The following is a 72,089-nucleotide window of genomic DNA, read 5'->3' as shown; positions in this document are numbered from 1 at the left end:
GTTAGGAGGATGGAATTGCTGCTGGAAACCCTAGACTCATAACCTACAGCTTCACATCCCTATCAGAAAGAGGATTTTCCTCTGTCATAGCCATGGGGGAAATTGTCCTGGGGAAGACTGACGGACACAGCTGGTCTTCTCGAGCCACACATACCGTTTGCCCAGGAGGCAGAGGAAGAAAAAGTTGGGGGCAGAATTAGTCTTATCAAAACCACATGAAATGTATTTCCTAAAGGGGAAAAATATATTCTCCTAGAAGGGAGACAAAATCCTCGACAGATGGGGGAAAAGAGAGGAAAAAAAGCACTACAATTATGGATACACTATTTTATTTATAATCAATAGAACTGTCCTACTGAAGTGTCAAGCTACACTGATTAAATATACAAGGAGCAATAAATCTGGAGGGTTCTGGCAGCTAATCTCTGTACCTCCTTTAATAGTTTAGAAGTCAGTAGTCTGAGTTAGCTCATCAAAATAACAGGCTAATACCAGTTATGGGGCTTCAGGAACTCCCCATTTCTAACAAAGCTGTTTCCTTGACCAAGGAATTCTTCTGTTTCTTGGTAACATAGATTCCCCCTGCTCTCCATATGAATACATAGGTATTTAGAGATTTGGGAGGAAGGTTCCTTCTGTCTAGTACAATGTGATGTGTGCAGACCTAGCTCCAGTCTTCACTGTTTGTTCTCTGCATTTCTCCTTGTAAGCTTACTACCAATAAATCCTGCTTTATGTCTGCGCCACATGATGCTTTGACTGATATGGTTCAAACATTTTCTTTCATGGAGTTTTAAAAGCTATGAGTTGAGTCGCATGATTTAACATTTTCACATAGCAATCAACATGGTTCCCTAATTTGCTTACTCAGGATCATGATATATTTGGGAAAATCAAACATGTTGAAAGGGAACCTTCCATTACTTTACCTCTTTTATTAGTATTATGCCTTTTTACAAGTTTCTGTTTGTTTCAATTGCAAGCCGTCTACTGATGTTTTCATATTCCCAAAACATCCAGTTGTCTGCCATCTAGTGACTAGTCCACACATTTGTTAACTGCTCACTTATTAAATATTTTCTACTTAAGAGTCTTTTTAAAAAAAGTTCTGCCTTTCATGATTTAGATGATAAATAAAGGGATTGCTACCTTTTATGGGACAAGGGAACTAAATAATTGTCAAGTCATGTTTACTCAAAGTATAATGCTACTTAAATAATGTGAAACATAAATAGACACCATTTCAAAAATAAAACATTTCTTTTGTGTGGAACTTCTTTTATTTATAGTTCTAACATATGGCAGCATTCTACGTTGTAATACTAATTGGCTTAGAAACTTTGTAGAGGACACTTAGGTACATTTCTCTATTCCATGATTGGTTGCAGATAGTTATAAAGCTGCTAGAAAACCACAGGAGCTTAGAGAAAACTCAGTAAAATCTGTAGAATGAATTTTCAAAATAAAATTACAGAATTCACTGACATATATATGTCATTTGAACAATACATATTAGAATGAAAGACATTAATTTCCTGTTTGTCACTGGGATCAATCTAGGTGTTAAAGAGGATGCACAAGAAAGAAGTTACAAAGAATTTAAAAAACGTAACATGAAAAAGTGCTGTGCATGCGCGCAATATAGTGTAATAGAGTCTATTAGAGTAGAAAAGAAATAAATGCAGTTTGGACGCTGGTTACTAGCTCTGGGATTATGTGCAGATTATTTATCTTCTTTGAAATACAATTTCCTTATCAGCAAAATGGAAATAATAATAAAACCTTCACAGACATTTTAGGTGCATTAGGCACACATAAATATGGCATCTTTGTTGGGATTAGATATACATAGGTGTCCATGTGTGTACATCCCCATAGACATACATCTTGGAGCACAGACGGAGCCTTTGTATTAGAGAAGACGGTCCTCTGCCCCATGAAGCACATGATGTGTAGAAGACCTTGGAATTGATTTCAATCCCCACTTGCCCTCTTTGCTTGTTGTATATGTAATGTGAAAAACTGGAATATGGTGTTCAGGGCCTAGCTCTCCTGTTTATTGTATGTTCCATTAATACTAATGGAAAAGAGAGAGGCAAATTAATAGTCATTTGTTTTTCAGCTCTATTGATCACAGAACAAAAGGAATAAACCTTTAGAGAAAAGCTTAGTTTTGTTAATGAGAAAGGATATCCAAAAGTCATAGCTTTTTAGTCTCAATGTTGAGAAAGACTGGAAACAACTCTTTTATGATTAAACCCATTCATCTTGATACAAATTTTAAATTTATTTGGAAAACTAACTCTATGAGATATGAATCAATTTCAGGTAAATGGTTTTAATATAAGTCAAGAAAGTGTGGCAATGCTGTGATGAATAGAATGAAGTTTCTTTATTTTAGGTTGTCTTAGAGACTTTAATATGATAACATCTATTGTGAATCTCCAAAACAAGGATAAGTCTTGCAAAATTTCTCCAAATTAATTTACAATGGAAACCATTTCTGAATCAGTGAGGGTGCAACCAGAGAAGCAGAACTAGTAGAAGATTAGATAGATAGACAGATGGAGATAGACAGACACATTAGATGATAGACAGATAAACAGACAGATGGATGATACGTGATAGAACGATAGATAGAACAATAGAATGATAGAATGATAGAGAGATAGAGATAGAGACAGATAGATAGGTAGATAGATAGACACATAGATGATAGATGATAGAGAGACAGAGATAGAGATAGATAGGTAGATAGACAGATGATAGATAGATAGATAGATAGATAGATAGATAGATAGATAGATAGATAGATAGATATAATAGGCAGATTTATTACAGGGAATTGGCTTTCCCAATTGTGGGAGCTGTATTAACAGTCTTTTTAAGGCTGTGTCTCCACATCTGATGCTGGAATATGAAGTCCACTGGGAAGGCAGTCAAGGAGGGAGGATCACACTCAGGCTGGAAAACCCATGAACAAAAGCTGGCTCAGGAGTCAGAGAAAGATGAAGGGTAATTCAAGGACACTAGAGTGATCGCAGGCCTAGATGCTGCTTCACTCCAATGAAGTGAGTTGGCAGATCAGCAACAACACGTACCATCTATAAAATGCCCTTTCAAACTACTGAAAAACCAACTTTCTCAAATGCAACTCAAAGTCCAGATGCAATAAAAGATAGGACAAATTCTACCGCTTAAATTTAAAGAAAAATTCCATAGCAAAAAGAAGAAAGAAACATGGGCAAAGTCAAAAGAAAAATGACAATCTGGGAGAAAACATTTGCAAAACATGTTACAGAGAAATGATTAATATCATAATAAAGAAATCTAAATGATGAAGTTTGCCAACAACCAGAAAATGATAGAAAAAATGGGAAAAAAGATATGAATGATTTTATATTTCAAAACGACTTTAAAGGACATAGAAATGGTTCATAAACTTGTGAAAAAATGCTAAATTTTGCACATAGTGAGGAAAATGTGAATGCATACTACAGTGCTGATTTCTCGCACCATCACGTTGTCAGAAATTTGAGAGCTCGACCACACCCTCTGTTCTCCATAAGACAGTGGAGAACAAGCACTCTCAAATCCTGCTGCTGGGAACACAGAACAGTATGATCTTTATGGAGGCTTTTGGCAAAATTTAACAAATGTACTTACACCTTTACCTTTAGACTCAGCAGTACAACTTTCAGAAATTTAGCCAGAGGGTATCGTTAAAATGCCAGGAGGAGGAAGGAAAAGGAGAAAGACAAGAGCAAAAGAAAAAGAAAAAAAAGCACAAGTGTGTTATAGCATTTGTTTCTTATTAAACAATATTGGAAACAATGTATGTGCCCATACAGGGAAGATTAAACAATTTATGGTACATACATACAGTGGAGTTCTTCACTGGAAGATTTATTTTAACTGATATGGAGTGCTTTTCAGGATACATTGTCAGGAGGAAAAGCAATCACAAAGGAATATGTATAGCATGCTCCCTTTTGTTATAAAGAAAATAGGAACTGGCATATATACATGTATTTTCTTATTTTTGGAAGATAAAAAGGGAACAGTAAAGCAGAAATTACTGAGACTAATTACCTACAGGAGATGAAAAAGAGATGGAAGTATTGGGGGAGTGGGGTTGACTAAAACTTATCTGAGTATACCTTTTGTATAGTTTTAATTCTAGGAACCATGTTGAGATTTTTGGTCTATAAGCCTGCCCTTAGGCCAGAACCACACTGTTTAATTACTGTAGCTTTATAATAAGTTTCAAAGTTGAGAAGTGTGAGTCTTCCAACTTTGTTTTTGCTTTTTTTTTCAAGATAGTTTTAGGCATTCAGTGCCCCCTTGCAATTCCTTATGAATTTGAGGATCAGTTTTTCCATTTCTGTGAAGCAGGCTGTTGGAAATTTGATAGCAATTGTATTTAATCTGCAGATGGCTTTAGGTAATAATATTATCTTAAAATGATAGATCTTCCTAGCTTTGAACATGGGATATCTTTCCATTTATTTAGGTCTTTATTTTGTTTCAGCAATGTTTTATAGTTTCCAGTGCACAAGTCTTTCACCTCCTTAGTGATATTTATTCCTAAGTATTTAATTCTTTTAGATGCTATTGTAAATGGAATTGCTTTCTTAGTTTCCTTTCCAGATTGTTTAGTGCTGGTATATAGAAACACAACTGATTTTTGTACCTCACAACTTGGCTGAATTCATTTATTAGCTCTAGTAGCTTTCATGTGGATCCTTTGGGACTTTCTAGGTATAGGATCATGTCATCTGCAAATAAAGATAGTTTTCAATTTGGATAATTTTTATTAGGTTGGTGCAAAAGTAACAGTGGGTTTTGCAATTTTTTTTAACCTTTTAAACTGCAATTACTTTTGCACCAACCTAATATTTCTTTTTCTTGTCTTATAGCTCTGACTAGAACTTCAAGTACAATGTTGAATAGCAGCAGTGAGAGTTGACATCTCTGCCTTATTCCTGATCTTAGAGGGAAAGCTTTCACTTATTCACCATTGAGTATGATGGATGTTAGCTGTGAGTTTTTCATAAATAACCATCATGTTAAGAATCTTCCCTCTATCCCTAGTTTTCTGAGATTTTTTATCATGAAAACCTGCTGAATTTTTATCAAATGAGTTTTCTACACCAATTGAGATGATCATGTGTTTTTCTCCCCTGGTTTTATGAATGTGATGTATTACATTGATTTTCTTATGTTGAACCACTCTTGTATTCCTGGGATAAATCCCAGGTGGTCATGATGAATAATCCTTTTAACATGCTGTTGGATGTGATTTGCTAATATTTTGTTGAAGATTTTGCCCAATTGTTTTTTATGAGACAATAAAAGTTCTTAATTTTAATGTAGTCAATTTAATCAATATTTTACTACATTGTTGTTTATCAAAAGATACCATTATGAGAGTGGCAAAAGAGTTGGAGTTGTATAAGATATTTATAGTACATATAGCTGATAAAGAACTGGTTTCCTGAATAAAGAACTTTTAAAAATCAGCAAGAAAAATCCCAACAATCCAATAGAAAATAGGTCTGAAAAATCGAACCGGCTCTTGAAATCTCCCCTCCCCACAAAAAGGGTGTCCAAGTGGTCTATAAACATATAAAATATACTCAATTCATAAGTAATCAACAAAATGCAAATTAAAATAATGACATACCACTAAAATTTAAGAAACACATATGTGTGCACCTGCACACACACACAATACCAGGTATTATCAAGGATGTATGCAATGTGAATTCTATTAAGGTACTGGTAAGAATATAAATTGTTTAAAATACTTTGAAATACAATTTGGTATTATCTATAAGAGTTGAAGATATTTTCATCCTATAACTCAGCAATTCTATTCTTACATCTACTTAAAATAAATGTATGCACATATATAGCAAGCAACATATACAAAAACATGCTAGTGTCATTATTTGTAGTATCTCACACTCATTGAAAAGTAAAATGGAAAAATAAATTATGGTAAGCCAAGAAATGAAATGCTATGAACATAAACATGAATGAATTAGAGCTACATCTATGTTTCCTATAAACATAATACTGAGAAGATAAACCTAGGGACTTCTTCTAGATTAGTCCATTCAATAAGCATAAAAATCAGGTACACATAAATCATACTGTTTAAGGATACATTCTTAGGAGGTAAAACTATGTATAAAGAAAAGAAGGAAATAACTACCATAAAATTCACATTATCTTTGGAGGAGAGAAGTAGTGGTTATGACAGGATCTGAATGAAGTTTTTAGGTTGATGGCTTTATTTTATTCCTGATCTTGAAGGTCACTGAACAGAAGTTCACTATATGAGAAAGGATTGAGCTGTAAATGCCTGCTTTGTACATTTTCCTCAGCATATATTACGGTTCACAAATAAAATGTGATTTAAAAGCAAAATAGCTTGTTAAAACATAATCTTTTAATATCTGGAATTGCTCTAATTATAGGGAAACACTTTTGCTTAGAAAAGGGAAGTTATAAATGTCTTTGCCAATGACAAGAGATAGACCTCAGTGACTGGTGGCTGAAAATTGTGCCCACTGTTGGAAAATTTTTGCTCATAATGTAGTCTACATTTTACACCACTTAGTTTTGGTCTACCGGAAATGGATGTCTTGTTGACAATAGGAAGGGAGAGTTTCATAAAACTGTGGGTAGATTTCTCCCAATGTCCTTCAGGGCCAGAAAAACTCAGGAATCCTACAACATATATTTTAGTGTAAAAGATTGAATAACAGCCTGAGTATGATTTCTCTTATGATGAATTAGTCACAATCGTTTTTAATAGCAAGAATATATCCCTCATATAACCTCTGAGAAAATAGCAATGTAAATTTAAACATAAATGAATGTGAAAGAATTAGATTTCCTTTCAAACCCATCTTGTTTGAGGTCTGCCAGTTAGATAAAGATACAAGAGCTAAAGCTACAACAGTGAAGTTGCTTCCTAAAGGAAGGAAGAAAACACTTTTACAATCATTTGAATACTCATCAAGTACTTCCTGCTAGGTATTTCTATGTGCATTCACTGAAGTTATCTCATTCAATATTTATGATCAACCAATGGAATTGGAATTGTTTTCTAAACTTTACAGATGAGGATATTGAAACTCAACCTGTAAGCATCTTCTCTAGTCACACACTAAAGAATTGGAATGTTTGGATTTCAAACATAGTTTTTCTGGCCCTAAGAACATTTGTTTTTGTATGTACCTGCTACTTTGAGATACCATGTTATCAGGTTTATCAGTCACAGTGCAATTAGGAAAATAGAAGTCATGTCAGGTAGTTCAATGAAGGGAGCTTAATATGGGAGGCTAGTCAAATTGTTAGAAGAGCTGACAAAACAATGGAGAGGGAGGTAACCCAGAGGTTATCAAATACAAGGAGGGGCCGCCATTACTAGGGCTGGAGGGACAATAGAAGGAGATGATGTTACCAGAGCTCAGGGTCTGAATTCCCTTTATGGAGCTGGAGGAGGGTCTGTTTGAGGGGCAGCTTAGTTGGCTACCAATCTGGAGCCATCTCCAGATCCAGGGGAATCTGGAAACATCGAGAAGAGTCCACCTGGCAGGAGCTGGAGTCCTAGAATGAGCTGGGACTACAGAGGAAAGCGCTGCCTTGTGGCAGCTGCAACCACAGAGTTGCCGCAGACACTGATAAAGATACCTCCAGAAACTAAGAGAGGAAGGAAGACATACCTTGGCTTCTCACCTCTAGTCTCCTGCCAGTGCCTCCCATTGGTGGAGCCCAAAAAGAACCCATTTGTCAGGGAGCTTGGGAAACGTAGTTTGCAGAAATTATCTATCTGTGGTCTATGATGTAGAACAGAGCTCAGGGAAGTGGGGGAGGAGGTGGATCCAAGTGAAGAGAAAAATTATCAAACCACAAAGCTAGCCTTGTAGCCTACCTCAAATTAACCCAGCCCCAAGAAGAGATGGTAAGTAAAAATTACCTAAAGTATCTAAGCAGGCTCATGTGAGAATAATTTGTTTAATATTTAATATTTATTCTTTACTTCCTAAGAAAATAAATCATCATGTAACTTGAATAAATCCACACTTGCTGTTTCAGTGAGCAAGAATTCTAAATAAATAACACTGCACCGAAAGGATGAGAAAGCAAGCTGAAATGTAGGAAGCAAAGAAAGATGCCTGCTATCATCATATAGAATTGATTAAAAGACATAAGTAGATGGACGTGGAGAAGAGTCTAAAAATAAGGCTATGTCTTAGCACTGCCTGTTAATGGCCACAAGGGACATTGATTTGAATGATAATTCCAATAGTTTTGCTAACATCTGAGTAGTGCTTTCAGAAATCAATTCTTTTGTTATATAAAGTAGCAGCTTATAATTAGGGGGGAAATTCACATTTGAAACAAAAGAATTGATTTCTAATTCTAGGTGGTGGATAAAATAGTAGATAGCACCAAGAATTCAAGACAAAAGAAGAAAATGAAAAAAGCTGTGAAAGAAATGGGAAAAATACAGGGGTGGTATTTCATTAGAATACATAAGTGATACAAAGTTCCTTCCTTTTTTTTTTTTTTTTTTTGTAATTATCTAAACTGGTAAAATTTAGAAAGAGAGATACCAGGATTACCTGGCAAACATTTAGTGTATAATTTTCTTTCAAGTTCCTAGCCAGTACTTTATGGGATGATGGAATGTTCTATCCAATACTGTAGCCACTGAACACATGTGGCTATCAAACACTCTAAATATGGCTATTGTGACTAAGAAACTAAATTTCCACTTTGATTTAATTTTAATTAATTTTCATTTACATTTAAATAGCACCTGTAAGCAATGACTACATCTTTGGATAGCACAGACCAATGACAGTGTTCGAACTTGATAGAAAGATGTTTTCCTTCCACAATGAATAACTTCAAGGATGGTTTTGGAGCACTGAGGTAAAAATATGATTCCTTTCTACCAATCAGAGCCGCTAAATTATCCCTAGCAATGTCACAGGCAAATTTCCCTCATGTTCATTTACCCTCTATACTGATAGTAAATGGTTTAGAATTAGAGTGCAGGCACTTAAGGCTAAGATGGGCATTTGTTCCCTACTGTATATCCTTTAGTGTATGCTATGAGGTTATGATAAAAAGTGGGGACTAAATAAGTATTTTGTGATAGCATTTTGAAGCACTCAGTAAACTCCATTAAGATGTATCGTGGGAAACTGAAAACAAAACACAACTAAAACATAGAAGTTGCTTTTTCCATTCATTCCATTCATTCAGGTTCAGCTACTTCTCACCACCTCTCCTGCTACCCCTTTCGAATCTTTGTCTCTGGACTGCATTACTGCACTAATCGCCTAACTGGTGTTCTGCGTCTATCCTTTCCCGCTTACAGTCTCGCCAGTATGATATTTTAAAACAGAAGTTAGATCATGTCACTCCTCTCCTCAAAACCCTACAGTGACTCCATTTTGTTTTATTCAGAGTAAAAGTCAAAGTTTACAACGATGAGGCCCTCCATTGTCTCCACTCCCATTTCTCTGATCTGATCTTGATTCCCTGCTCTCCAGCCTCCCCACCCCCACCCCAGTTCATTCTGCCCAGGCCACATGGACTTCTCTGCTGTCACTCACAAACATGAGGCACCCTCTTGCTTGAGGGCCTTTGCACTAGCTGTATCCTCTGCCTAGCACATTCTTCCACCAAAATACCGGCTATCTCCTCTATGGCTGTCTTCTTCCTCTCCAGTGAGTTTTTGCTCAATTGTCACATCCTCATGATGCTACACTGACCACTCTATTTAATGCAGCCCCCTGTCCTCAACACCTCCCAGCCCTCCAGATTTCCTTCATCTTGTTCTTTTTTGGTTTCCCTTTCTCTTTAGTACTCACCAGCTTTAACATACCTCAATTACTTTTGCACCAACCTAATAGAACATTTATTCCTTATGTTTATTTTTCACTGTCACCTTCCTCCAGTAGAATATACACTCCAGGAAGGCAGCAAATGTGGCCTGTTTTGTTCACTGCAATATCCCAAACACCGTAGAAAGTGCCTAACACACAACAAACACTTTATAAAAGTGTATTAAATATATTAGCAAATATTTACTAATCAAGATCATATGACTATGATTTATATGTATGCATATATATGTACAGAATGATTTCAATGAATTAAACTTTTGTGGCTACATATATCTGATTGTTAATGTAACATGAAAATTGCCAAGTCAGAATTTTCTAAATGAAATGTCATAAAGTTTCTTTAGTAAATGTTAATTTGTTTCAAAGTGTTTTAATAGTGATATAAAGCCTAGATGTGTTCAATTGGGCTGAGATAACGATATTAGAGAAAATTCTAATTTCCTTGATGCCCAAGCCCTTCTATCTTTAATTTTAATACTTACAGCACTTCATTAAAATACATGTCGTATTTAATTTTCCAGGAAATTTCAGAGCATAAAAGAAGTATGTCTACGCAAAGCGATTTCCAGTTAAACAAGTTGAAACTTTTAAAATGTGAGCCCATGCTTTTTTAAATAGAGTCCGTGTCTTTTCTCGATGTGAGACATGCTTGCACGGGTCAATGAAACTCAAAATAAATAGGCAGAATACCTTTAACCTTTGTTCCGTGCACTATTTCCTAAACCGTTTATCACATTCTGTACCCTCTCTAAGTTGCCGATATTGATTTCAAAGCCCCAGCGCAGACATAGTATTCTCATAATACTTGACCACTGCTGACAGCTGTGGGAAGAAAGCTTGCTTTTTTTAGAGCCTCTGCTTCAGTGTACGCATCCCATTTCCATCCCTTCTTTCTTAAAAGAATTATATTACTGCCAAATTTAACTTTGAGCCCATAATAAGCCTTGGAATATTTTTCTGGCAACTGCTTCAAAGCTGGTTATTTCTGATTGTGTAGTCATGGAAATCATGTTTTATCCTTAAAATTATCCTATACATATCAATGTTAAAATTAGCATTTTTTTCTCGCTTTCTACTTGTGAAGGTCAAGTTTCCCTCTTGTTGGAGAGGCTGTTTCACAACCTTTGTGAAAGCTGGTATTTCCAGCAAAATTTATCGTCTACTATATTCCATCTTAGTCCTACATGAGTCTAAACCATTTGAGGACAAGGTTACGAGTATGTCCCATTCATTTTTTATTCCCTACAGAATTTAGTATATAACAGGTACTCCATTCCAGCTACCGCGTTTCCCCAAAAAGAAGACCGGGTCTTATATTAATTTTTGCTCCAAAAGACGCATTAGGGCGTATTTTCAGGGGCTGTCTTATTTTTTCATGTACAACAATCTACATTTATTCAAATGCAGTCATGTCATCTTCTTATGGAACATTGTCATAACATACTAAATGCGTCTGTCTGGCTGACGATCTTAACTGGGGCTTATTTTCGGGGTAGGTCTTGTTTTTGGGGAAACACGGTAGCATCAACATGGCCTCATTATCTGTTATCTGGACTAGACCTATAACTTCCTAACTAGTCTCCCCACCTCTGGTTTCTTCATATCTGACTTGGGCGACACACATAGTAAATTTCTTCTAAGTAGCCTGGCTATCACCTGTTCTATCTACCAACACACATGCCACTCCCTCTTCCTGAAATGCCTTTCACCCATATCTGCCTGGCTCAGTCCTGTACATCTTTCTGATTCAATTCATATATTACGTCCTCTGCAAAGGCACTTCTGACGCCGCAAACTGGCACTATAACTTGTGGTTAAGGGCTCAGACGCTGAAATCCAATGGCTGGGGTTGGTTTATTCTGCCTCTTACTAGTTGAATAATCTCAGGAAAGTTATTTAACTTTCCTTTAACTTGCCTCAGTTTCCTTAACTGCAGAGTAAGGAAAATAACAGCATCTATTTCATAGGGTTGTTGTAAGGATTAAATAAGTTAATACATATAAAGAGCTTTGAACAGTACCTGTCTCATAATAAGCAGTAAATAAATGGTAGCTTTTATTAGTAGTAGAGATATTGATATTGCTAGTTTGATATCACTCTGGTCCCTTAAGTAGAGTTCACTACATGATTTAATTATTTCTGTTAACATTGATTTTTTTTCGAGATATAACTGACAGAACATGATATTAGTTTCAAGTGTGCAACGTAATGATTTGATATATGTATATATTGTGAACTGATTATGACAGGAAATCTAGTTAGCATCCATCACCACACATAGTTACACATTTATTTATTTTTTTTGTGATGAGAAGTTTTAAAATCTACTCTTAGCAACTTTCCAATATACAATACAGTATTGTATAGTCACCATGCTGTACATTATATCCCAGGGCTTATTTGTTTTATAACTAGAAGTTTGTACCTTTTGACTCCCTTCACCCATTTTGCCCACTCCCAACCCCTGTTTATGGTAACCGCCCATCTGTTTTCTTTCTCTGTGAGTTTCGAGTTTTGTTTGTTTTTCCTATTTTTAACATTGATTTTTAAATTATTTTTAGCTCCTGACTAAACCATGAGCTGACCGAGGACAAATACGTTTAGTCAGTCAGCTGTTGGATCTAGCATAGGTGCTTAATATTCAATAGAGCACAATAAATGTTTTTTTGGAATCACTAAAAAAATACACTGAATTATCTTTTTCATGAAACCATCAATATCTCTAATGATTCGTTCCTAATACCTGCCCAAGGAATTCATGATAATTTTAAAGCATCATGCTTAAAGAGCTGTGTTAGTAGTTAGCTTTCATCAGCGTCAGGAGCTGTGCTAGTCACTGTACTCAATCTCATGTTTTCTTTTAAACCAACCCTATCAAATAGACACTGTTAAGACTTTAGGAAGCCAAGACACAGAAGAGTCAAGTAACTTTTTCATTGGAGTAGAGGAATGCAAGAATATAACAAACACCTTGTTTCCTGCCAATTCGACATTCATTCAACTGGCCATTCTACTTCTACTTTTAACACTCACAATAAAAATAAAATGCTTCAATCATTAAGGTTTCATACTGAAAGTGACACTTTTTGAAGTATTATTTTAATATTTCTGGACAATAGTCAATACCTGATGTGTGCAAGCAACTTCTATTCATGTCAATAGAAATTGACAGTGTTTGAGATATTTCATTTTCCTAATGAACTATGTTGCACGAAAACCCTAATGCTGACACAAATTACTTTAGACAGCTGGGGCCTTATGCCTCATCTGCGTTCATGGACCATTCTCCATGTTTAGAAACAACATGCTCCTCTGACCCTTCAAGATTTGATTTTATTATTAACCCCATTTTTACTGTAACCTGAAATTTCCTGCTGTGCATTTTAAATCAATCACTAACATTTAGCTATTAGTAAATGATTTCAAATTGGTCCAAAGATATAAGAATAGAAAAAGTGCATGTTTATGCATTCATTCATGAACTCCTTAGAAAATCAGACATGTTTCCTGCTGAAACTGAATAAGGTAGCATGTAGCCCCAGAAGGTGCTAACAGTTACATGGGTTCTAAAATGAAGGAAGAGGAACTGACAGATAAAGAGAAAGCAGCTACAGCAGGTGGGCTAAATGCACCTAAAACCACTTCTGGAGAATTAAACAGAAGATAAATTAATTGGAAGGATATTAATAGCCCAAAGATTCAAGAGGAGACCTGGAGAACCATGCTTAAGAAATAAGAAGGAACCAAAGAGGTGAGTAATGTTACAGAAAAAATCTGATCTTCAAATGTTTCTGATGCTATTGTTTACCATCCCTTTCACAAGACACAGCCGCCATGTGTCTTGTGAAAGACAACCAGATGATGAAATTCTTTTTCCTTCAGGTCACCAGCCCAAGACATAGTAGAATCCCAGATGACCGCATCTGAGTGTTGATTCCCGTGCCCTAGCCACCAGGAGATAAGTAGATTTTACATCAAAGCATCTGTTATTGGGAGATGCTCGATCACTCACTGAGAATCAGAGTGAAGGTTCCTTAAAACTAGAAAGGCTCTTCATTTTCTGAGCAGCCCAAAATGACAAATGACAAATATACATCCTACAAGGTCTCATTCACATTCTTTGAAACCAAAGACAATCATATACCACCACAAAATATGCCATTCTGGCATAAGGATTATTTTGAGCTGAAGGCAACTGAGAATCAACAAATGCAGCACAACTTCTCTGCCTCCCTTTATCTCCTCTAAAAGCAGGGCATGAATTTCCCTTGGAGGAAGGTGCTCCCTCTCCCTGTCCAATACCAGGGTAGAGAAGAGTGACTCTTATCATCAAAGACTGGAGTTGAAACCAAGATGAGTTTGCATAAACAGACCTTACTAAAATAGCCTTTATTTTCCATTATTATTCTTATGCAAGCATACCTCATTTTATTGTGCTTTGCTTTATTGTGCTTCACAGATGTTGCATTTTTAACAAATTGAAGGCAAGACGCTCCACCAGCAAAATGATAACAACTCTCTTTATTGCTATACTTGCTTTATTGTGGTGGTCTGGAAGCAAACCTGCAATATCTCTGAAGTATGCCTGTATATTTCCTAGTCACTTCCCCATAATTTGCCTTCCCTTGAAGCCTAATAACACTCTTTCCTTTGTTACAAGGGTATATAAGCCCCCTAGTCTAACTTATTGAGTTTCACATATTTTCTCTGAACTCTTGTGCATGTAAATATTAATAAAAATGGTCTGCCTTGTCTCCTATTAATCTTCCATTAGTTTAATTTGTAGGGCCCCAGGGACAGAACCTAAGAGAGTAGAGGACAAGTTTTTCCTCCCTAACAAGACACAGGTAGAGTCTCAGCTAAAGCTGCTTTCTTCTGTACAGTGTGATTACATGGCTTATTAAATTAACCTTTTGGCTTAAACCAATTTGTTTCAAATTAATCTATTGCTTTTGTCCTAAAGAGTTCATATTAGTACTTAGGGCTTCTACATTTTCTCCATTGTGGGGTCTCCATTCCAGGGATCTAAAGAGCTCTCTAGCTTAACTTTGAGGAGTGAAACCATACTTTAATTTTTCTAGTAAGGTTATCATTGTATTGTATATGTATTGTTACCCAGTCAAATTGGCTGCTTGACTGGACTTCTGAATGTCATTATCTGGGTTTTCCATCAGCATGTTCTTTCCACCCAGGACCAACATACAACTTCAGATGGCACCATTCACATTGAGTATCCACTTCAAGCCACAGAGTACATAGCCTACGGGACTGGCTGAACACGGCAATCCTGGCCCCTTAATATTTTACCATTATCTGGATTATTTTTACCTTGGCTTTTTTTCAGAAATTATGACATGTAACTTATAAAAATCTATACAATTAAATTAAATTTGAAATAAATTTTAAAAAACATGAATACAAGTAGACTCAAAATTTTAAAAAAATAATTAGCTCATGAAATAGAGTCATCCTTTTGTTCTCAGGTTTCCAGCAGCCAGTCTGCAAAGGGGAAGTGGTCATTTTACCCAGATAACATTGTCCATACATTAAGAACAAAACAATTGCTTATGGGAAGCAAAACTATGCATGGAACTCAAACTAGACGTGATCCCCCGAGTGTTTGTTCAGATCCTGGGAAAAGCAGACACTAAGACAGGGTTAAACAAGGTAGAAATGTATTTGGGGAAACGTCTATGAGGAAAAGTGGGGAGGGAGCTGAAAGAGGCTTGGAGACCACAATGCAATTTGGACCCCTGTGCAGGAGCGATGGAAGGGAAAAAAGTTGGGTAGGAAAAGTTTTAGACTGCAGTGCAATTTTAAGAAAGTTTCAGCAAGGTGGATGGGGAGTCCTTGAGCCAATGGGGACTTGCTCATAATGGGGAGTTGCTCATTAGAGAAGTCCTGTACCTTACAGGGGTACCCCCTGCTTCACACCACCATTGGCTAGAAGCAACCTGTGGAAGTGCAGTGATGGATTCAGAACTCCACAGTTGGGCCCACTGACCAACTATGCTCCCTGCAGTCGGATTTCTGTGAGCAACATTTTCATGGCTGCCACACCCTTACTCTCATTTTGATGGGTCTGAAAAGATGACGACTACTAAATGGAAATGATTTACTTGAACCAAGCCTGAAACTTTATGTACCTTGGAAACTGACACTTCCTAATAATTTTAACCTTCATGACCAGCTGGATTTGCCCTTACTCCAATTATACTGGCAATGAGTTTTATAAATCTTGAAATATGAGAATTCATGCCCCATGGAACTGGCAGTCCAGTGAAGGTTATAGACATGTCAGCAATGAAATATAACAAGGTGAAAGGAAATGTGTGTTTAATAAAGGTATAAACAATGTATTATGGAGGGGAAAGGAGAAATGGGAGATTTCACAAAGAGTTGGCATTTCATAAGGAACTATATAGATAAGTAATGTTCCGGGGCAGATTAGCTGAGAGTAACCCAATTTATTTGCATTTATTGTTTAAAGTAATGAGGGCTAATGAGTTAATGTAGATCTGTAGTTCCCAAGCTTTACTGCACATCAGAATCATCTGTAGGGCTGGTTCAAACACAAATTACTGGATCCACCCCCATCCACAGTTTCTGATTCAGTGGGTCTGGGGATGGAGCCTGAGAATTTGTATTTCTAACAAGTTCCCATTTGCTGCTGACATTACTGGTCTGGGTAGCACACTCGGAGAACCAAGAAAGTAATACTTTTACAAGAATAGTGGGGTTTTTTTTAAGACTATGAGTTACCAAAATAATTGCTCTCGTAGTTCTCTCTAATTAACCTTGAACGTGTCATCATAGGATCATTATTAAGAGCATAGGAGCTTAGGTACTGAGCAAGCCTTGGTTCAAGACTGGAATTCTTGGGCTTGGCTTTCAGTTTATTTCTTTTTGGTTTTCGGATTCATCACCTCCTACACCATCAGCCACTGGCAATCACTTATCAATTTCCGTCCCTATAGTTTTGCCTTTTCCAGAATGTTATATAAATGGATAAGCATAGTGTGTAAAATTTGGAGTCTGGATTCTTTTACGTACCAACATGCATTTGACATTTATCCATGTGATAACAGAAAATATCATGCAACTATCAGTATTTCGTTCATTTGTATTGCTGAGTAGTATCGCAATGTATGTATACACCACACTATATTTAGGATTCATCAGTTGAAGGACATTTTTGTCATTTCCAAATTTTGGCATTATGAATAAAGCTGCTGTAAATATTCAAGAATATAATTATTTTGCTTAAGTAAACATCTAAAAGTATAGAGTTTCTGGGTTGTGTGGCAAGTGTATGTTTAATTTTATAAGAAACTGCCAACTGTTTTCCAAAGTGGCCGTATCATTTTGCATTCCCACAGGAATGCATGAGAATTCCAGTTACTCCACATCTTTGTCAGCATTTAATATTGTCAGTTTATTTTTATTTTTTATTTTAACCATTCTAATAATGGTATGTAGTGGCATTTCATTGTCATTTTAATTTAAATTTCCCTAAGGATTAATGATATTGATATCTATTCGTGTGACAATTTGCAATCCACATACCTTCTCTGGTGAAATTTTGTTTTAGTGTTTCTAGTATGGATAACTTATGACAGTCTACTCTCAAGTAATATATCACTTTACTTATGGTAGAAGAACCTTAAAATAGTACATTTCCTTTTTCCTGTCCTTTGTGTTATTGTTGTTATACAGTTTAGTTTTACATGTTATAAATACCATTACACATTATTTTTATTTAAACATTCAATTATCTTTTGATTAAATCATGAGAAAACATCATTTTGTATGTATTCACATATTTCCTATTTCTGGTGTTATTCACTCTTTTGTATAGATGCAGATTTCTATGTGGTACTATTCCCTCTTACCTGAAAGACTGCCTTTAAAATTGCATGTCTGATGGTGATGAAGTATTTCATTTTATGTAAGTTTGAATAAGCATTTCACTTTTATTATTGAAATATATTTTTACTGGTTATACCCTTCAAGGTTGATTATTATTTCCTTTCAGTGCTTTAACGATATTGTTCCACTGTCTTCTGATTTGTACTGTTTGCAACAATCTGCTGTAATTCTTACATTTGTTTCTCTCTGCAAAATGCATTTCCGTCTCTTTAACATTGCTTGCAAGTAATTTGATTACAACGTGTCTTGGTGAAGTTTTCTTCATTTTTGTTCCCTTGAAGTTTGATCCTTTTAAACTTGCTTTTAAGCTTTGTTAAGCAGGACCAGAGGAGCCTTTGATCTAGGTCTTACCTTGCCCCTTAAGTGAGCTGATACCCTTCTGAACAGTTCACCTGATAATTCTCATATTATGTTTTCTACTCAGGCTGGTGAGAACACCATTCCTGGTCCATTTGAGCCCTGGAAAATATTTCTGCCTTCTTTCCTTGGTTTCAGGTAGCTTTCTCACATGCATGTTCTGACAAATACTCAGATGAGACTCAGTGAGGGGAGACCTTCTGCAGCTCTTCAGAGCTTTCTCTCAATGCAACTCTCCTCCTTTACTCTGCCCTGTGAACTCCAGACACCTTGATCTTCCGAAATTCCCAAGTCCATCTGCGTAACTCAGGGATATTGCTGGGCTCACCCTGGCTTTCACCACTCTGCACTTGGTCTGAAAACTCTCTCCAGGTATTATGCTGGGTTATCATAGAACTCACTTAATTTTTCCTCCTCTTTCAGAGACCAGTGTCCTCCACTTCCTGTTGTCCAACATCCGAAAACTATTTTTTCTACTCCTTTAGTTGTTTAAGGCAAAAAAGATAAATCTGGACCTTTTTCTCCATCTCGACTGGAAGCTTGGTTGTTTTTCATTTTGTTTTACTTCATTATTTTCTGTAACACTTGCAGTAATATGTACTTCACTACGGTGTTATAAGGATTGCATAAAATAATGTATGCAAACTATTTGGTATAGTACGTGTAAAAGTAAACTCAATCTCTTCATCTGTATTTTGCCGATCTTAATTAAATCATATTACTTAATAAGGAATTCATATTATTTCCAAGCTATTATTTTAAAAAGCATCAGTAAGTTTCTCCACATTTGGAAATATGAAAATCTGGGGAACTGAAATATGATTTTAAAGTACATTAGACCACAAACTTCATAAATTAATTTATAAATAATGAGATCCACTATTGAATGCTTGTCTCTAAGCAACATATTATTATTATATGAACATATTATATAATCATTGATATTTTTAATATTCATGGAATCTGATTTTTATAAAATTAAGTAAATATTTCCTTAGTCATGTACTTTTTTGTTCCATTGTGTAAGATGGTATAAACTTCTACTATTCTAGATTTTATGTATATATGTGTATTTGTGTGTATATGGACACTTATAATCATTATTAATGTTTTAATTGTCTTTTAGTTCAATAGCCTTACATGAAGAAGGAAAAATATGTTTTAAGATTTTTAGAAAAAGTTAAAATAAGGATAGGACAGATACATTCTACAGAATATCTCTCTGGCTAGTATTTTCCTCATAGTATGCCTTTTGGTGTCCAATGCATGAACTTAATGCAATGTGTGTTTCTCACAACACTTTATTTCAGCCAGTATTCATATGGTAAAATTTATATATTTATTCCCCAAACATAGTATAACCTTTTTATTTTCAACAAAAAGATATGCAGGATATATTTTGCATTATTTTCCAAATGTAATTGGTATACCATCAGAATCACATATGTAGTAATTTGGAAAAGGACATATAGTTTCAATAAAGGTAATGTACACATTGGATGTTGTAGGTGATAAGAGAAGCATCACAGTATTACCACAAACATGTCGTTATTTATTCATTCTACCATATATTTTTATTTTTATTTTTTTTCTCTTTTTTTTTAATTTATTGGGGTGACAATTGTTAGTAAAATTACATAGATTTCAGGTGTACAATTCTGCATTACATCATCTATAAATCCCATTGTGTGTTCACCACCCAGAGTCAGTTCTCCTTCCATCACCATATATTTGATCCCCCTTACCCTCATCTCCCACCCCCCACCCCCCTTACCCTCTGGTAACCAGTAAACTATTGTCTGTGTCTATGAGTTTTGTTTGTTTGTTTGTGTTTTGTGCTTTTTTTTTCCTTAGACATTTATCATTTCTATCCCTCACACTGTGGACACCCTGCCCCCCCATCCACTATCGCTCTGACATCGCACCGAGCCATCCCATTTCCACTATCTCCACTCCCAATGCTGTACTCTGCCTATTGTAAATGTATACATACCTACATATATATATATATATATATATATATATATATATATATATAATATTATAGTTGGCATTCATTATTGTTCAGCTTCAGGTGTACAGTGCAGTGATCAGGCATCTACATCTTCCCTGAGATGGTCTCCCAAATGGGACATGTGTCTATCAGATACCCTACAAAATCTTTACAACATTATTGATTACGTTCCCCAGATTAATTTTCAAAACCCCGTGGCCATCTTGTGGTTACTGATTGTTTTCTAATACCCTCACCTTCCCCCTTACCCCCACCCCCCCGCCCATCTAGCAACACTCAATTTTTCCTCTGTCTCCAAAACTGTTTCTGATTAGTTCATTAACTTATTCTTTTCTTTAGATTCCACATATAAGTGAGATCATATGGTACTTATCTTTCTCTGTCTGACTTATTTCACTTAACATAATGTTCTCTAGGTCCATCCATGTTGTCGCAAATGGTAAGATTTCTTTCTTCTTTATGGCTGCGTAATACTCCATTGTATAAATGTACCACAGTTTCTTAATCCAGTCATCTACCGATGGGCATTTTGGTTGTTTCCATGTCTTAGCTATTGTGTATAGTGCTGCAATAAACATAGGAGTGCATAAAGATTTTTGAATTGGAGTTTTGGATTTCTCCGGATAGATACCTAGGAGTGGAATTACTGGATCACAGGGTAGTTCCATTTTCAGATTTCTGATATACCTCCATACTGTTTTCCATAGTGGCTGCACCAATCTGCAATCCCACCAACAGTGCACAAGCGTTCCCTTTTCTCCACATCCGCGCCAGCACTTGTTGTTTGTTGATTTATTGATGATAGCCATTTTGACTGGGGTGTATTCTACCGTATTTTTTATCTATTTTTTTTTTTACATTTAAAAGTGATAACAATCATTTTCCCTTTTAAGATGATACATTGCTATGTATATATAGACACTTTCACTGCGCTTCTGTTACACTTTAATAACTTGTTTTAGGTTTTGGGGTGATGAGAAATATATTTCCCATTTCAAACAACGGAAAATCAGCTCTTTATTAGCATTCTCGCTTAGAACTTCTCATTTCACGAACAAATTACTGATGTTACGGGAGATATGTGTATTACTTAGTAGAAGAAAGGGCTATAAAGATTCAGAGCCTTGTTAAGGCAAGAGATCTGAACATTATTAACAATTGTGCTACTGCTGACTCTCATGAATTTTGTGGGAAGCTGTACTTTTTCTTTTTTCCCATAAAATTATTTTAAAAGTATTTTAAAGTTTGTTTTGTTTGTTTTCAAAATAGCTATTCTTATTTTTGTACTATTTTTTGTTTTAAGAAAAGCTAGTCTGAGATGATGCTGGAGAGACCGGAAACCAAGAGAAACTGATTGAAGAATCCAAGTAACTTTTGGTAAATTCCAGCAGTTTTATAAAAATATGTATAATACTAGTGCTTACATATACATATGATATAATTACAATATTAAAGCTATTAAAATGATTAATAAATGGAAAAGAGTAAGAAATGATGTCCTATGTTATTTTCTGGAAGCAATAGGATGACTGTTATTTTCTGGAAGCAATAGTAATTAAAATATTTCTTGTGACTATGTTACTTTACATGAGTTTATCCGCTGCCTTCCCTATTAAATTGCGAGCACACATTGAGTTACTGGTGTTTAGCTTTTGTGTCTCAGGCAACACCTAATATATGAAGTATTCAATATTTTTTATTTGGCTGAATGATTGATTTGACTGTAAATGAATGGATTAGGACATCTCTAGTTCCTCAGTGATCAACTGACTGATTTAGTGTTCCAAAAATTCTACTTTCTCTAAAAGGATTATATACTTCTGAGTTTTTATTTTACTCCATAAAAACATCTCAACTCCCACTCTTAGGTCTTTGCACTTAATGTTGTCTCTCACAGAGCAATCATACACTTCTGTCCATCTGCTTAGTTTACTCACTACTTTTCTACCTGATCAATGTGTCCTCCACTGAGAAGCCTTCATTGGCCACGGTATCTAAAATATCACCCATCACATGCTGACCCAAGACTCTGCTTTTCTTTGAGAGCTACATGAGAATATGATTTGTTCGTGTGTGTGTGTGTGTATGTGTGTGCAACGTATATCACATATTTATAAAATATACATACATGCATTTAATTTGTTTGTTTCCCCAACTAGAATTGACGGTAGCAACAGTTTTTGATGACCACTTTATCCCCAGGGTACAGAAGAGTGAAAGACACAGAGGAGATACTCAATTAATATTTGTTAAGTGAATGAATAGATGTAGTAAGAGGTGGATAATACACTTAATTACCAGAAGCTTCATCATCAAGAGTTTTAGTAATATAGGACACATCTGTTTGCAGTGATATGGCAGACTAACTCTGGAAAACTGCATGTTACAAATCACCTAGTATACTGGGTAAGTATGACCAACGGGTATTTAATTACATAGCTGAGTTCTCAGGAAGCTAAGGGAAATCCCTACGAGCCACACAAAAATAAAGAAGAAGCTAGGAATCAAGTGATACAATGGAGCTGAAACTAAGCTATTCCAGGGATTCTTTGCCTTTTTGAGTCTCCAAGACATTTGCAACTCCACAGCTGGGGAAGGAGGAAAAGATAAGTCCTTGGCTCCTAGCAAGAAGTGGAACAGAAAACAGGCAAAGGTGGAACAAGACCCTTGACCAAGCCAAGATCTACACCTTCAGTGAGTTAGACAAAGGATGAGTTAGACAAAAACCAACGTCCTGTCAAAGGTCAATGATGAGTAAAAAATATCTATCTAGGTTTGGGTTCTGGGAAGAAAATTTTAAAAAGTTTCCACTGAGATTTCACAATTTCATTACTGCTGTCACTTACGATATTAGTTCTGTATTTGCAACCCACATACTCCATAAAACTCCATGCCATAAAATTAACTTAAAGACATTCTGAGTTGGTAGTAATTTGGGCCACCTCACAAAGGTAAATGCATTGTCTTTCTGGAAGAAGGAAATCTTAAAAAAGGACTCACAGGCTGTTTTCATAGAAAGATTCCCTAAATGGAAGCTCAGGATTCAAAATTACACAGCAGAAAAAGATACAAGGTACCATAAGGAAAAGTGAGGGGGGAAGAAAAAGACAGATTTTGATGATGACCAAGAAATTGAGATATTAAAATTAGCAGGTAAAGATAATAAAATAAGTATGTGTAAAATGTTTAATGAAATAAAAATGACTTTGAACTTTCTAAAGATGATTATCACATTTGGGAATCACAACAGAAAAATATACAAAATAATATCCTATATTGATTAGGGATATAAAATATAAGAATAAGAAAATGAAAAACATAACCACTACATTCAGGATAGTGATACCTCTGTGAAGGAAGTGGAGGCAGGGAAAAGAGAGAGTAATGTATTCTCAAATAATATCTTGACAGAGATATAATTTGTATTTTAGGAGAACTGATGTCAAAGGCCAGTAGTACTATTTCCCAGTTGATCAGGCATAATTTTAAAAGGTATTTGTGATACATATTTTGGAATTGCATTCACTTATTAGGAAATTTAGATCATGGACAAAATATGCAAACTTTTCTAACAGAGGAATTTGGAATTGCACAATGATTTTAGTTATCTTAGTTTTACACTCTTTCTCAGTTGACTGGATACAGTATGTTATGGGTCTCGGCTATTCAGTTACCATATCTTTTTGCACAATTCCAATCTTCACGCCCACCTTCATTTTTTTTTTTTTTATAGGACTTTATTGGGGAACAGTGTGTACTTCCGGGACTTTATTCCAAGTCAAGTTGTTGTCCTTTCAATCTTAGTTGTGGAGGGTGCCGATCAACTTCAAGTTGTTGTCCTTTCAGTCTTAGTTGTGGAGGGCGCAGCTCAGCTCCAGGTCCAGTTGCCGTTTCTAGTTACAGGGGGCGCAGCCCACTATCCCTTGCAGGAGTAGAACCGGCAACCCTGTGGTTGAGAGGATGCACTCCAACCAACTGAGCCATCCAAGAGCTCAGTGGCAGCTCAGCTCAAGGTGCCGTGTTCATTCTTAGTTGCAGGGGGCGCTGCCCACCATCCCTTGCAGGACTTGAGGAATCGAACTGGCAACCTTGTGGTTGAGAGCCCACCGGCCCATGTGGGAATCGAACCGGCAGCCTTTGGAGTTAGGAGCATGGAGCTCTAACCGCCTGAGCCACCGGGCCGGCCCCATGCCCACCTTCATTTTAAGACCATAAATGATATCCAGGTAGACAAAACACAATCAAGTGGCATAATAACGATCCTAAATAAGATTTGTGTAACTTGGAATTGGTGAGAACCTGTAAATGCAAAGGGAGCTCTAATAGAGCAACTTCAATATTTCATGCATATTTGACTTGAAGATAGAATGAAAATAAGATTTATTGGGTGGCAGATGGGTCTGTATATCAGCTCATATTGGAACCAAGGCTCTCAAACATAGGTGTATATTAATATCATTTGGGAAACTTTAAAACATACAGATGCCTGGCCCCCATCCCAGAGAATGTTGACTGGATTGGTTTAGGGTAGAGCCTGGGCAATGATAATTGTTAAAAATTTCCCATGTGATTCTAATTTTCAACCAGGAGTTGAGAGCAGCTTTCCTTGAGCAAAATGGCCTGGACATGGCACATGTGTCTCCATGATACCCTGAGAATGAAGCTGCAGTTTCAGGATCAATACAGCACTCTGAGTGGTCATTGTCAGCTATTGCTGTGATTAGCCTGGAAATAGTTTGAAATCCATTTGTTATCCCTGCCCAAAAACTACAGGAATGCTTTTAGATTGAGGTAAAAAAAAAAAAAAAAAATTAAGAATATTGGAATATTCTCACCCCATTATATTCAGGACGCATCCATTCACATGAGTTTAAGTAACCTTATTTCAGATGTCTGGACATTCTAGGACTCAGTATGGTTTTTATTTTTTATTAAATTTATTGGGATAACATTGGTTAATAACATTATATAAGTTTCAAGTATACAATTCTGTAATATATCATCTGCATAGAGCATTGTGTGTTCACCACCCAAAGTCTACTTCTTTTGTAACCATATATTGACCCCCTTTACCCAATTCCACCTTCCCCCACCCCGTGCCCCTCTGGTAACCACCCATACTCTTATATGTGGATGGATCTTGAGTGTATCACGCTAAGTGAAATAAGTCAGGCAGAAAAGGACAAGAACCATATGATATCACTCATATGTGGGATATAAAACAGGAAGCAGCAAACAAATAAAACAAACTTACCATATGTTTTTTAAAACACTCTCTTAAAAAGTTAATTTTCTGCTATGGATGATAAAATCTTAGGGTGAAAATAAGGATAGAGAACTGAGATTAAAAAAAGAACATGAAAACAATGGCAGTGTACTCTATGTATGTGTGTGTGTGTTTACCTTTTCTAAATTAAATAATAAAGACAGCACCATAATAAGTTAAATCTCAGTGTCGTTTACCAAAAACAAATGAATAATTATCTATACTGTAAATTTAGTTTGTCATTCTGTACCTAAATAAAATGATCTATTTCCTTATAGAGTGGGGAATAATGGAGGTGAAAAAAGATACAGGTAAATTAAGGAAGAAGTGTTTTGCCTTTTGAAAAAAAAATCCTTAGTTCTGAATAAGACTTTTCTCACTATTTTAAATACTATATTCTATACAATTTTATCCCCATGCATATTCATTTATTCAATTAATGTTAAAAATTAATGTTAAAAATTAACAACTTTTACTTAAATGAAACAAAAGGGCCTAATGAATACAAAGTTATTGGACTATATAGCAGAAATATACATAATATATTTTATTTTAGGTTTACCAGCTTCTGAATATACAAACTCTGTGACTGACAAAACACAATCCTATGTTTATACTTCTGCCAAAAAAGGGAAGTGAATATTGTAGCATATATCAAGATCTATGCTGTCCAATATGGTAGCCCTCAGCTACATATGGCTGTTTACATTGACCTTAATTTAAAAATCAGTTTATCATTAGCACTAGCCACATTTCCAGTGCTCAATAGCTTCATGTGGCTCATGGCTACTGTCTTGGACAGCTCAGATATAAATCATTTCCATCATCACAGAAAGTTATATTGGACAGCACTAAATAATTCAAACCCTTCTGATGCTAGCATTTAGCACATTATTCATTGTGTTATTTTGAGGCAAAATAAGTCAATTTATTTTTTCTCTTTATGGTAATTGCCTAAGTTATCTTCTTCATCGGTATGTACAGAATCACCATAAGTATTTTCTTGATTAAAATAATGTGAATACTAGGATTAAAAGTAGACATGTTAATGTCCGATACTGATTTTACATACTTTCAGAAATCCTAGAAGTATCGTGTTCCAAGAACTTTAACATAATAGTATTAGATAGTTTTTAAAAACTAAAAATGGCTGCTAGCTCCTATTTTTTGTTTTTTCCCATTTCCAAGCCCCTTCCTAATCCTTATCAAATGCTTTGCTCTTCAAGCTCTAATATTTTTAACAGTTAGATGACATTTCTATAAAATGCCCTGTTCTAATACTAGTTTCAGAGAGTGAATTGCCAAATTAAATTCCTGTCCATAATAAAAGTAACTACTTTGTATTGAGTGATTCCAATGTAACAGACATAATCATTGAATATATTATCTCATTTAATCTTCATAACATTGTTATTTTCCTTTAAAATGAGAAAACACAGACTCAGAAAGGCTAAATAACTCACATGAGATCGCATAGCCTGCCTTTTCTAACTCAGAATCCCTTGAGTCTAACCATTATGACATATAAACACTTTTAAGATGGCTTTGAAATCTAGCTACAAAATGTAAGCATCAACTCTTTGATTCACTAATTGAAGTAACTAATGACTACAGTTCATTTCATTCATTCCTTCAGTCGTATTTATGGAGTGTCTATTACATGCTAGGCATTGAATGAGCTCTGGGTGTACAGTTGTGGGCAAAACAGATGAAGTTCCTGCCCTCGTAGATCTGTAGAAACTGAAGTTTCAGGGCAAAGAAACTTGATTAGACATGCTCAATCATCTACAAAAGACTCAGAAAGAGAAATAGGTATCAGCTTCTGAGATCCACCAATTAGTTGCTGGGCAATTTTGTCAATTCCAACAACTTGAGAGCATCCATTATTCCACCACTCAGTCATGCATCAGTAGGGTGAGTATAGAACATGTTATAGACTAATGAGGACCTGGCATACTATTATTATTTCAGAGCAATGTGATTCAAAAAATAGAACCATTGAAACCTTGGGTAAAAGAAACAAAATCAAGGACAAATTCTCATCCGATTTAAAGATTAAAAGAAAACTTAAGGACCAGAGATTTTCAAACTGTTTGCAACTTTTTTTAGAACTTTAGATTGTTTTATTCCTCTAAATTGATCAAAGTTACTCCGAAGGGATAATGATCAAAATGACTTTTATGCATATTTCTAATGTCAGAAAAACAGACACACGATTAAGCTGACATGTTTAATTTAGGATGTAAAAGTTTTCTAGGTGATAATAGTCTGAAGAATTTAAAAAAGAAAAGCTTTGATTTTAGATTATTTGGGAGAGAGACTAATCATTTAGCATAATAATTTGTTGCAAGTATGCATTTCTCTAATTTTAAGAACAAAACACACATTTATATAATAGTTGCCAGAATAACTGAATTCTTTTTCTACTTTAATAATGCAATTCCTGTTGACTCACTTTGTTTTAAAATATTTTGTAAGTCATTAAAGCAAATCCAGGAAGAAGACAAGAAAATAATACCAGCAAAATGCATCACCTTGATTCATATATTTATAAACACTCTTCCTTGGGGAAATGCATTGCTGTAATAAAATACTTGTATGAACATTATATCTGCAATAGGAATAATTCAAGAATGCAGTTATACTCTTAGATGGAAAGACTGTGACATATACTGTAATCAAAATTTTCTCATCAAATCAAGATCTAAATATTTATGAATGAGGATTTATGTAGCATCTGCCAGTAAATGTGCACTCTAATATATTTTCATCCCTCAAAATTTGAAGAAAAATATGGAAAAAATCTTTGGTAATATTTCTGCAAAGTGAGATCAATTCATTGACACATTAGTCTACAAAGCAAAGTAATCATGCATTATTCAAAGAATTTAGCCATATTCTATGAGACTTGTCTCCTCCAGGTTTATATATAAATAACATGATTGATTTTTTTTTTGAGTAATCTGGAAATAAAATTTAAAAGAATCACTCTTTATTTTAGTAGGTGGAAAGCAGTAATTTCCAGTAATTTGTTCCTAGGAAAAGGTACTGATCACATATTTTGACCTAACTACAGTGTCACATAATGTGATGAGCACAGAAATGCTGAGGCATTATCCCTATTTCCAAAAAAATTTACTTGAATAAAATAGATATAGCTAAAACAGAACTCTGCAAAAGCTACAGGAAGAAATTGTCTAAATTCTATTTATTTACCAAAGAACTCTAACTGAATTAACAAACGCAAATAACCCTAGCATCTTATAAAAACAATCCCAATGAATTATTTCTGAGTGAAGAAATTCATTTGTTTGTTTAAACATTCAATTAATATTCTGGCTAAGCTAATTGATAGCTGTGTTTTTAAGTAAATGCTCATAATACGACTATGTACTGTGTTTACGTTTGTCAGATTCTTTAAGAATAACAATTTCCTAACTTTCACCCTGGACAAAACCAGCTTTCATACACTCATATCCACCAATGATTTTTTTTTTTTAATTTAACTAGAAACATTCTTCTCTGAAGCAGCCAGAAACAAGTGACAAGACAGTTAGTTAATCAAAAAAGTCCAATACAGAGGAAATAACAACAATAATAACTATATGTGTAGTATACATGTATGTATGTGCACATATGACTGTATACTTTAAATGCTCATTTAACTTAAATATTAAGATATTTTAATTTACAACTCATTTTAACTTAAAATTAATATACTTTCATTTGCCACTTTTTAAAAAATTAGTTTCAGGTGTACACAACAATGTACTAGTTAGACATTTACGCCCTCACAAAGTGATAACCACCCCCCCCAATCTACTACAACCTCTGACATCATGTATAGCTGTTACAGTTCCACTGACTCTATTCCCTATGCTGTACTCCACATCCTGTGACTATATGTATTAAATTATAGTTGACATTCAATATTATTCAGCTTCAGGTGTACAGCACAGTAGTCAAGCATCTACACCGTCGATGAAGTGGTCTCCCTAATAAGACATGTGCCCATTGGACACCCTACAAAACCTTTACAACATTATTGATTGTATTCCCCAAACTGTCTTTCGTCTCCCCGTGTCCTTTGCCACTTTTTTTGGTGGAGTGCCAAGACTGTTTCTTTGACTTTGATTTTGCAAATGAAAGTTCCACAATCATATGCATCATCTGTACATTCTAGTTTTAGTTTTTCTTATTAAAAAGGTGGAAACTCAAAGACACTTAGGAAGCACTTTAGGTAAAAAAAAAATTCTAGAACATGATTTTCCCCATTTTTTACAAGTGTCTCTTCCACATATTTTAGCAGCTCATATTTATCAAGTGCTAGCTAAAGAGTTCAACTTGGTTTTTATAGACAAAATTCTATTTCAGCACTTAAATTTTTTATCTCTGTTGTTTAGATTGAATTAAATTCTATAGTTAAGACAAGTAGAAATGGCACAACAAATTTGAGGGAATAAAGTGTAAGTGACTCTTTGATAACCAAATAACTCAATTGATGTGGCCAGACGTTCTAGAGTGTAGTGGAGAGAGGCCTCTTAGCCATGAGTTTTCAGGGTGTCGAGAGGGCCTGTCAGTATGTTTTACAGAGGTGCTGAGGACAATTGCTCTCTCCAGTGCTTATGAAGTTGTCTGTTAAAAAGTATAACAAGCATTCAGGTAAGCATTTTAAAAATATTTGTGTATTTAATCCTCATGACAACATGAGAACTCTGTGAGACAGGCATTATTATCTCATTTTTTACAAATGAAGAAACTAAATCTCAGTGAGGTTCAATGCTTTACCCAAGTGCTTTCCCAATAGTACTGTCTCCAATATAGCTTTGATCATATTATATAATCATTAATAGTTATTTATTGCTGTCTGGCTGGATAGGAATTCTTTAAGAGCAGGACCCAGTCCTTTTCATTACAATATCCCCTGTGTGTAACACCGTGCCTGCCACACAATAGATGCACGGGTTCTTTGCGGAAACATGAACTTATTCAGACAAGAACTTGTTAGGTTGATCCTTGGTCTAATTGGGTGCTAGTTTTGAGCAAAATAATTATTTTTTGCCTCTTGCTTTTGAAAACTCCTCTTCACAGATTTTAAGTGTACAATACATTATTGTTAATTATAGGTACTAAGTGAAATACACCAGACACAGAAAGACAAGTATTGTATGATTCCACTTATATAAGGTGCTGTGTTGAAAATAGTCAAATTCATAAAACCAAAGACTGGAATGGTGTTTACCAGGGACTGGGGCGAAAGGGAAATGGGGAGTTATTAATCAATAGGCATAAAGTTACAGTTTTGTCTCATTTTTAAAATTTGGTGCATTGGTGAATGTGAGATACAGATGATGTATTACAGAATTGTACACTGGAAAGCAAATGATATTTCTTAACATTTTCTATAGCTATCTAAAAATCTGCTACGTTAATGATTATTTACAAGCTTTATTCAGTTGTTATTTGAATAACATTTATTAAACACTCTAAATAAATGACTTCTTGCATGTAAAATGATCTTTCAGAAAATAAATTTGGTTTATGTAATTGTCATGCGGGGCGGCCTGCGGGGTCTCTGCTCCCACTCCCCACATAAGAACGCAGGATGTGGCTAGGCCAAAAAGGAACACCCACGGAGCCATAGATAGGGGAGCCATACCACTATATTCTCACTGGAGGCTGGGTTGGAGACACAGGAAGCAGGAGCCACATGATCCGCAACCCGCCGTCCACTTCTCTCTGCCAACCAACCTCACTTGCTAGCTGCAATCCACTCTTGCTAGCTCAGCCACCATCTTCTTGCTAGCCCCCATTTACTGCCAGCGTAGCCATGGCAGTTATATTAGGGGCCAATGGCTCACTGGTTACAGCTGACGGCCAACTAGCCACAGCTGATGGCCATCCAATCACAGTTGATGGCCATTTACTACCTGAGCCAGCACCTTTCCACGTGAGGCCGAGAGCCTGGAAACTGTACTCCTGGCTCTGTCCCCACAGTAATAAAAATGAAAAAGTACATAACATCACCCAAAATGATGCTCTTATCTCATATAACTTTCTGATTTACTTTCATTTGTTTTCATGGAAACTCAAGTTCTGAGGTGAAAATGGTTGATTAACAGTTGTAAAAGTTATTTAGTCAATGTAAATTGCACAGTAACACATTTTAAAAAGAGCTCTCTAGGAGATAGAATCTACTAATGTGGAGTAATAAAAATGTAGATCACATTAATTAATATTTAATTCTGTTGTCTATGACCCTAAACAAATTTGAACATGCAAAACACTTAGGGCTGTTTTGTTCGGTTGGTTTTAATAAACAGTAGCCAGCAAACTATTTTATATGAATAAGGGTTACCTACTTCCCTTAAACATTGTAACCTGGTTATTATGAAATCAAGCCTCAGAACAAGTTCTGTCATAATAGAAACATTTATTAGCAAAGAGGCAGATGGTTCATGCAACCTATTCCGTAAGCTTGATGAAGTCTCAGCTGACTGTCACCTTAGGAGCTCTGACCAACGCTTGACAAGAAATATTGACTCAACACTGGATAACATCCCAGATGCAGGACTCAGTTACTATTACGGTCAGCAATAGGCAACCAGCATCCTTCCAAACCAAAGGCGGGATACAGGATAGTTTACAGAGCAAGTCTTTGGCACCACCCCTAGGGTAGAAGCTACCAACCTTTCTGGGTTTTTACATCCTGTTTATTCAAGGACAGGGAGTGTCTTTCTAGTATTTTAGCCAATTCATGTAAGTTGAAAGCTTTTCACTTCACTAATTACCATCCATTTCTAATAGGTACCATGGTAATTAATAGCTAGTCACTAATTTAATCAATGAAAACTCATTTCTGACATGAAATACGGTGATTAGCAAAACATCTGGATATGATCAAAGACAAAGATAGCTAATGTGTTTGTAATCACTGCCTCTGGAGGGGAGCGTGTTTGCTCTGAAAAAGTGATATTTGACTGTCCCTGGAGCAGGGATTCCTGGGTAGCATGCATAAACTGTCTATGCTGAATTATTTGGAAGCAAATTACAAACACCATTAAATTTTTTAAACTATGATTAGGAATTCAGTTCCAAAGACATGGAAAATAAGGAGGGGATAAATGCAGAGAAAGTAAGCTTATTTATATTAGCTATTTTTTTCTTTTTATATAGTTGTATTTTCTTATATAGACCTAATGCATTAATTCACTGACTTAACGATGTAAGTATCATTGACTTAACGATGATGTTCCTCTGTCTGCGATCAGCTGCATGACATTTGATGGGATGCATTGAACGGAGTGGTGAGGGAGGAGGCACCTGCCATCTGGAGAGTCTAATTGGTGAAGTCATATACTGGAGACTAACGGGCAGGATCTGTCCCTGCCACAGCCCTCACAACTTGGCTTCTTAAAAGCATTACACTTTTAATATTTGTTTGGTTTTTATTTGGGGGACCAGTTGATTGTTGTGTGCAAGGGTCAAAAGAAGAATAAATCTGCTTGTCAAAAAATCCTGTCTCTAACTTACTATACCCCACTCACTGACATCAGTCAGATTGCTGTTCATTCATTCTACCCTCTTAATAAAAGATCTACCGATCTTCTATTGTTACATTTAAAAGTCCCTTATAGGCTGTGGAGAAAAAGGAACCCTTGTTCACTGTTAGTGAGAATGTAAATTGGCACAACATGATGGGAAACAGTATGGAGGTTCCCCCAAAAATTCAAAATAAAACTAACATATGATCCTGCAATCCCACTTCTGGGTATATATCTCAAGGAAATGAAATCACTATCTGGAGGAGATATTTGCACCCCTATGTTCTTTGCAGCACTGTTCACATTAGCTAAAATATGGAAACTACAACCTAAGAGTCCATTAACAGATGAATGAAAAAATAAAATGTGGCATATACCGGAGATGCCAAAAGAATGTATGTAAGTGGAAACTTTGGTCCACGTTGCTCAAGCAGTAGTTCGCTGTAATCAGAAGTGTCTGGACACTGATAGTAACCACTTTGAGCACCTCCTGTCATTGCAGAAGTCAAATGTGACTTGTATTCATCTTTTGGTATTGGTATATATTGAGTATTACAATTTTAATAGTTTTTTTTCCTTTCTTATAATGTGTATACATTTTTTTGGGGGGGCACTCTCTGTATATAGTGGAATATTATTCAGCCTTAAAGAAAGAAGGAAATCCTGCCATTTGTGACAACATGGATGAACCCGGGAACATTATGCTAAATGAAATAAGTCATACCAAGAAAGACAAATACTGCATGACATCATCTCACTTATATGTGGAATCAAAACAAAAAGATGTTGAACTCAGTAACAGACCGTAGAACAGTGGTTACCAGAAGCTGAGGAATGGGGGAAAGGGGATATATTGATCAAAGGGTACAAACTTTCAGTTATAAGTTGAATAAGTTCTGGAGACCTAATGTCCAGCATGGTGACTACAGTTAACAATAATATATTGTATAATTGAAATTTGCTAAGAGAATAGATACTAGGTGTTCTCACTAGAGACAAAAATGGTAAATATAGGTGGTGATAGATATGTTAATTAGCTTCACTGTGGTAATCATTTTACAATGTATATACATATATCAAAGCATCATGTTGTACATCTTACATATATACAATTTTTATTCGTCAATCATTCCTCAGTAAAGCTAGAAAAAGATAAGGATGTTAAATGAAGGAGAATGAAAGAAAAACTACAGCAGTCTCACCCTAAGTGGCTTGTCAAAATAAAATATACCCGGTAATTGTATTCAGTATAGTTCCAAAGAAGAGTACTGAAAAATACATTTTCTCCAATTCTTTGATTTTCATTGACATTTTAGGTATCCTTTGTAATAGATTTTCCTGCTCAGCACCTGTATGTCTAGCCCAAACTCAACCCAGCTCTGAATATAGAATGCATACATATTTAATATCCATATATTTAACATACATACACACACACACACACACACAAACACACATATCTATGTTTTTAAGTCAGTCATAGGGCATACAAAAATAATAAAACACAGATACACACAACACATTTTTCCAGAATGTTTTTATTTTATTTTGTAAAAAGATTTTAATTAAAAAATATAGCTAACATACATTACATTAGTTTCAGTTGTACACCATAGTTGTTGAACATTTATACACCCAAAGAAGTGATCACCATGATAAGTCCAGCAACCATCTGACACTGGACCATGCTATCAAATTGTTGACTATATTCCCCATGCTGCACGTTACATCCCCATGACTTATTTGTTTTATACCTGGAAATTTGGACCTCTTATTCCCCTTCACCTTTTCCCCCTTTTAAATTTTTTAATTACAGTTAACATTCAATATAATTTTATATTAATTTCAGGTATACAGAATAGTGGTTAGACATTTACATAATTTAAGAAGTGATACCCTTCACTAGTCTAGTACCCACCTGGCACTATACATAGTTATTACCATGTTATTAACTATATTCCCCATGGTTTATTCTACATCCCCATGACTATTTTGTAACTACCAATTTGTACTTCTTAATCCCTTACCCTTTTTTTCATCCTACACCAACCCCCTCCCATCTGGCAACTATCACAATGATTTCTGTGTCTATGAGTTTTTCTGTTTTATTTGTTTATTTTGTTTTTTAGATTCCACATATAAGCAAAATCACATTGCATCTGTCTTTCTCTATCTGACACTCCACTCAGCACAATACCCTCCAGGTCCATCCATGTTGTTGCAGATGTCAAGAAACCATTGCCTTCCCTGACTGAGCAATATTCCGTTGTATATATGTACCACCTCCTCTTTATCCATTCTTCCATCGATAGACACCTAAGCTGCCTCCACATCTAAGCCATTGCAAACAGTGCTGCAATGAACGTATGGATGCATATGTCCCCTCAAAGTAGCATTTTGGGTTTCTTCAGAAAAATACCCTGAAGTGGGATTACTGGGTCCTTTGTCTCTTGTTATAGCCTTTGTTTTAAAGTCCATTTGTCTGGTATACATATTACTATCCCAGCTTTTTTTTTTTCATGAAATAACTTTTTTTTATCCCTTTACTTTCAGTCTGTGTGTGTCTTTCAATCTGAAGTGAGTCTCTTGCTGGCAGCATATGTAAGCGTTCTGTTTTCTTATCCATTCAGCGCTCTTATGTCTTTGATTGGAGCATTTAACCCATTTACATTTGAAATAATTACTGATAGATAGGTAGTTATTGCCATTTTATTATATATATGTGTGTATATATATATTTTTCCATCCTAAAGAAGTCCCTCGTGCTTGCTTTGGCAGCACATATACTAAAATTGGAATGATACAGAGAAGATTAGCATGGCCCCTGCGCAAGGATGACACGCAAATTCGTGAAGCATTACATATTTAAAAAAAAAAAAGACGAAGTCCCTCTAACATTCCTTGTAATATTGGTTTGGTGGTGATGGATTCCTTTAGCTTTTTCTTGTCTGGGAAGCTCTTTATCTATCCTTTGATTCTAAATGATAGCTTTTCTGGGTAGAGCAGTCTGGTTGTAGGTCCTTGGTTTTCATCACATTGAATATTTCATGCCAATCCCTCTGGCCTGCAAAGTTTCTCTTGAGAAATCAGCTGACAATCTTCTGGGAGCTTCCTTATAAGTTACTAGTTGCCTTTCTCTTGCTACTTTTAGGATTTGCTTTGTCTTTAAACTTTGCTATTTTAATTATAATGAGTCTTGGTGTGGGCCTGTTTGGGTTCACCTTGTTTGGGACTCTGCACTTCCTTGGCTTGTATGTCTATTATGTTGGTACAAAAGTAATTGCAGTTTTTGCAATTACTTTTAACCTTTTAAACCGAATTACTTTTGCATGAACCTAATATTTCCTTTGTCAGATTAGGAAAGTTTTCAGTCATTATTTCTTCCAAAAAGTTCTCAATCCCTTGCTCTCTCTCTTCTCCTTCTGGTACCCCTATGATGTGAATGTTGTTACGCCTGATGTCCCAGAGGTCTCGTAAACTATCCTCATTTTTCAAAATTCTTTTTTCTCTTTGCTGTTCCGATTGGGTGTTTTCTGTTACTTTGTCTTTCAAATTGCTGATTTGATCCTCTGCTTCATCTAGTCTGCTGGTGATTCCTTCCAGTGCATTCTTCATTTCAGTTATTGTATTTTTCACTTCTGATTGGTTCTTTTTTATGGTTTCTATGTGCTTTTTATGCTTGCTACCTCTTTGTTGAAGTTCTTACTAAGTTCCTTGAGCATCCTTATAACCAGTGTTTTGAACTCTGTCTCTGGTAGGTTGCTTGCCTCCATTTTGTTTCGTTCTTTTTCCAGAATTTTCTCCTGGTCTTTCATTTCAGATGTATTTCTTTGTTTCCTCATTTTGGCTGCCTTTCTGTGTTTGTTTCCATGTATTAGGTAGATCTACTACATCTCCCAGTCTTGGCTGGGTGGCCTTATGTAGTAGGTGTCCTCTGGGGCCCTGGCACAGTCTCCCTGGTCACCTGCTCCAGGTGCTCCAGGAGTGTCCCTTGTGTGGGTTGTGTGTGCTCTCCTGTTATAGTTGAACCTTGATTGCTACTGGCATGTCAGTGGGTGGGACTGACCCGCAGGCTGGTTGGCTGTGGGGTTTGGCCACATTCACAGCTTATGGGCTGCTATGCAGGTGGCTTACCCCACAGTACAGGATTTGCCCTGGTGGGCTCTGGTGCCTGTTGACACTACTCTTTGAGTGTGCCACTTGTGGGGCTAATTTGGCAGTGCTCTGCTGTGGTCTGAAGCCAACCTCCAAGCATGTTAGTTCTGGGGCCTCTTGGGAGGAGTTCCACTGCAGGCCCACTGACTGTCATTTGCTGGGGACTATCTGGTAGAAGCTACAAAACGATCATGGTTGGTCACTGCCTGTGTTAGACCTAGAGGCCATGAGAGAGGCCATGCTGTGAACTGAGAATGGCTACCACAGTACTGGGCCTGGGGTAACTTCACAAAAAGCCAGAACATCCAGAGGCCTGCTGCCAGCTGCCGGTTCCCCTATGCTTCAGCAACTGATAAAGCCTCATGTGGTATGCAAGTTGGGTGAGGTAGGATTTCAGGTAGTCATTAGAAGTGGGAAGAATTGTGGTCAACAGGTTAATGTAAACTTTGGTTTGGAGCCAGTGCTGAGCCTGGAGCTACTCAGTAAAAGTCTTGGAGCACACTGAGGCCAGGTGCCACCTGACTGGGGCCCGCAGACGAATTGTTTTCCAAGAGTGCAATGCGGGCGGAGCTGGCTGCTCACCAAGAAAGTGCTTCCAGTTTTGGAGACATAGGGCAGGCCAGGTTCCCATGGAGCTCACCAGACCAATCAGATTCAGATTTGGCTGTGAGGGGGCGGGCTCAACACAGCAAAGATGGCACCCACCTGCCGGCTGTACCAGAGGAAGACCCCACACAGGGAAAATGCTGACTGTGCTCCAGCTCTTGCTTCGAAGTCACATACCACCCCGTATGCCTCCAAAACCACTCAAGTCACTGTCCCTCCACCAGAGCCCAGGGTAAGTGCCTGCAAGTGAGTCTGTATGCAGGCCATTTAAAATGATGTCTGGGTTTCCTGCAGCCTTCCATCCCATCTGGATGGTTATAATCCCCATGGTTTTTCACAGCCAGATGTTGTGGGGGCTCCTCTTCCTGGCACCAGTACGTTGGGATGGGGAGCCTGGTGTGGGGCTAGAGTCTCTTGCTCCTCCATGGGGAACCTTTGTGCCTGAGATATCCCTCCCTATTTTCAAACACCACACAGAGGTATGGGGCCTGCCCATTTTGTGTCTTTGCCCCTCCTACCAGTCTCAATGTGGCTTCTTCTTTATATTCTTAGTTATAAAACTTCTGTTCAGCTAGACTTCAGATGGTTCTTCAGGTTGACTCTTCTATAATTTATTTGTAATTTTAATGTGTTCATGGGATGAGGCAAGCACAGTGTTTATCTACTCCGCCATCTTGGAGCTCTCTCCCAGAATGGTTTTAATATGTCTCAGCTTTTACCAATTATTGACTATTCTTGAGAGTCTTTTGGGTTTTTCTTTCTTTAATTTGAAATATGACTTTGGCAAATGACTTGGCCTTTCTATTGAGAATGCATGAATGCTGCATCATGGGGCTGAAATTATTAATGTGCATAAAAATTCCTTTTCTTTGAGGCACATGAGAATATTGTTTCCTTCTCCAATAGTTGAAGTGTTGTGACTATTTCAGTCAGTGCATCATAGACAGAAGTGACACATGTCATTTCAGGGCTTGAGCATTTAATTGCTGGTGCAAGACCCTCCAGGACTGTTCCTTCTCTGACATGTCAAATTGGGGAGCACTTGTGAACTTAGAATCCTCATCAGCCGAAGTCTCTAAATACCTATGAGTAACATAGCTACCTTACCAATCTGAGTGGTACACAGAACATATGCAAGAAATAAATCTTTGTTGTTCCAAACTGAGATTGAAAAACAAAGCAACCAAGCAATAACAACAAAGATAGAACATAACCTAGCCTGAACTACTTAGTACTTGCCCTTTAATAAAAAGCAGATAACTCCTTTTTCTAGCTCTAGAGGAATCACCTAGCTATATTATTTTTAAAACCATTTTCTATAGCTGAAGTACTTTCTTAATTAAATCAAAGTGACTAAATGTTAGCAGAATGATGGTTATTTCACACAGCCAAAAAGTAGTTCTCTGTATGCATTCAGCAAATTGTGGCAATTTAAAGGTTATCTCTTCATAGAAATGAGACAGTGCTAGAACATCAAATGTTTTTGTCAGTCATAGGGCACAATAGAAATACTATATATCTTATTTCAGCTCTTTTAACTGTGTCACCCTGGTTGAGAACTAATTTAAAATGATTAAATTGCATTAGAAAATCCCCCCATCAAGATGTAATATGAGCCACCAAAACTTGTATTAAAATTTACCTAGTGTATTTATTTATAGTGTTATTTTTCCTTTTCCCCCCCAAGTTTCAGATATTTATTAATCAGTGTAAACCCCAACACAATACACCAACATGATTTTGTGCATTTGGAGGGGAAATATTTCCTGAGTAAGTGAGAAACTGTGCGGATGGTTTCTGGAAGACCTTCATCTACTAAGCAGCTTTATAGTGAAACATTTCACTTAGAAGTCTGGACCTTCTTTCTTCAGTTTACTGTAATCTACATTTACTTGTATTAAACTTGTATTGATCACTGGGACCCAGTTTGTTCCAGGGTTCTGGGTTATTCTTTCTGTCCCAACGGACACCTGGATTGAACAGTGTCAGGTCCAAGATATACAGTGCTGCTCCAGTGCCTCCCACTCCAATAAATACAAAGAGGGGGATCAAGCTTAGATGCTTCTTAGCCTGACCGAGTAACTGGTGGAGGATGGTTTTGGCAGAGGGCATGAGTATCTAGTATTATTTTTCTTGATAAGTTTATTTTTGTTTGTCTGTGCTAAAATGAATTACACAGAAATGTTAAATTTTATTATTTTCCGTTAATATGTATTATTAAGATACATTAACGTAATTTTAAAATCAAACATTAATTACTGCTGAACATGAGAAATAATTTTTTCTCTCCCCTACAACCTCTTCTGTCGATTCTACCTCCACACTTCAGAAGCTCTAGAATTCATCTACTCAGAACACTCCACCACTTCCTGCATCCCTGATTTTTAAACACCCAGGAAAAATGAATAAAGACCCAGGGAAAAGTTAAGTCAGTGAGTAATACAAATTCCTTTCTTTGTGTACTCCTCACCTCCAAAATGCTGCCACTATAATCTAAGAAGTTAAAATAATATGACATTTTAACCTTTAAGTTAGTCAATTTAAGAGAATACTGGGAGTACTGTTTTCAAGAGATTGATTGAAGTCAACCCTTTGGGCTGGTATAAGAATAATTATTAAGTGGTTTTGTGTTCCAGAGCAATAGTTATCTATATACAAGTTATCAGTAGCTGATTGGCTCCAATTATTCCTTCAGACATCTAAGAAAGACAAACCATCGACATAAAAAGCTCTTGCTCATTTGCATATTCATAATACCTCAGTGAATCACCAGGACTGGCACTGATGCTGCTTGAATATTAATGCAGAGCCAACAGCTGAGCTGAAGGGCAAAGCAATATATAGAAACAAACTGCAATTTCCCTCCGGAATTCACAATTTACCTTAATGGTGGACAGCTTTTTAAACCATTATTATTATTAATTATTATTATTATTTTCATCCCTTTACAAGATTGTTCCCCATTTCTTAGAGTATCTAGTTAGATCGGTGTAAGATTATAGTACATCTTTTATTTGTATTTTAAACCAGATTTTATCATCCAGTCTTTTTCTTACATCAAAACCCACAAACGATTCTCGTTTACATGCTCAATACCTATGCAGTATGCAGCCCAAAAGGTGGAGTCCAACTTGCAAACTGCGTTCAGCTGAAGGACATTCTATTTTAATATGCTTCCAAAAGCTTCAAATTTGTGAGCAGTTAAAAGTACGGGTAGTCAAGTACCTCTGCCTTCGGTTCTTCTCCCCGCTCTGCCCTTTATGTCTCCTGACCACACCCTCTGTCACAGCTCAAAGGGTTATTTCTGCCTTGGCTTCTGCGGAGAGCTACAGAGTGAGGCTTCCAAAAGAAGTGCTGCAATTCTGTCCATAAGATGCAGCACAATACTTGTGAAAGAATCTGTAGGAGGGAGATATGTGTTTGGGGTTTGCATGTGTAATGTGTTTGTACCATTGCCATTACATTTATACATCCGTGATCACAAGAGTGTTTATTATAGGATTCTATTTTCCTTGGAGAAGTGGCAGAATACACAAAACTCCCCCTGAGCATTTGCACTTCCTTTTCCTGAAGAAGGTGCGGTCTGCCGACAGGGGTTTCAGAAAACACACAGGAGTAGACAAAACAGTATTTCTTAAAAACAACTTCAGTTTTAGAAAACAGAGTTTTTTACCTTACTGATTATCATGCTGCTTTGCTTTATTTATTTTTGGGGGGCTTCTATTTCAAATGATAGTAAATAATCGCAGCTATAGCTAATCTTTATTGACCATATACTGCACTACTCAGTTTTTGCTGCATAACAACCTACCCCTAAAGTAAGTGGCTTAAAGCACTAAACTATTATTGCTCAGGTGTCTATGGGTTGCCTGGGGTTTGGCTGATGTGGGGATAGGCTCAGGTAGGCATTTCTGTTTCAGGATGTGGCAGCCAGTGTGGCCCTACTTCTCACTGAGTTGGTTGCAGTGACTGTTCCATTTATCTCAATTCCCCTTAGACCTACGGACTAACCAGGTACTATCCTACTCATGGTGCTAGCAGAGGCACATGGGTACAAGCAGAACATATGAGGCTTCAAGGCTTATGCTAAGATCCAGAACACTCGCTTCCTCTTTATTCCAACACCAGGAAAATATACATTATCTCTTTAGTGGGAGACACTGAAAAGTCATATGACAAAAGGAGGGGTGAACAATTTAAACCAATAGTGCAACCTACTACCTACACTATTGCCCACACTCCTTTGTTCATATTATATACATCATTTCATTTAGTCTTCAGAGCAGTCCCCTGAATTGTTGTCATCATTATTTGACAAATAAGATATTGAGATCCAGAGAGGTTAAGTAACTCGTTTAAGACCACACTGCCAGTAAGTGACAAAGCAATGCGTAACATCTCAACAGACCTTAGACACTATACAATTTTTCTCAAATGTTCCATCCTACCGGGTTTCAAAGCTATTTCTGTATTTAGTATAGGGACTATAAATATATGGGCTATAACGTTCAGTTATCATTGTAATGATAATGAATAAGGAAAGAGCATAACAAAAATTCTGCTGGGATAGAACTATTCATTTCTAAGTCATCCCATCGTTAAAATTCACTTGTACGTGAGACAGAATAAGGATAATGTCCTCAGCAGGGAAGAAACAAGGGGAAATTAATATATTAAATTTCCATCTGTAGTTCTTTTGTGACCAACAATTTATTCCTTGGAACAAGAAAGACACTTTTCTTTAACAACAAACACCACATATAAAAATTATAATTCTATTTTATAAAAAAAATGTCCACCACAGAAATATAGTTTTGTAGCTTCTAATACCATTAATCAAAAGCCACACATGGCTATAATGACAGAGAACTTTAGTGAATGGAAGTTAATTGTTCCAGTATCAGTAGAAATTTAAGTACACTCCTAATTATTTTCCAATTGTCTTCTTGGCAATCAATAGCAATGCAGTCTTAGAATGCTTATATTTGCATTGGCTTCTTGATTTTACATATTTTCATTTTTTGTCTAACAGTTGTTTTCAGAAATCTGAAGAGGTTTAGTTGAATTGAAAAAAGTAAGTCTGTATCACTAAGTCTAGTTAGTGATAATTCTGTACTGTTTTCATACTGTCCCTCATATAAAGTGTGGCTTAGTATATACCACAATTTGTTAAAAAGAGCATAGTATTCTAGAATAAACACAAAAACAACATGGCAAAATTAAATGAGCTCTGACATAAATCAAACCTCCATGTTACAAGATTTCTCTCCAAGGTTAAGCCATACAGAAATGAGACAGATTTTATTTGGGAATAGGATTAGCATTTATAGAAATTGGAATACTAAAATATCCAAATGGATGTCTATGTGTAGCTTGTGAAATAACACAGCATCCTTATCTTAGATAGACACTGTTATGTTTTTCGAGATTAATAGTTGTGCTGAATCTCACATTTGGTCCAACTTCCTTTACTTCACACCAAAAACATTTCAGAATCTCATTAAATGCAGACTGGAAGCTAGGAAGCTGAGAGCATTTCTGAGTATGTTTGTTCTGCTGAGAAAAGTGCATGGTATGTAATAAATATTCAGTAATTACTTTTGAAGAATGCAGTATTATGAGCTTTTACACCACTAGACTCAAACAGAACTGTGTTCTTAATAGTTGAACAACCTCGGTCAAGTTATTTAATACTACAAAGCCACATTTGGTTTTGTTTTTACCCACACAAGTAGAGATAAAATCTACCTATGTCGCAAAGTTGTTTAGAGAAGGAAATCAAAACATTTATTTATAACCAACTTTCCCTAACCTTCATTGACTCATGAGTTAAAATGGAATCAGATTATTCACTCAAATTTTAATAATTCTAGCCCCCACCTGCTGAGGCAGAACTTTAGTCTCTTCCCCCTAAATCTCTCTCAGTTATGTTTGGATGTCCCCAGGGAAGGTCTCAAATGTGCTCATGAGATGCCCTCTCCCATTTCTCGACCTCAAACCCGTTCACTGATGCTCATGGCCTAAGACAGCACTTGAGAATCAATTCTTTCCCAGCTGGCTGAAGCTGTCAATCAACCCTCCAGGAAATGCTAATACTATACTCGATGTTGCTATCTCTTCTTCCTGACGTTGCATCCTCTCTGAGTATCCAAAGGACATGTGCTCCCTGGGCTCCTCATTGAGTTGATGCTCCTACGTCCTGGATGCAAAGGAGGAGGATCATCCTTGCCCTTCGGCCTGTAGACCCTCTCTCTCTAAAATTCAATTACAAACCAAGTTGCTGAGTGAGGGGAGGTCAATACCTGAGACAAAACTCATGCTATTGCATACGTCTGGTCAGGTAAACACACACGCACAGACTACCTCCTAACCTTCCCAAGTCTCCTTCCTCCTGTAGGATGGGTTTTAGCATCTATGGGAAGAGGAAACTCACTTGTATCTTGCTGCCAATCACAATCCTTCGGAGCGGATTACTCGGGGAGATAAGGCCCGGTGTTGATAGGGTTTTGTGTACCTGGCGCATGGTGGCTCACCATTAACATGGAGTTCATCATCTAAAGTGGCTCCTCAAGATTTTTCTGGATCTGGGCCCCTTAGAGCATCCCCACAGAGATCAGTTTATTTGGTCTGAGATGAGTTGCTGGCATAGATAATTTCTAAAAGTTCCCTAGATACTCCTAATGTGTGGCTCAGGGTTAAGAACCACTATTCAGAGACCCTGATGAAAAGTTATTTTATCAGATAAAATGCGCATTTGTTTTTGCTTATAATTTTAGTAAAATGTCAGGGGTCTGTGAACACCCTGAAATCTAGCTTGAGGATAGTTGACTTAGAGCCAGCAAGATTGGTTGTTTCACCATATGGGGGAGTAGCCATAGTGGGGCAGGCTTCTACAAGAGATATTAACGGGGCCATATTCTAGAATGAAGCAATAATCAACTTAATCTAATAAAGTGTTTTCCCCCCTTATTTATCTGTTTTCCCAATGTTCCTGGTATTAAGCTATCTTGTAGTAGGTGATTAATAAATGCTTGTTGATTTAATGTTATCAAAATCCCTATTACCACTGAAATTAAGGAGAATATTTAGATCTAGTAAATCAGAATGAGCATGTAAAAAGAAAATTATAAGTGCTTCTTTTTTGGGAAAGTAGAATGACCAAGTTTCATTGACCAGCCAATTAACATTGAAAAAAAATCTATGTCCTAGAGCTAGAGAAATAGTAATAACCATTTTTGATATGATACAGGAATGTATCAGTGAGAAATGTTTCATTGATGGTGTGGCAAGAAGGTCAAAGAAATACTGTGAAGGTTTTGAGTAAATAACCACTTCTGGATGTCTAGAAACTTACATGAAGCTCGGTTTTTATTAAACTGTACTAAAATCAGCAAGGGTATTTTCCAGCTAAGACAAGGTGAGAAAATAAACTTGCAATTATGATGAGACATGGGAATGTTTTGATTATACTAGAAATAAAATGAATATTTTCAAATTTTGACAACTCCAAAATAAATTGCAAGAAATAGGGCACCTGGAGCTAGATATTATGACCCATTCTGGGATTTTGACTATTGTCATAGGCCAAAGAAGGATGCTGAAAATGAAGAAAGGAGAGAGGGAGAGTTAGTGTAATGTGTGTGGATATCTGCCTCTGTAAGGAAGCAGATGCATAATAATTGTATAAGGAACTCTATGGATGAGTATGAAATAAAACGGCCTTTCTAAAATATCAAAACAAAAAAGATTAGTCTATTTATTGTTAGGAAGATTTTATATATATATATACATATATATATATCTATATATATATATCTATATATACATACATATATGTAATGAAATATGGATAATTTTTAAATTTTTTCTCAATATTACTGTCTAGAGGTAACCACTCTGAAGAGACATTATAGATTATATCTACCATGTATACATATACACACAGTTTGACATTTTCTACACACACATACCCGTATCTTTTCTTTCAAAAGTGAGATAATATTGTCCATTTTAATTTGTAATTTTTTCATTTTATGTTTGTTATACTTTTCCTCGTCATTGAATATGTTCCAGAGCATCATCTTAAAGATGGCATAATATCATGTAGCTGTGGCACGGTTTCATTATCATAAGCAATACCAGACAGAATATTCTTCCAGATAGACCTTTGTGCACACCTTTGCTATCTAAAGAAATTCCTAGATGGAAATATTGGTTCAAAATAAACCATTTAAACTGTCCATTCAAAACACTTGTGATGCTGTGGCCAAATACCTCACAAAATGGTTATATGAATTTATAATCTGTCTGAACTGTATACAAGTTTTGAATAGAGATTACTCCTAACACTGTGTTACAGAGAATAAGGAAAGAAAACATTGATTTGATGCATAGAAGTTCAGTGTCCCTCTCATGTACTTCCGTATTTGCCTAGGCTGATCCAAGGCTTCTATATAATATCCAATAACAATTGCATTTTTATTTGTCCTTCATCTCCAATTAGAGTATGAGTTGTTGTGAGTTGAGACTATGTTTTATTATTGCATTCCCAATATAAAATCTACATTCTTCATATAATAGGCATTTAAATATTTGTTGAAGGAATATTAGCAAATGGCATATGAAAATAATTCTGGTCACCCAAAGCTTCAGGGTACAGAATCAGATAAATTATGGCCGATAATGGCAATCTACTCACATATCACAGTGGTATTCCACAGGGTGAAAGTAAATGCAAGTAAAGCAACAATAACAACAAAGACAACAGAAACTCACGAAATATAGGGATTCTCTGTAAATATGTACCATTATGAAAAAAACCTGATGCATAATGTGTGCAAAATAATTTAAAATGGAATAAAAATCAGCAATATCCACTTTCATCAATCATTTTATATTTTATTGTGATTTGACTCTAAATAGTGCCCTTTTAAAAAATATTAAAATTGTGAACGTTTACAAAATTAATTATTAAAATCTGCATAAAAATAGGAATTTTCTCTGAAGGTGTATGCAAACTCTGTACAGGCTCTAACATTTTAGACAATAAAAACAAAGTTTTTATTTAATAAGGAGCCTCAGAGAAAATTGGAAGTTTCATCAGATAACTTTTTCTTCTAGAAAGGCCAGCACTATATTTGATACATTTGGTTGTTTTAGAGACACGTATTATTTTATAAAATAGTGTAAGAAGAGCTACTTAACCTTAAAAGTAAACAGCTTACACAGTTTTAGGTCATAGTTATCCAGGTAACAGATATTATATTTTTGCTTGGATAGAAAATATTCTATAGTGTAAAATTGTCAAGATAGCCTGAATAATTTAGATCTTTGTAACTCAGACAAACCTTGCTTGTAACACAGCATATTTGTTTTTCAGTATTATTTTATGGGATATGTTATGTAGGTAATTGAAAGATGATAATCTTTTTTTTGAATTCTGGTTAAAGATAATTTTGCTTCTATGCTTCACTGATGTTAAGCAACAATCCTATACAATCTGTAACGACAGCATTGTTTTTTAGGCATGTACCATCTTTTATAGCTATAGTATATTTATGCCTTAAACTAATGCCATTTTAAAAAGAACACAATTTCAATATTATTTCCTTTAATTGTAACATAGTACCCATACAAGACATGAAAAGGGCCACTCGGTTCAACAATAAACACCATAGCCTGTCCTCTACACCAGTGCTTCTCAAACTTTCATGTACATATGAATCTACTGGAGAATCTTGTTCAAATATAGATCCTAATTCAGTAAGTCTGGGAAGAGGCAAAGATTCTGAATTTCTAACCAGCTTCCTGTTGATACTTCCAGATGCTGCTGGTCCAAACACTACACATGGAGTAGTCAGCATCTATGATGAAAAGGTCCATGATGGGGACAGTGGGGAGAACAGGAGTGGTAAAGGAAGGATAGAAGGCAACTGATAAGAAAACGTTACAACTTGCCCTTGACAGGTACAGATACTGATCTAGTGATTTCTGTTCTGTAAGTGGTTGCTTGTTTGTTTTGTAATTATTTGATTATTAGGCAACATTAAAAGAAATCCTTTCTTGTCTGGTAAGCTACAATTAGTTAAGTTATATATGGTCTCAGTGAGTGAATATGTAAACCATCCTTTTTAATAAAATAAAAATAAATAAACAAACAAACGTACTAAGCAAAGAGAAAGGAAACTAAAGTTAGCTATAGGAAAACAATAAGCCCGACAGTAGTTCCAAAGGTCTGTTTTGTAATGTCAAGGAGAGTCAGGCAGAGGAGGATGCAGGACGAGATAGCTTATATGCAGCAGTGAGAGATCAAAGACAAACTGGGAGTCACAGTATGGGTCAGCTAGAGCAAATCAAATTCGGCCAGATTCAAATATTTTGCTAGTAAGTAATTGTTTGGGGTTATGATTTTGTTTACAAAATACTGCATAACAATGGAGATTGAAAAGGAGAATATTTGCTTGTCACAATACTTTAAATGTCATTTTTATTCTTCTGTGAGCCTTTTTTGTTATGAAAGAGAATTCCTGGATTTCTTTTCTTGAACAACCATTACCAAACTTCTTAATTTATCAAGTTTCGCTTCAAATATTCTTATTTGGTTATTTTACATATAAAAGATACAGACTTCTATGGCATGAATTAGAGCTCAAGTTTATAAACTGAATTGATAGAAACCATTATATTCTTTCACTAAAAAAGAATGGATTTCAAGGCATATTTTAGCAGTCTGGCGTGCCCCTTCTTAAGGTGATGGCTGTGGCTCTGGAAGCTTTCATGATAAACAAGTGGTTCCAGTGAGTATGGCTCCTTCCCAAGCACAGAAAAAGGACCTCATCCATGTAATCAGTCATTGCATTTTTATCAATATAAAAATCACAAGATTACTGGCCATGAGGGGAAAATATCTGTATTAGGGACAAATAGCCTCCAAGAAATACTATCATGAGAAAAAAAAAAAAGAATGAATAAGATTTCATCCTAGATATGTCCACCCAGCTAAGAAATTGTTAGCCTATAAGACACATCCAGTTCTCAGTTTGGTTTTCCAAAAGTGGATCCTGAGATGAAGCTTTGCATGAAAGTGTTATATGAGGAAGCTGTTCCAGCGGAAAAATTAACAAGCAAACGAAGAACGAAAAAAAATGGGAGGTGAAATAGAAAGAAGTGGGGCAGGGAAAAACAAAAGCTACCCCCTCCCCTCGACCGCCAAAGTGAATATACCAAGCAAAGTTCCACAGAAGGTAACTTTGGATTAGTGTCAAAGTTGCCGTCCTCTGCACACAGTATAGATCACACCTAGAGTTGTCTCAACCAGAGGGCCAAAAAGTTGGAGTATTTATAGCCCTGCCACCAGCCGGCCAACCTTCAGTAGTTAAGGACTACGCCTTGGAGGTTAAAACTTACCAGGAACTTCTGGCTCTTTCTGTTCAGGCCTAGCAGTTCTGCAGCCTGAGGGGAACAGGTTCAGACAAACACAGGTGCTGGTGGATAGGAGTGAAAGCTCACTGGGAAACCCTGTGCACACAAATAATAAAGGGGCAGATAGGACAGAAGCAGCGCACAGACAGAATAGTCTTCCCTTCCCAATTATACAAGACCATAAATATTTATTTAAAAACATATATTTGCATTGCCTCTTGTGATTACAAAAAGGTGATCTTATCAAACAACAAGGAGAAAATATTCATGTGTTTGTCAAGTTAGTGATAGGAAACATTTACAGTTTACTGTCTAATGTTACTTTGATTCACTACAGAGCTTTTTGTTGACAAGTTATCCCTGGTGTTGGCCCTTCCCATCCCAAAAGTTATGGGTGCCTCTGTGTTAAAGCCTCTTTTCATAGATGAGCTTTATTCACAGCATTTTATTGTTTATTTTTTCTTGGGGAATGATTATTTAATTAGCCAGGGTTGCTTAGTCCACGTCACCTACCCAATATTTCTAAAAAGTCACCGAGAAGCAAGTTTCTCTAGTCTCAATTCCATAATTCTTCCATCTTTGCTTCATAGTGGTTTTTAAAATCTTGTTTGCTTTGTTGCTACCATACTTCCTGAGTTTTGTTTTATTTTGTTGTTTTGTTTGTTTGTTTATATAATGCTTCTTAAAATCTTCCCTGATGTTATAGATTGTTTCTAAATTGCTTGCTTTAGTCAGGACTTTGATTTCAAGTACGGAACACTGCCAACTCCCCCTGCTCCAAGTTGCGGCCTCGCTTCCATACTCCGAATTTGCGTCTTAAAGGAGCACCCCTGCCTACCGACTCCTTTCTAACACCTAAACATTTTTATCTACTATACCATCTTCTTTTGACAATACTTTCTCATTTTTGGCCAGATGAGAACCTGCTTTCAATGATATCCACCTAGAGAAAGTAGAACCGAGAGATGGAGAGAGGAAATCCAAGGCCCAGAGATATTCCTGAGTTCTTGAAAATCCATACCTCGTCTTTACATTTTCTCAAGACTGCATATTCCTATGTGCTAGGGCTAAAATCACGCTGACATATTATAACAAAATAATTTCAACTTGTATAAAGAGTCCATATCAAATAGAGTATTCGCTTTTGCTTGAATTGCTGTGAAATAATTGCTGTGGAAAAATTAACAATGTTAATGTTATTAGTGTGAAAATGTTCTGTGAGATCTCTAGTGTGTGCAGTTCAGCTTATCCAAAGGTAGTTGTGGGACTTAGGTAACGAACGCAAAGCCTAGGGCTTGGGTTATTTGGGTGATCACTTTTGAACATTGTATCGGCTAGGGCTTCTAGCCTACCCTAATTAATTACTCACTGACATTCACATAATTTTCCCTGGCTTGCGGTCAGTTAAAATACAACATCTGCCAAGCAGACCACTCAAGAAGATGAAGAACACTATATTTTCCCAAACACTCCAAACATTATGCTGGAGCAATTTCATTAGGTCTCAGATTTCATTTTTAAGAAACTCCAAATTCAAGTTTTCACAGCTACTGCCTTTTTGTAGCTACGCAGAGAGGAGAGAATATTGCAATGCATTACAATAGGGGAGTCTAAGAAGGATAAATGGATTGAGCACTATTGCCAGTTAATCACTTTGAGAAAATGGCCTTCACCTATAGCAGGAATAAACGTGGTTGGCAAAAAGTTATTTCTGACTAATGCAGTCTGAAGACTTGAGGCCAAGACAACTATAGGGTAAACCCTTTCTACTTGATAAATATAATCCCTCAATTTCAGATACAATGTAATTCATGGTTATTTCCTCAAAATCTCTCACATAGACTTTTCATGTGTCAAATTTAGATTTCCAGTTGGAGCGATAAGGAAAAAAATGTCTCTGCATATTATTTGAATTAGTTACAAAGCTAGCAACAGCTTCTATACTATTTTAGATTGAGGAGAGATGAAATCTCTCCTCAGGACATCTTGACTTAAATATACAATCGAGGCCTTCCAGAGTCCCCACAAGCCCCGGAGAAGTTTTGGGTAACTTCACCCCTCCCAACAGACACTCACATACATACACACACACCACTCCTAAAGCAAGGACGTATTCTCATGCATATCAGTTATACTTATAGGAACATAAATTAGTTTCTTGAAAGTTCTAAAGAATCCAAAGATCAATCTAAGCTTTAGATAGGACTTGGGGGTTGGAGTAATATTAGCAATCATAACATTGATAATAATAATAATTATTAACTTTTCCTGAATCCTTTCTATGTACCAAATACTTTTGAGTCGGTTTATATGTATTACATCGTTACCGTATGCCAAGCATTTTAAAAAAGTGTTTTATGTGTAATTAACTCATTTATTTTTCATAACAGCCCTTCAAGAGCTATAATATTCTATATGTATTCCTATTTTCTAGATAAGGTGGTTGAGGCACAGTATTTGAATGTCTTGCCTAAGACTGAACAACTATAAAGAAGAAGACTTTAAATAGTAAACCAGGCAGCCTGCACCTGGAGCCCACACCCTGAATCAACCATCTTAACTCACAAATTTCCACACTTTTCCAAATATGGATGATTGTCAGAAACAAGTAAGTTTTATTTGCTTAGTGAATTAGGGTAGCATAGTAGCTAAAAGCATAGAGTTTTAGTCAGACATACTTTCACAATTATCATGTTGAGTGACATTCAGCAAATTAACTTCTTTGTGCCTTGGTTTAACAAATTAATTTTCTGTAAAATCAGAATACAAATGTATCATTATGGAAGCTATTAATTTAAAAATGTATGTATTTATGTGTATTTTTATGTAACATCACATTTCTAAGCATTTATTGTTTTCAATAGATGGTATTTATTTTATTTATTTTGCCCTCTCTGCCTATTGTAAGTAGTGTTAGTCAAAAATATTAATTATATGGCCTGTCTCTGCTTGTACAAAATTAGAAAGAGTGGAATACTAGCAAACTGGGGCCTAAGGGAGGGAGTAGAGGCTGGAGAAATAGGGGCCTAAGGGAGAGAATAGAGGCTGTATCATCTCTGGTAAAGGAGAGATAGACAGAGAGGCCAGCAATACCACCTGTGAAGAACCTGAAAAAGTACAGATGCTGACTTTCTCATGTTCAGATTCAGAGATTGTGCAGCCATCATACAGTAATGTCAGTCAGGAAAGATCTTTCCCATTCCCCTTACTGTTCATCTCTCCCAATGCTTTGACAGTGGCAGAGTTTAAGGAATTTGAGGGGGAGTAAAAATGTTAGGCTGTAAGAAGTTGAAAGGAGACTTATCTATAATTGAGATGGAAGGATTGAATACTGGTTTGGATTGGATGCTTTAAATTACAGAATTGAGGCTTCGTTTTAGACTTGGAGGAACCACAGGACTTTATGATTCTTAAGAGCTGACAAATCAAGGGGTCTGCCCTTCTTAACATCCAGTGGTAAGAGGACTATAGTTAACATAACAGGCAGCAGAGAAAATATGGTGATCAGCTGTCAATGGATGCCCTGACTTGCAAAGATCTCTGGCTATGCCTAATTAATCATAAGAAACCTCTTAAGTGTGACTTAATTTGCATAATCAAATGCAGAGCAAAATGAAACCAAACTTTTGTCCTGATTTAAAGCAACATGAAAGTCACAGTTTATCACCCCATTTCTGAACCTGAGTCACTTCCCGAGCTCAGAGTAGTCTGCAATACCACTGAAGTCTCTCCTGTCACTCTAAGTACACTGGCTCTTTCACTGGGCCTTCCAAAGTGACTTACACTAATGAACGTGAGTCACTAGGTACTGAGAAAGTGAAATCCAACTATGTCAGGTACAATTGTAAAAGGTATCGATCAACACTAATTCTTCAAGATGCACATATCACTGTAATCTGGGGTAGGTATTTTCAGTGCTCATATTTCAAAGGAATTTTCCATTTTAGTCTATATGGTCTGATATAGAAGTATATATGAGTATTTGTGTATGGTGTGCATATAAATGCACACCTACTTGTGAAGTTGTAGAATCTTAACATGGGTGCTTTACTTTAGGAAATTTCAAGTAGATTTCTTCGAACTTCCTGTTTCCTGCCCAAATATGAACTAAACATCTCTGGGGAAGAGCAGAGATTAGAACTACCATGAATGAATCAGAAGAAGCCGGAGTGGTCACTGTCAGCCCATCGCTATGCATTCTTCAGTTTGGTCAGCGCAGAATGTTTATGGGACTCGGAGAAGGACAGTAGATTACCCTGACTCGAATGAGGCAATGACTGTAGCTGCTGGTGTAGATGTGTTTTTCTTAACTAGAGGAAATTAGGGTAGTTCTTGGCATTCAGTATTCATCTATTGATTTTGTGGATGCATTTCAACACATTGAGACAACGAGAAGGAGTTTGCATTCACTCCGGGACAAGTTTGCCTGGACTCCCTCACTCCCGGCTCTCCCCAGACTTTTCTCTTCCTGCTTGCCTTAATTTCCTGCCCGTCTTCATTTCCTGCCCAAACAAAATGCTGTCCTCTTCCTCTAAGAAAAAGAAAGAGTGAGCCAACTACTCTACAAAGGAATGGAGACATAGTTTGTAGGATTTTCTTAAAGAGGGGTAAAAACATAACTGGACAAGGGTATGCTTCTCATTAATTTTTAAAGCTCTGTTGAACTTGGAATTATGGTGTTCAGTTCAGCAAACATGATTGATCCCTAAATATGCTACAGGTTGGGGATGCCAACATGAATAAAGCAATGCAGACCCTTATCTGAGACAGGAGCTTGAATTCTGGTGAGACCAGAGAGACATAGATCAATTTATTCCTTCATCCCACAAGCGCTGAATGTCTACTCTGTGCTAGGAATGTGCTCTCTGTTAGCTATATAGAGGTACAAAAAAGTAGACATGGTGATGATCTCCTGAAACTTATTTTCTAATGGGTATGATAGATTTTAATTAAAAAAAAAAACACAAACAAAACTTGGAAATGTTTCTATGATAAGATGTTAGGAAAAAGAGACATGCTTGAGTGAGAGCCTGGGAGAGGGAGTTGAACCTGATCTTAGAGGTGAATGACAGCTTCCATGTGGTGACGATGAGCAATAGAGGGGACGTTCCTAGTTAGAGTATCATTCACCATGTCCCCGTTTCAGGTAGGAGACCCATTAAAATCCCAACGAAGTTCAGTATGAACTTCAGTAGGAAGTTCAGTATGAAGATCAGAGAAAGAGGCAGGCTTTGTGAGAGATGAAGCTTGGGAAGTAGAGGCCAGATCATGCAGGCCTTTGGCAGCCATATTAAGAATTGTGCTTTTTTTTTTTTTCCCCCTTAACTTTTATTTAAGTGTGTTTTTCCAGGACCCATCAGCTCCAAGTCAAGTAGTTGTTTCAATCTAGTTGTGGAGGATGCAGCTCACACTGGTCCATGCGGGGATCGAACCGGCAACCCTGATATTACGAGCACTGCGCTCTAACCAATTGAGCTAACCGGCCACCCCCTGTACTCTTTTTCTTAACAACATTACACCCCTGAATATTTTTCAGCAGGTGGGTGAGATGACTATATATGAACTTTCTGGCCATATTGCAGAGTGGTGCTTGTAAGGAGGTAAGAAAGTGATTGCAATAATCAAAGAGATAATGAGACTTCTTTCTAGAGTAATGGTGATAAAGATAGAAATAAATAAGTGGATTCAAGGATATTTAAAAGTTAAAACTGACAAGACAATGATATGAAAGGTGAGGAAGAGGGTTCAATCAAGGGTGATTTATTTTTTGGTTTATATACCTGCCATTCTTCAAGGGAACACTAATGAAGGATCATATTTTGAGGAAAAGACAAAACATTTTATATTATTTTGAAGAGTCTATGTAACATTCAAACGTAAAGGGAAGTATATAAAAGGCATATGGTATGGTGGTTCCTCAAAAAATTAGATGTAGAATTACCGTATGATCCAATAATTCCACTCCTTTGCATCTATACAGGAGAATTGAAAGCAGAGATCCTGAACAGATATTTGTACACCAGTGTTCATGGTAGCATTTTTTACAATAGCTAAAAAGTGGAAACAACACAAATGTCCATCGACAGATGAATGCATAAAAATTCATTCATTAATAGCCACATTTTTTAACATTAAAAATGAATGAAATTCTTACATGTTACAACATGGGTGGACTTTGAACATATTATGCTAAGGGAATTAAGACAGACACAAAAAGACAAATATTGTATTACTCCACTTATATAAAGTACTTTCCATAGGAAATTCATGGAGAAAAAGTACAATGGTGGTTGCTGGGGGCTGGAGAGAGAGGGTAATAGGTATTATTGTTTAACGGGTATGGACTTTCACCTTGGGAAGACGAAAAAGTTCTGAGATGGATGGCTACATAACAATGTGAACGCATTTAATGCTACTGAACTATATACTTCAAAATAGTTAAAACTTCAAATTTTCTGTTATGTATAATTTGCCGTAATATTAAGAAAGAAGTATATCGATCTAGCACTCAGAGTCTTAGGCTAGGGATGTAAACGAGAGTCACTGCCATATCTATGACAATTGACGCCACATAAAATTGCCTACTTTGAATGTAGGATAGAAAGAAAAAATGAGTATATAACTAAACCCAATGAATGCAAATATTGATTGTATACAGAGGAGGACTGGTCTGCAAAAGGGACAGGGAAGGGATGACTAGAAATGTGAGAGGAAGATAAAAACAGAATCATATCAGAGAAGTTAGGGGGAGAGAACATTTCTAGGAGCCAGTGATCAGTACTGTTTCAATGTTACTTGAGTTCCTCTTGGTGGAAGAATTCCACTTCTCACTTATCTTAAAGGCTCCTCCTGGGGCTGTAATGCTACAGTAGTTCATTTTGGCTATAAGGCAGAGCTCTCTGTAATTCCAATTTAAGCTTCCCCCTCACCCCCTACTTAGTATGTCATAGGGAATTCCCATCAGACCACAGATGTGGTTTGAAGAAGGAGAAAGTAATTGGCAGGAATAAGGCACTCTGAAAATATGAGTTATCTGCTTATGCAATTACTTTTGCCTTTATACTTGCTCAGGCTCAGTGATATACATATACCTTTTCACTTGATACTTAAAAGCTTCTGAATATACGAGACATTATGGCGAGGTGTAACAGATTGTATCCGAGTTGTGATAGTGGCTGGGGTCAGGTATTCCCATGATTCCCTAGACCAGGAATTTAGCCCCTCTGAGCTGATCCAGAGAGTCTTCTCAAGAACAAAATAGTTACTTGGGAAAAGAAGGCAAAACTTGTTCCAAAAGTCACGGGTCTTCCTCCATGAAATTCTTTCCTGGTTTACAATAGGCAAGGCAGCACATCCCCGTCTGCCTCCTACAATTCAACCACCACAGCACGTGCAGTTTTATACGGGCCAGTTGACAAAACCCCTTGACCTGTACCTTGGACCAGCTAGAAAGTCTTTCTTTGCTCAGGGCCCCACTAAAACTGGTAGGTTTTTGCTTTATCCAATAAATGAATGTAACTAGAGCAACGTAATGTGGTATACTTCTTAACTATCTCCAGAGGTTACCCAAGCATGTTTAGTGGTAAGGAACTGAAGATGTGTAAACATATCCTATGTTTTGCATCAGATCACTGAGACTCAAAAGAACTTTCCCAGGTAGTAAAAACCTGTCCCTCCCAATCTGTGGGCCATACTCAGGCATTTAGGGTACTGTTTACTTCCTTCTTCCTGGATCCTATTGCAAGAAGTCATTACTGTAGAGGTTCATCATGACGTATAGGAAGAAGAGTTAGTTGAGGTCTCTATGGACGAAACAGTGGCTCAGAGCCTAAGAGTGGACATATCTCTATGGCAAGATTGTGAAAGTTTGTTCCTACCCCGCACATCCCAAGATAATGAAATTGTTCTAGTGTATGTGGATGAGTTAGGAAAAATAAATTACATACAGCACCAAAACCACTGTCCAGGGTCATGCGGGGGTCTAAATAGCAGTGCTAAAGTAAGCATGCGTAAGAATGTGTATGAGAAAAAATAATAATGACATTCTAAATCATTTCTCTCCTTTTGCACAAAGTTAGAGGTAAACAATAACGAAAAAAATCTCTTAAATGCTGGAAATCGTATTCACTGATTCTTGGTCTTCCTTTTCATCATTTTTCCTACACATCACAGGCTACCTACCCCTTCTCTATTTTCCTGTCCCTCCAATCCCTAGTGTCTTCTCTGAAACAGGGAAGTATGTCAATTCTAGCACTTAGAGTAGTTGAACAATTGGCTAATTGACCTCCCTGCATTATCTTAGCCAAGAATTGGTACTTTAATTCTTTCAATTGTAAAGTGAAAAGCTGTGTCCTATCATAAAGGAATTTCAGACATTGCCAAGCAAGTGGAAATACATTTTGAGTTATTAATACATTTGGAAACTCTTTACCTATGAAAATAAACTTGATCTAGTCAGTTTTAGGTGATTGGATGGCTGGAACTAGAAGGTTAAATCTACACTCTCCTTGTTCACCCTGGGGAGGTGAGGTCAGTAAGGGACGGCTTTGCTGGCGGCTACAGCCAAAACATTGCTGGAGGAGAAGCAACAGCTTCTCTGGCCAAAATTTATTGCATAAATTGGGGTCCTGTCTTACAAGTAAGTATCTATAGGTTGGCTAGTGCCCTTGAGTTGGGCTAATGGAAGACCCTTTGTACTCAGCAGTGAATAAAGGAATCCTTCGTGTGATAAGTTTGAATGGGAGTGACATAGTAGCTGTTTATAGCAAAGGCAGAAATTAAATGTGTGCGCGCACACACACACGATACATATCAGTTAGCAGGAGCAGTGAATCAGAACAGGTCTTGCCGGCCTTGCCATACAGGTAAGAGTAGAAAGAAGGCAGAATGGTGGCAACAGTAGAGACAGTAAAATAGGAGTAGAGATGGAATAGTCCTGGCATAACGTTGTATCTTTTGATTGTGAAACACTAGGTCTCTTTTCTGGAATGGGGTGACAAGGCATTCATATTCTTTGGGAGGTCCACTCTAAAATTAAATCCCATTAACTAAAGCAAACTGAAGGAAAAAAAAAATCCAGTACACCAATTTCAACCAGATCAATCATTTATCGTACAAACCTTTCATCAAGTGAAAATATATCCGTTGTAATTCAATTTATTAAAACAAACTTTATATTTACTGATTATGATGAACTACTGCTTGAGCAATGTTGACCAAAGTGTCCACTTGTATACATTTTTTGGCACCCCTGGTATATACACAAATATGTACATACATACACTTTACACTTGCAGTTGTTTGCATGTGGATGGAATTATCTGAGATTATTATGTCATATAAAAATTATAATTAAAATTATATAGTCATATTTAAAATGGTATATATCAGTTCTTTGCACAATTTGCTATTGAAATATCTTTCAGAAAGAGTCCACATTTTAAGCCTTTGCTCTCTGAATCTCTCTTAACTCCAGCTTTATTTGTATGATAAATGGTCTCCACTATATAATTGTTCAGATACTATATATTTTCTAAGCTGAAATTCCCAGTCTGTGTTTATACTACAAAAATTAATTTTACTACAAACCTAACATATTGTAGAAATTCAGAGAATTATTTCTGGCCATAAAATACCAGACTAAAACTATATCACATTTTTTTTTTTGTTTTAATTTTAAAATGAGACTTGCCAGACACTTAACAGTATTTTTTTACATGACATAATAATCTCAAATAATTCCATCCACATGCAAACAACTGCAAGTGTAAAAGTGTGTGTGTGCACATATGTGTATATATACCAGGGGTGCCAAAAATTGTATACAAGTGGACACTTTGGTCAACGTTGCTCAAGCAATGCTGTAATCAGAAGTGTCTAGATGCTGATGGTAACCACTTTGAGCACCTCTTGTAATTGCAGAAGTCAAACGTGACTTTTATTCATCTTTTGTTATCAGTATATATTGAGTGTCACAATTTTAATACAGTTTTTTCCTTTCTTAAAATGTATATACATTTTTTGGCACCCTCTGTGTGTGTGTATGTATGTGTACCACTCACTCCGTTTTTTTTTTCCTGTTTTTTTTCCAGTTATTAGTTTCAGGTGTACAAAACAATGTAATAGTTAGACATTTACACCCCTCACAAAGTGATACCCCCTTCCCCCAATCTACTACCCCTCTGACATCGTATATACCTGTTACAATTCCAGTGACTATTTCCTGTGCTGTACTCCATATCCCGTGACTATATATATATATATGTAATTATAGTTGACATTCAGTATTATTCTACTCCAGCTTCAGGTGTACAGCGCAGTGGTCAGGCATCTACACAGTCTATGAAGTGATCCCCCAAGTAAGTCCAGTGTCCATCTGACACCCTACATGATCTTTACAACATCATCGATTATATTCCCCAAGCTATATTTTATATCCCTATGACTATACTGTGACTACTACGTAATTTGTGCTTTCTAATCCGTTTACCTTCTCCCCCCAATAATATTTTATTAAGGTCAAACTGCTGGTTTGTATATTTAGTATATGCATTTTAAGAATTATCTCTGAGTATAGGAATTTTCTATGAAATTAGGGAAGGGTAAGACCAATATTAAAAAGGATTTAGGAGAAAGCGAAATACAATAATTTGTTTTAAAGAGTGTCCAATAAAGATGGATTGTTGCCTTCTACTTTAGAGTAACTTATTTTAACTTGGGTTTAGATCTTGTAAAAACTTTTCTGTCTTCATTTGAGTAAACACCTCATATGTATCAATAAAATTAATTTATATAATGGACTTGTTTGTAGTTGTAGAGAATACACATTAAATTTCTGTATGAAAAAAGATTATGGGTCATTGTGATTCAGGTCAACACAAGTTCACAATGTTGGCAAAATGAGTATTTTTATATGTTGTTGAAGCTGCCAAGAGTCTTTTCAGAGCCCTTTATTTAAAGGAAGAAGACTGTATTTCTCGAGAAAAAAAATCCTGTAAAGTTTTATGTACTTTATATTGACTCTTTGTCTTCCTGACATATTTAATAGTTCCTGTTAAAGCCACAAGATATTGAATGAGAAGTTCTCAGTTGGGTCACTGCTGTATTTGAATAAACCTTTAAAGTCTTATCTTCAGGAACTGGCAGCTGTGACAACGAGACCCATCTCACATGTAGTAACATAACAGTTTGTCCAAAGATCGTTATAATCACATAAGAGACCTCTTTGAAACTAAAGTCTTTAAAAAGGAATAATTAGTAGCTGAGATTTCAGTCTTCCTATAATATTTTGTCCTTCTAGCTTTAAGCATGCCTACTCAGCTTTTGATTTCATTCTGGCAAACTTTCTTTTTATGCCATGCAAGAGAAGGAAAAGTAAGTGGCTTTATCTGTGCTAATTTGCCAGGGGTAGTTGACAATTCCCAACGCCCTTTCCACTGTCAGTCCCTGCTCTCCACCACTGAGCTTTATATGACTCACCCAAAAGGCATGAAGTGGGGTGTGGCAACTGTGGGATTCAAACCCTCTATCCAGCAAGTTTGGGGAAGTGAATAGCATTTGTTCACCAGGACTTTCATCTCCCTAATTAGGTTTCTACAAACTTCTCAAAGTTGTATTTATTGTTTAGTTGAGCTACCATCAGCATATGCAATAGCAACAAAGCCTTCCCTGATAGTCAGTTTATAGACACCATGTAGCTGTTTCATGTTCACACTCCAACCAGATCCCCTCAAATACTTTTTCACCATGTTTTTGGTACCATCCGTTTCCCTTTTCCTTCCAAGCCCCAGCACCAGTCCACAGCTCTTCTGTCCTCAGGATAACTGGAGTTGCTCTGGCTCACAAGTGCAAACAATTTGAAGCATCTGGGAGTTACTCTGCCCACTGCCCAGGGTAGCCTTAACCAATACTGAACAGTGTAGCAGTGTGCAAGGGCAGCTCCCTCCTGGGATACATCTGAGGCATAACTTGCTCGTTTCCCAGCAGGAGCAGGCTGAAGCTACCATCTGAGACTTTCACCAGAGATTGAACCCTTCCTAGGCTCCCACTATCTCTGGCAGGGCATCCCTGGGAATAATTCCTTAAATTAGTTTAACACACATGCTCAGCTCAGGGTCTCTGTCTAACTTAAGACACACCTACAATAGAGACCTTAGTCATGCCCAAATAGCAACTCCGGCTGGCAACAACAAGCATATCAGATATCAGTGCTGTTCTTTGCATTCACTGCATGACCTTTTAAAAAGACAATGGCATTATCTCTACCTCAAACAGCTAATGATCTGTGGATCCCAAAGAGAAGAAGTGACCACAGGTAAGATCTGCATAGCTGTCATTAGGAAACAAAGGGGAAGCAGCATGGGAAGGTGAACAGTTTTCTGAGCATCAGAACAACAGAATCTCATCATCTGAGACACATCAGACACTTCCAGGTCCTATCCCAGCATCTTTCATCGTCAGAAGAAGCCAAAGCAGAAGTGGTCATATGTTAAAACTCAATAAATAGTTGAAGACTTGAATTGCAAAGACTAGCTTATGCCCAGTTAAAGTAGGCCTCAGAATGGCAAAAATGAGTGAAGTATACAGTTAGACAGGCTGAGAGACTAGTCCAGAGACCGTTTAATAGCAAATAAAATTCCATTAAGGTCAGAGCCATAAATATGCTATATTTCAGACATTCAGAATTTTTTTTAAGTTTATTGGGGTGACAATTGTTAGTAAAATTACATAGATTTCAGGTGTATGATTCTGTATTACATCATCTAAAATCCCATTATGTGCTCACCACCCAGAGTCAGTTCTCCTTCCATCACCATATATTTGATCCCCCTTACCCTCATCTCCCACCCCCACTTCCCTTACCCTCTGGTAACCACTAAACTATTGTCTGAGACACTCAGAATTTAATCGTGAATCTTACTGTTAGGTGGAACTATGCATCATTAATGTAGGTCAAAAACTGTAAAACAAAAAAAAAGGTAATCACTTTCATATGGTTCGACCTAATTCAATGTTCTACAGAGTAGCACACCCTTGACATAAATTAAATATATACAGAATTATATATAGGCCTTATATATTATAGGCCATCTAGTCCAAGCTATCCATCTACAGATTTAAGAGTTCTTACACTTAATTCTACAGACTTGCTTTCAGCACACTCACTCAAGAGATTAGTGATCATTTGTAGGCCTACGCTATTACAAACGTAGCTTTATTAATTCTACTTATAATATTGGGAGGTAACAAGTGGCTTCCTCTTTAATTTTCTTTTCTTAAATTACAAACTCATGTTTAACATCCTTTTTATGGTGAGACCCTTTTGATCACTCTTCTCCGGAATCACTTTAACTGATCTGTTTTAGAACAGGATATGTCATATCAGTATTGTGCACTGAGCTTATACATCATGGTACTTTCTCTGCAATCGAGGGCATTATAAAACTTCATTCTTTGCAATTGATCCCTCCCGAATAAATCAAGAAGAAATTTGCTTTCCAATTTCTAATTGAAAAGAATATGTAAAACATAATCTAGGTGAGAAAACCAAAGTGACTAGATAAAGAAATTTGGTATTGCCTTTATCGCTTTTAAGTTAGCAGAACACTAGGGGCAAGCCACACCGAGAGACTATGTGCCAAGAGTCTGACAATAAGTTGGGGTGAAGAAATAAGTGATTTGTGGATGACAAGACTTTGTCCCACAAGACAATTTTGTTCAATGACTATATTAAATAACTACATAAAGGGAAAAAACATAATTATCAAATTTCTTTATCACATCCTCATTGTTAGAAAAAATGTACTCAAGAGGAGAAAACTTTGTTCAAGAATGCACAAAATTGAATGAGTAAAAATACAGAGAGATATTCATAAACTCAAAATAAGATAGCAAGAGAAAAATAACTAGATACGAGTACTAAAATATCTTCAATAAAAATGATAAGAAAGAATCACCTTTAAATTATATCAGCAATATAATAAGAATAAAATCCACATGATTCTGGAACGTGTCAAAAATACAATAATATTAAAGCATTAAAAAACTATTCTTCCTTTATAAAGGTACTTGGCTTTAGTTCCCTAGCTTAAACTCTGATTGGAGTATTAGGTTTAATTTGAGTCTCTATTTTAATAAAGGATATGAAGAAATTAAAGTGTATGCCAAAAGATTTTTTAAAAAATACTGAAAGGGAGAAATCTAGTTGTATTAAAAGTCTACATAAAGTTCTGCGTCCTCAGAAAATGGAATAAAAAGACTGAACTAATTATTGTTTCTGAGTGGAATACTGTTTTGTCTGCAGAGGATCAAATAAAAGGAAATGGGCTTAAACGACATAAAGATTTCAGTCACACATTAACCAAATTAACCAAATTAACCAAAGAAATTGGTTAATTATCTAATTGATTAAAAGGAGAATGGGGTGATCATAAGGAGGTTTAGAATAGTTTTTCTGCAGTTATATTTATAAATACTAGAGCTTCAATTCAAGGGACCATGTGACCATCCCATCTCTCCTCTTTTTTTTTTTTTTTTTAAGACAAAGAAATCCAGACACTGAAATTAAATGCCTTAAGTCACCTCAGGAATTCAATGACAGATCTAGGACTAAAGCTCACAGCTCTTAACTTCTAGGTTAGACTAGGTCTGTGGTCTTGGATAAGCTACTTAAAACTTGTGTGCACTTTGTTTTCACTTGTACAACTGAAATAATAAAGCATAACTCAAAAGGACAACTATGAATATCAAATAAATATTTGGAAAACACTTAGCATGATGATCATCTATAATAACTGCTCAAAAAAAGTAGTATTTTTTGTTGTTGTATTATTATTATTATTGCCCAGTGTTTTTCCTTCTAAAGAAATCATCATCTAACAATAAAAGAGGATAATCTAGAACTGTCTTTTATAGGCCATCTTTTATGTAAAAGTCCAGGTCAGAACACTTTAAAATGTTAAAAGTATGTAATTTTTTCAATGGGGGAAAATGTATAGTTGTCAATTAGGCCAATGAGAAAATTGCCACTAAAATACTAATATCTTAGCATATTTGATAAGTTAACCACATGGAGGCCATTTTCTCACTTTCATTCATTACTCATTTCCAAATCCAAAGACAAGTTCCTCTCTTTGAAACCATACTCAAAGTAGGTTTTATTATCATCTCTATTTTATAGATGAATAAATCCAAACCTCCAAGAGGTGAAATATCTTATTAATGGTCTCTCTGATGTATTCAGTTTATTCCTGGCATCTAAGGCCCCAGGCTGATGACCAGAAAGGATATGGAAAAACACGTTGTTTTGTTGTATTCTAAATTTGCACCCCCTTTTAGGAGTACAATTTGGCTATAACTATCAAATTTAAAAACACATGTACTTTAACAATTTTCCACTTAAGAATTCATCTAATGAATGTACTGACATATATACATAAAAGATATATGTACAAGAATACATTGCTACATTACAGCTTTTACAACCAGTCATTGAAAGATGGTTACAAAAATGAGTGCTACTTGTACCATGGAACGCGATGTAACCATTAAGAGGGATGGGATGGCAGAATATGGGCTGACATGGGACAATACCTATAAGTGACTCATTCATTAATACATTCAGCCATCATTTGAGCTCATACTAAGTTCAAGGCACTAGTGGTGCAGCCATGAACAAAATAAAGTCCCTGCCTCTTTGGATTTTACAATGTAGTGAGACAAGCAGGCGTTAAACAGAAAAACAAGCTAATGTATCTTGTCTGTCATGTAATGCAAAGTGCTAGTAAGTGTCATGAGGAAAAATTTTAAAAATAGGAAGACAAAGTATATATTTCTCAGTAGAGATAAAAAATAAACAATAATTTGACTGTTGTAGTTCTACTTGTGTTAAAAATAAATGGAATATACATATATAATTACGTATTTGCATATATGCATGAGACTTTTTTTGGAGATGCATAAGACACTGTTGATAGTGGATACTTCTGAAGAGAGGCTGAGGGACTAAATTATTAAAATATTAATATTAAATTATAACTCTGTTGTGTGAATTTGTACACATAACTTTTTTTTATCACATGCATATATTATTTTCCAAATAACAAAACAAGACAAATTAGAGGATCTTCACTGGTTCGGAATATTTATCTGGGTTCCAAACTCAAATGATGCAGCCTTCCAATAATGTAAATGTGTGAATCCGGGTGGCAAGAAAAGTATAGGGAATTATAGAGCATGTAATGATCTGAAGAATGCATGACTTGACTATGGACATTTAATTATTTTTTCAGACAAATAAATTTAAAAGTGTGGAAGAAGATACAAATTTTCAATTTTCTGCCCTCATCTTCCTAGAATTACTGTATCATTAATATTTGGTTCTCTTGCCCACCGAGGTCCACCCACCAGATCATTGTAAAGTGATCTTACTGACATGTAAATTATATCAAGTTGTTCATTGCTATAAATAAATACATAAATAAATAAATAAGTGGGGGTGCCAAAAAAATATACACGAGTGGACACTTTGGTCAGCGTTGCTCAAGCAGTTTTTCACTGTAATCAGAAATATCTGGACGCTGATGGTAACCACTTTGAGCACCTCTTGTAATTGCAGAAGTCAGATGTGACTTGTATTCATCTTTTGTTATTGGTATATACTAATGCAGTTTTTTCCTTTCTTAAAATGTGTATACATTTTTTGGCACCGTGTGTGTGTGTGTGTGTGTGTGTGTGTGTGTGTGTGTGTGTGTAGAGTGAAAGACAAAAAAAATGTATGCACATTTTAAGAAAGGAAAAACCTATTAAAATTGAAATAATAAATACCGATAACAGAAGATGAATACAAGTCACATTTGACTCCTGCAATTACAAGAGGTGCTCAAAGTGGTTACCATCAGTGTAATTTTAATACAGGTTTTCCTTTTTTAAAATGTACATATGCCTTTTGGCACTCTCTGTATATTACTACAAGTACAATAGAATGCCGGGTTGTCACCATGGCTTACGAAGTCCTCTATGATCAGTCCCTGACCATCTCTTTTCTCATTTTTTTCCACTCTGCCCTTCACTGGCTATCTATCACACAACAAACTGAATTTTGCTCTTTTTCTCTCTTGAAGCTGCACATTTAGTAGTTTCTGTGATATGAACTATTTACAACTCGATTGATACAAAAGTCATTTTATTTAGAACTAATATCCCTAAAATATAACTACTTTGAAGTTTTTTTTGACTTAGATGGAAAGTACAAATTGAAAACATAAAGGCTGATGTCCATTAATATTCCCATGTGTCATCAAGTACCACTGAAATAAGCATTTTTTAAACGAAGGACGAAAACGCATTTCCCTGTGCCAAGCAATTTTTTCTGTATTTCTTTGCACATTTACCTGAAAGTTCTTTAGACATATGCACATTTATCATTCTATCAGAATGACATTTAATATATTGTGTAAAAAAAAGCTAACAAAATACCACATTTAAGATCCAAATCAAATTGTAGCAATTCATTAACTTTATGAATCTAACAAGGTTATAGTTCTCCATATAGTAGCTGATTTTATATCATAAATTATTTTATGTTACATAGATGTATTTTTTTGTGTCATTTATTTCTGGAAAGTTGTTTTAAGATATTCCAGGCTGGGATATTCCAGGTTTTCTCAGCATTTATAGAGTGAATTTAAATCTATGTCAGGAAGGGCAAAAATAGACATAATTGCAATTCATTTAAAAATAAAATAAAGTTTTAAATTTCTACATAAATCATTAATAAATGTCAAAACTAGGGTACTGGCTGTTGGAATGGAAGGATGTGGTTATGTGACAGAGATATTACAAAATGAATAAGTAACGATAACTAATCTTCATTGAGAAATCCATGTTTCTTTGTCCTATTTTCATTGCCAGTATAAATATTATTAAGATATTGGGTAATGGAATATCCAAGGAATTTGTAAGTGATAATCCTCAGAACAAGCTTATGATATAGGTATGATTACGTTTATTTTACAAATAAGGAATATCTCAGAAAGCTGTGTCTATAATTTGCCAAAAGTTGCATACCAACCAATGACAGAGATTGAATTCACACTCAGATGATCAAAATCGAAAACCCATGCTACCACGTGAACAGAGTGAACAAGGGTAGGTAGTGAGAAAAAGTGGGTGAAATTCTCTTTTTGGATTTGAAACCTAGGAGATTAAAATATGGTGGGGTCATTAGTAGAAATAAATTATCAGAAGAAGAGAAGTTTGAGTTTGGGAAAATGTTAATTCCATTGAGTAAAAAAAAGCTAACAAAATATCTAACAGCATGTTGATTGCAATGTGATTCTGTTGAAGGAATAGTTAATATAGTCGATATAGTTGAAAATATTTTGTGAGCAGCTGGAAATATAAGAATATGGATTTAAAATATCATTCTTAGGGGGAGGGGTTTAACTTATGGACTGACATTTCCCAAGTATCTTCCAAAAAACACAGCTCCCCTCTGCTTTATTTGAATGGACATACGTAGGTTCACGATAAAATTACTTGTCACTGAAAGTGTTACATTCAGATTTCTGGTATCTGGGAAATATACACTTAAAGTTAGACATTAACTTAGTCTGAATGTCAAATGAAAAGAATAACAGCCTGACGTGGACCTTCCATAGTATTGTGAGAAAGATGGGATTTACTTACCTACAAACGTACGATGTGAGACACAACTGGCAGTTAAAATGAATCCTTGATGTACCAAGGGGTTTTGTAAAAGGATTTAATGTATGAGATGCCTAAAGAATATACATTTTCTCTCCTTTTCACAATTTGTTCTTTATTTTCATTCAAATGTATTATTTAGAAATACTGTCCAGAGTAGATAGTTTAAACAAAAGACCATGGATGGATCTAAAGGGTCCTTATCATCAAGATGTAATATACAAAATGTTGCTTCTGTGTAGAATTTTTTTGAGTTAGATTCTCAGATGGGTCCATGACCCTAAAGAGTGAAAAATCAGAGACTTAGAGAAAACAGTTTCTTTACGTTGATGACATATTTTATATCCCTAACTCAGTAGTTCTCAACCAGGAGGGATTATATCCTGCAGGAGACATTTAGCAAGTGTCTGCAGACACTTTCAATTGTCATGACATTGAGAGAGGAAGGGGGTGTTCTCTACTGGCATCTAGTGGGTAGAAGCCAGGGAGGCTGCCAGACATTCTTCAGTGCACAGAACAGTCCCTTCAAATAGTTACCCATTCCCAATTTTAATAGTGCTGAGGTTAAGAAACCTTGCCTTAACCCATGTCAGGTCCTAGGATAACATCAGAGAGGTAGACTCCAACATTTTGTTATGCAGCATATGTGCCAGTGTAGGAAACAATTATTATAACTAGATCATTGATAGATATACTTCATGTGTGAGTTGTACTATGAGCCATAAATGACATGCCTATCATTTTACTAGAATCTTCTGACACTAAATGATCCCCTCCCTGAAAAAAAATACATGCGCAGATATTTGAGAGGGTTTTTAAAAAGCTGTTTAAAATATAAGAAAATTAAACTCCCACAAGCTTTGTTTCATCAGTAAAACTGCAAAAACCATTAACAAATAACCACAGAAACTTAGCTCTATAAATCAGGAAATTTATCAGGTGTAGCTACTACTGCATGTCTGAGTGTCTGAATCAACTAAAAATTAAACGTTGGGATAAAAAGGAAAGCCAGTTCTCCATAAATTATTTTATTTTTCCCCCCAGTTTTACTGATAAGTAATAGACATACATCACTGTATAAGATTAAGGTGGACAGCATGATGGTTTGATTTACATATTTTGTGAAATGATTACCACAATAGGTTTAGCTGACGTCCATCATCTCACATAGATACAGTAAAAAGAAAAGAAATTTCTCCTTGTGATGAGAAGTTTCGGGATCTACCTTCTTAGCAAGTTTCCTATATATCATATAGCAGTGTTAGCTATAGTCTTTATATTCATTTCTTTGACTAGTAGAGTCATTTAGATTTGCATATTAGAATCATTTAGATTTTCACCTAATGTATAACTTCTATTCCCTTATATTCTACCCTAGTTAAACATTTAAAAATTATTTTCCTTTGGTATTGTGCCATTCACATAAAAATCTATTCTACAATGTAATCTTTATATTTGTAATAATTTCATTTATTTCTATGCTTACATATCTCCATTTAATTTTATTTGAAAACTTTTGAACTATTAACATTTCTATCAAACTAATCTTTTTTTTAAGATAAATAAATTTCAGATGAGGTATGTTACTTATCAAGTACACAATTCAATATTAATGCTTGTGTGAAAAGGATGTTACTAACTGTTGTTTCTTTAAAACATGTCCAGTAATAGCTACTGCCAAATTAACATTGCAAGTTCAACTCTTTGAACAGAAAAGATTATCTTTCTGTCTACCTAAAGACAGGTTCGTATCTTTTTTCCTTTTTGTGCATCAGTAATTCTATTAATAGTAAGGGGAAACAAACTCAAATTTTAAAATAATATTCTACAGATAACTTTCAGGTATTCAAAGTTATCAACTAGATTGGAGATAGTCACATACATTATTTCTTGTCATGCATCTATGAGGTTTAAAGCATCCTATGCCAGCCATGTTTGTCATTATTACGACAATAGAAACATGACTGTACTTGAAATGTAAACATACCTAGTATAATAACACTCCAGCTACACTGTAGGCCATTTTATTTCAGGAAAGGACCACCTCATAGAGTTGAATTCTGCCTACATAATGGGTTTTAAATTGCTCTTTGTTCTGCTTTCCTATCTCAACCACACGTTTGCACAGCATACAGAGCAGAGAGAAGAGTTTGGATATTTGTTTTTCAGACCTGGCCCTCTGTGACCTAAGGACCATATTTAAAGAAGAATATTGTTACTTTTGCAGGTTGGATTTATGGTAATATATAGAAGCTTATGCAGAGCAACTTTACTTGCCAACAAATTTTACACAAAATTATTATATCAACAAGTTTTACACTAAACCAGAAGAGAAACAGTTTTGATTCACTGTTGGCATAGGCTACCGAGAATGGCATTTTGGAGTTATTAAAATGGATAAGAGCTTACGCTTTGAAATCAAACAGATCTGAAATGGGATCAGTCCTCTGTCATTAATTAACTAGGTGCCCTTGAGAAGTCCTTTACCTTTTTGAATGTCAATGTCCTCATCTAAAATATGTGTGTAATAGTATCTACTTTTCAAGGTCAAATATGTTTAGTGCCTGGCATATAACATAATTACAGTGAATAAGTTATAAATATTATAACCCTCTCTATAATTAAGACAGCAATCAACATTTGTCCTGATCTATGTAGACATTTTAATGCCTCCATGTAAGGCTTTATAAAGTAAGCCCTTCAGCTTATTTTCAGTGTACCAGGAACTATAATTCAAATTTCAAATATTACATTTTAAAATTTACATTTGAGTTTGCATGTAAGTGTGAATTTTTACAATTCAATATAAGTAGGCTTATATTGCTACCAAAAATTAAAATGTAGGGTATTGGGTGGCATACTAGAAAGAATAGCCAAGACCGATGCTAACTGGCTGTGGGGCTTTGAACAAGATGCTTCACTTCGTTTAGATGTATGTTTTTCAATAAAAAGAGGGCTTAGACTGGATACCTAAATAAGCCACTTTCTGTTTTAATTCTCTTACGTAGTCCTCATATTTACTATTTAAGAAATAGTTTCAGTTGACAAAAATCTATACAGAAATGTTCTTTAACAAGAAGAAATGCTTTAAGGTATATAAGCATGGACAAGTTAGGACCCAATGGCCCTCAAGATGTGCTTTACTTTTTGTCCTAAACACTGATTTTCCAAAGAAAAGGCCTTCCGATGATTGATACGGCACTTTCTGTCAAGTGCAATAGTAAATCTTTCTCAGAAACTGTCTTTGTGTTTGATTCTTGAATCTCTCTTTAAATAGATTCCATAGGGCAGTCTAGACAGAGAACCCAATGGCAGGGAAGACATTTAGAGTCAAGTTGGAAAGCCGTGCGTCCTTTAGAAGTAGTAGCATTTTTTTAAAAAAAGTATAGAATTAATAATATCCCAAAAAGGAGATTACCACAACTAAATTGGGAAGCTCAATCAGGCATAATCAGTTTATCGGGTCATATGGGGTTGAGGAGGGCACCACTGCCTGTGCTACAAAGAGTTTGAAAATATTTTCTTTTAAAAAATGTATACAATATTCTCTTAACCTGACCTAACCCCTGAGACTTGGTTAAAAGCTGAATGGCACTTCTTTCCAGCTAAAAATATCTAGCAAAATAAACTGAGGTCACAATTTTGTACTTATCCATAGTCAGATTGACAGGAAAAGGCCTAGAAACAACTTTGCAGAGGTGATAAAAAATATGTAGTGGTTATTAAATAAATACCAAAGCAAATCTACTTATCTCAATTTTAATATTTGTATTGTATACCATTTTTTACCATTAATATAATCTTTTCTCTCGAAACCAGAATTCTGGATGTGTATAGTCTTTATGATTCCTGATAGCTTTTGGGGTTGAGAAAATGACAATAATGTCCAATCATGTCCGATAAATTAGATACTCATATTTTATATACTTTTTCAATAAGTGTTCTTAGTGTTCAGCTAAATTTGTACACTAAATGCAGGGTTGGAGGATTGTAATATTTTTCAGGAACTCTATAAAACAATTGAACTGAAACAAACCAAAAACATAAAATTTACAACTAATTTATTAATTATTCTGTCGTTTTTTTATTTATCTTTACTAAATATAATTAAATATTAGCTATCAACTTGTCAATTTCTACCAAAAAAAAAAAAT

At 35.9% G+C, this 72,089-nt stretch overlaps 1 non-coding gene and 1 pseudogene across 1 annotated transcript; one reads left to right on the top strand and one right to left on the bottom strand.

Annotated features, from left to right (window-relative positions):
• Positions 1–35,810: 35,810 nt before the first annotated feature.
• On the top strand, positions 35,811–35,917 carry LOC117030615 (U6 spliceosomal RNA). The gene has a single exon (XR_004424422.1). It is a non-coding gene; the product is annotated as a U6 spliceosomal RNA (small nuclear RNA).
• A 3,736-nt stretch (positions 35,918–39,653) lies between these two features.
• Positions 39,654–39,921, bottom strand: LOC117020030 (cytochrome c oxidase subunit NDUFA4-like; annotated as a pseudogene).
• Between the last annotated feature and the right edge of the window lie 32,168 nt (positions 39,922–72,089).

This window comes from Rhinolophus ferrumequinum, chromosome X, assembly GCF_004115265.2.
Source record: "Rhinolophus ferrumequinum isolate MPI-CBG mRhiFer1 chromosome X, mRhiFer1_v1.p, whole genome shotgun sequence".
Classification (NCBI taxonomy): Eukaryota; Metazoa; Chordata; class Mammalia; order Chiroptera; family Rhinolophidae; genus Rhinolophus; species Rhinolophus ferrumequinum.
This window is presented reverse-complemented; position numbering and strand designations above follow the sequence as displayed.